Raw genomic sequence first — 72,089 nt, forward strand, 5'->3', positions numbered from 1 at the left:
TTACATAGCTTCTCTGAATAGAATCATATCTGAAGAAGCACTGTCCATAGGAGAAATTACTTTACAAGCATCTTGTTTAGCATATATCTTATCTTTTATCTCTCCTCAACTCTCCTGCATCCCAAAACTCTTACCTAATTTTCCACCCCAACTCAGCACCCAACCATATAATTTCTCTGTGTTTCTTCTCTGTTCTAGCTCTTAGAGCTTTATTATGTTAATATCCCCAACTTCTACTTAAGTTCCCTTTCTTTTCTCCATTAATTTTATATTGCTGCAATAACAAATTACCATAAACTTCACATCTTTAAATGAAAAATATTTATTACCTTATAGTTCTATAGATCAGATGTCCAGGCTGAACTTGGGCAGGTCCTTTGATTAAGGTTTCACAAGGCTGGGAACCAAATGTCAGCCAACCATATTCGGGTGGTTGGTAGAATCCAGTTCCTTAAGGTTATTATGATTGAATTCCCCATTTTCTTCCTGGTTTCTATCCAGAAGTTATTTTCCACTTCTGGAGTCCACTAGCATCCCTTGGCCTGGGGCCCACTCCATCTCTAAGCCCGCAAAGGCAGACACTGCTTAAGGAACAAGGGAGGGAAAATCTTTACACACTGATTTCTTCTCATGCCTTGAATCTCTGACTTTCCCTTCAGCTTTAACCATCAGACCTCTTCAGTTTTGAACAGTTGATGTAATACATTGGACCCACCCTGGTAATCCAGGAAAACCTTCCTATGTTAAACTGCTTACCTCTCAAAATGATTAGTCACATCTGCAATTGCATCTGCAAAGCCCTCTTAGCTTTGTAACCTTACAAAACCATGGGCAAGCCAGGAAAGCAAAGGTCATGGGAACCAAGGCTTGGCTACCACACCTTCCATTACCAGAATACCTCACAACAGAGGATCAAATCAATGAAGAGAATTATTTCCTTTCCCTTTGTCTCTCCCGTTCTGTTTCTTTCTGCCTATCCTTTCAAGGCAGTATCACAAGATGCCTGGGGCCTGGACGGCTTAGAGAATGAGGAAGGGAAGAGGTAATTTGACAGTGACATGTTTCTCCTTAAAAAGTGAGGAGACAAAGAAGTTAATCTTTTTGTAAATATTCATGTATTATTATTTTTTTGGTCACATTAATTATGTCAGCATACTTTTTCCTAAAATCATTTCTTTCTTCCCAGCTTTACTATTTTTTAAGTTTGTTTATTTGTTTTGAGAGAAAGAACACATGCCCCCCCCCACACACACACACCTGCTGAATGCGGGAGGGGCAGAGAGAGAAAGGGAGGGAGAATCCCAAATAGGCTCTGTGCTGTCAGCCAGGAGCCTGGCATGGGACCTGAGTCAAAATCAAGAGTCTAACGCTTAACTGACTAAGCCATCCAGGCATCCCTCAACTTTACTATTTTTTAATGACAATCACCTGTTCATAAACCTCTGCCTATGAATTAACATCCAATCCAACTCTTTATCCTCACCACATAATCAAATGACCTTGTTTTCAATGAATGTGCCAGATCTATTTCTGCTATAGTTTGAAACTCTGAAATCAGATGGGAGAGTTCCACTGTAGCAGCATCAGGCAGATGGGATTAAGAATGGAATAAAAACCTTGACAGAAACTCATCAGCAGAATGAGGAAGAAGTAAAGAGCAGCTCCTGTGATTGCATGTAAACATGGTAATAAACAAATAAATGTTTAATAAACAAGAATGGGAAAAATATCATTATAAATCCTAGCTTCAAATTTCAATAGATAAGAAGAACTTCATGTCTAAAGGACATGGAAAATTTATAGCAAGTATTTGAGAGGCCCTGTTAGATAGTGAAATGACCACGGAGATTTGAGTCAAAGAGACCTGAGTCTGAGTCTCCAGGCTCACCTTGCCTAAGTTATTTACTTTCTATGAGTCTGACTAGCTTCATTTGTGCAATGGGAATAACACTGCATTAGCCAGATGTTTATTGCAAAAATTAAATTTAGAAAACAATCCAAAAATCTCAATGGCTTTCCACCGTAAGCATACTCAGCCATAAGTCTTCAGGTCACCAGAGGCAGTTCCCTTGCAACTGAGGGTTCTACTCAAGAAAACTGTGTCTCTCATTCTTGATGCCGTCTTGCAGGACATCACTTACTCAGTGTTTTCTTATAATGAAGGACAAAATCTATTCAAGAAGCCAGCAAGAGAACATGATGTCTAAGGCCAGAGAAAAGTCACAATGCAAACCCAACATCAGTGGAGCCCTGGTGAATTTTGCTAAGAAGTCTTTTCATCATCTCTTCCCACTGAAGTTAAGACACAAGGAGAGACTAGTTGCTGAACTATAGTCTAGTCACCAGAAACACTGACCTTGGGCGTTTGCCATTTGTAAAGCAAGGTAGTGTTAGATTTACATTGTCAAGTAGTTGGAACATAATGGAGAATGTGAAGGAGAAAAAGGTGAACATGGTTGTCCTCTGAAAGATTTATCCTTGGATAGAGTGAGAGGGGTGTGGGTCTAGGACACGGTCTTCAGGACCAAGAGGAGAATAGGATATCAGGATAGGGCAGCATTGCCCCTTTACAACTGGGTTAAATTAGAGATACCCCACAAATACGGGGAAAGGGAAAGAAGTAAAGGGAATTGGTTAGAACCTTCTCCTCTGAGACAGACTGAGGGTTGGAGCCATGTGCCAGAGTTTAGAATCAAAAGAGAGGCTGACTTATATGCTCTTGTAGCACCAGGGACATGGATCTGAATCTCAATGATAAAAACTTGGAAAGAAAATTTTGGAGAAGCAGCCTAATTTAACTTTGTCCATTAGGGAGAAAAGGAGCTGAGCTTCTTGATAAATGTATCATATATGCATTTAACTTAGGGGAATTAAGATATGCATGGTTGAAAAGGAAAGGGGAAAGAAGGTACAGGATGAACAATTGTTTCCTTCATGGGTGTGCGATTCTGAGTGAGTGGGAGGTGGTCTGCTGTTTCCTCAGACTGTCTCAGAGACCAGGTGGTTCTCATAGAACATTGACTACATTCAAATCAAGAAGCAGAAAGCTTTTCTAACACTGGGGAAGAATTTTGTTTGTAGAAGATATTGAGAATTTGTACAATATGGCACCTTACTAAGGGATTTTCAAGGAGGATAATGGGCTGACTTTGGAGACTGAACTTCATATAAAATCAACTCTAGTTATACAGTTCCTCTGCCAGTCAAGCCAGTTTTGTTGATTTATTCACCACCTTTGTGACCACCACGATAGCTCAGTCCACTATGCTCTCCTTTTCAACATTGAAGCAAAACAGAAATCTGCTGGCTCTACCTTCAAAACATACTAAGCTCATCTCTAACTTAAGATGTCTAAGTCTCCATTCTCTTGCCTAGACTACTTACTGTAGGTAGCTCCTAAATAGTCTCCCCAGAATCCTCTGAACACGTCAACCAAAGTTTTACATTTCTTGTAATGGCTTATCTAGCCTTATGTGATCTAGCCGTTAGTCATCTCCTGGGTCACATCTTCTACACCGTCTCATCTACACCCTTGCTCACTCCACCCCAGACACACTAGTCTTCAGTTGTTCTTTGCACACACTGGAAATGATTCTGTCTTAGTGTCTTTGGCACCCTTCCTGGAGGTTTGTGAGCACTATCAGTTTCAAAATAATATGTAATTCTAATAATTCTATTTTTGTATATTAAATTATTCCTTTTTAATTTTATTTTAGTTGATTCTATACAAGTGTTATTTTTCTAACTTCTTATATTGGATGCTTACCTTACTTATTGTCTTGTCAATTTCTTTTCTTATATATGGATTTTGGGTTATAAATTCTTCATTAAAACTATTTTTTTGCATTCCATAATTTGCTAGGAAGTATTTTCACTATAATTCAATTTTAAATATGATTTCAATTCAGCTTTTTTTCCTTCAGTCCATCATGTATTTAGAATCACTTTTTAAATATAAAACATAGGACTTTTAATATGTTATTTTAGTATTGATTTTTAACTTAATGTCATTGTGCTCAGAAAATGTGGCTTGCATTATACTGAGTCCTGGAACTTTTTTTTAATTTGCTGTATACTTAAAATGTGATCAAATTTTATAAATATCCCATAAGTATTTGAAAAGTTTTTGGGTTGCAATGTTCTTTAGATGTCCTATTTGATTAAGCTTTTTAATTGCATTATTTAAATCCATATTCTCATCGATTTTTTTGTCTGCTTGATCTATCAATAAGTAAGAGAGGTGTGTTAAATCAATTATTTTTCAGTTCTCCTTTTAATTCCTTCAATTTTATTTGATATGTTTTAAAGCTATATTATTAGGTACATAGAACATTAGGAATGAAATATCATCCTGACGAATTGAATCCTTATCGAAACAAAATAGACCTCTTTATCTCAATTAATGCTGTTCTGCTTCTGAAATCTATTTGGCGTGATATTAACACAAAAGCACTGGATTTCCTTTAGTTCTTATTTATTATATATGTTGTTGTTCTGGATAATTCTAAGTCATTCTTTTTTTTAAAATATTGCCTCTCCTCTTTTTATTCTCTTCTTCTAGGACTCCAAGTAAATATATGTCTTACTTTTTTACTCAATCATCCACTTTTTAAAGCCACTTTTACTATGTACTTTCTTTTTGTCTTCTGTGCAACTTCCTTCGATCTTTCTTTAAATTTACTAATGCCTTAATTTCTATATGTAGTTGTGCTCAACATGTTCATTAATTTAATTTCTTTTTTCTTTTATTTTAAAAACAAAACAGAATTGTGTTGCTGTTTTTTTATACATTCGTTTTTGGTTCCTTCTTAGCACTTTTTATATTCTCTTTTAGTTATACAATAAACTAGGCAAGTGCTTTATACTAGAAATAGTCTCCTTGGATATTTGGTTTTCTTATCACCAGGAATAACATTGTATTCAGTGTGTCCTTCATGGCACCTAGTTTCACACTTTCTGCCCTTTACTCTGTTGCCTTTCACAGTGCTGGTAACAGCCACAACCCCGTCATCCTCTGGCCTATGGATCTGTCAGCCTCTCCTTCTCCCTCACCCATTGCTCTGGCCTCTGCATCCCAGCCTCTCCTTCAGAGTCACTCCTCCTTTTTTCTTGAAGGATAAATATGTCTGCTGGCTGAGTTGCTCCATCACCTATTTCTGACCTGTAGAATCCTGAGAGTCTGACAACCTTTCTATTGCATCTAGACTCTACTCTTCAGTCCAAGCTGGCAGTGTTTGTGCTGAGGTAATATTCTCAAAAACTCTGTGAGTCTCCCATGTATGTCATAAAAATCTACACTTTGTTGTTATTGTTGTTGTTTGTTTTTAATTTGAGAAAGAGAAGGAGTGTGCATAAGGAGGGGTAGCTGGAAGAGGGAGAGAGAAAGTGAGTGAGTGAGTGAGAGAGAGAATCTTAAACAGGCTCCACACTTAGCACATAGCCCAACATGGAGTTTGACGGAGGACTCAATCCCATAACCCTTGGATCATGACCTGAACCTAATTCAGGAGTTGGATGCTCAACTGATCAAGACACCCAAGTGCCTCAAAATCCACACTGTTAGACAAAAGATTCCACCAGTCTTTCCCGGATGACCCCATCTTCATTCCTGGCTTCTGCCAAGATGAATAATTGGGCCCATCAGTCACATACCTCATCTCTTCAGCAAAAGTTTTTCAGCTACAAACTTGGTTCTTCCTCTAGTGAATTTCCAACAGTAAATTTCTTAATTTGAACATCCTTAGCAATCTGAATAGACTGAGACTCTCCGAAGTCACCAAATGCTGGTTTTTCTTTGGTTAACAATTTCTTCTTCAAATTACCTCTTTCTTCTTTCATTTTACTGTAAAGAGGAAGGAGTAATGAGGTTGTACATTCAACACTTTGCTTGAACAGCTCCTCAACTAAATATACTAGCTTATTATTTATAAGCTCTGCTTTGCACTCAAAGGATATAATTCATCCAAAGTTTCTGCCATTATACAAGGGTTGACTTTCCTCCTATTTCTGATACATGTTTCTCATTCTCTTCTGAGACCTTACCAAAAGCAACTTTAATGTTCATATTTCTTTTTTTTTAATTTTTATGTTTTATTTTATATATGAAAGAGAAAAAGAGAGAGACAGAGTGTGAGCAGGGCAGGGGAAGAGAGGTGGAGACAGTATCTGAAGTAGGCGCCAGGCCCCAAGGTGTCAGCACAGAGCCAAATGAGGGGTTCGAACTCACAAGCAGTGAGATCATGACCTGAGCTGGACTCAGATGTTTAACCAACTGAGCCATCCAGCCACTCTAATGTTCATATTTCTTAAACTTTTTTCTTACTTTTTAGAGAGAGAGAGAGAGAGAATCTTAAACAGGCTCCATTCCCAGTGTGGGGTCTGACATAGGACTCAATTTCACGATTGTGAAATCATGACCTTAGCCAAAATCAAAAGTTGGACATTTAACTGACTGAGCCAGTGAGGTACCTCAGATGTTTATATTTCTCCCAATAGCCATTTCAAGACAATCTGGACTTTTTCTATCACGTGCTTTAGATTCTTCCAGCATTTACCAATTACTCAATTCCAAGACTTTTTCACATTTTTAGGTACTGTTACAACAGCATCCCACTTCTATTAATAAAATGGTATTAGTTTCATAGGGATGTTATAAAAAATATCCATAATGTGATGGCTAAACACAATAGAATTTTATTCTTTTGTGGTTCTGGAGCCAGAAACTGATATCAATGTGTTGGTAGGACCAAACTCCTTCCGAAAGCTCTAGAGGGGAACTTGTCTTTGCTTCTTCCAGCTTCTGGTGGCTCGAGATGTTGTTTTGCTTGTGGTGGCATAGTTCCAATCTTTGTCTCCATCTTCACTGATCCTCTGTTGGTCTCTCCATATTCTCCCTTTTAGTCTCTTATAATGACACCTGTCATTGAATTTGGGGCCCACACTAATCCAGGATGACCTCATCTTGAAATCTTTAACTTAATTATATGTACAAAGGCCCTTATTCCAAATATGGTCAAATTGTGAAGTTCTAGGTAAGCATCTTTAGGGGAACCCCATTCTCTGCAGATATTTTAAAGTAATACATTTATAAAAATTCATTTCAGGTAGCTATAAGCTCACTGTTATTGAAAATATCAAAGTTTAACTTGTCTACAATATTTACTACTTCTTTTTCCCTATAACATTACAATAGAAAGATCAAGGATTAAAATTTAATAACTACCAATATATGAAAATTCAGGTCTGAAAATTGAAGCTAACTAAAATAAAACTTGAAGGGCTTTATGATTTGCATTTCCTTTCAAATGTTGCAATAACATTTTAATTACGTTTTTAGGGGCACAGGTAGAAAAACATCTTAACAATGTGACAAAACATAGTAAACAGAAATGATTAAGGTCTAAAAATGTGATTGCGTGAGGACACTGAAAACAACAAACCCCATGTCTCTTATTCATGCTGAGATACAGCATTCTTGAAAATAACTTTGTTGTTGTTTTTTAACAAGCTGCCACTGCTTCAAGGTATTAAAAAGGATTTAATAACCAACTCAACTCACAAGGATTGTCTTTTCCTTGAGATCATGAAGAGTTAAAGAAAACTCTTTTTTATTCCTGTTTCAGTCCCTATTATGGGAATGGCTATCATAATGACCTTCTGCATGATAAACTCTTGATGCTTTACCTGGCATGTGCATATTAAGGTCTTACAATGTTGATAGACATGGAAACCCTAGTGGGAATGAAGTGTGTTGAGGCTATTTCATGACAAAAATTCGGAAGGCAGAAGAATTTTTCACGAATTGACTGTTTTAATCCTCATGAGTAGCTTTAAAACACAACAGGTGAATCACATGGGAAATTAATAGTGACAGATATTTCTCAATGGTAATAACTGTCAATTATAATGAACTAAAGACACTCATCTAATTTTTACCACAACAATGTAGATAAGGCTGCGGTCAGAAACGGCCCTAAGGAAATGAGGTGTTTGTCTTTTATAACCAGTATTAGCTGATAGCCCCCTTTCCTCACCTCATGTCTACTTTCCAGAGACTATTACCCTGACCCAGGTTTTTCACATTATTCAACAATCCATAGCTATTAGTAAAATTCATATTCAAAGAAATAGTCTTCATATTGATTCCTATCATTACTCTTCCCTCTATTTTAGACTTCTCTTATTTCTCCTTGAAGTAGAGAAACTACATCAATTCTTATTCCAATGACTGATTTACCTTATAAATAAGTAAAACTTTGCTAATTCAATAATTTCATAGTAAGAGCAGTGATTTTTCTATCCTGGAGAAGGACAGGAGAGAAAGATTACCATGGGGCACAAGGAAAGTTTTGGGAAGTGATATAGATATACAGATACAGATATATAGATATTATCTTGGTTTTGACCATGGTTTCACTGATATAAACATGTCTCCAAACTAAGCAAATTGCACACTTTAAGTGTGCACAATTTATCATATATTAGTTGTAGCCCAATAAGATAAAAAATAAATTTATATTAATTAAAATTATCAAAATAGTGTAAAATATTCACATTTTAAAAGTTATCACAAGAATAAAAAATCTGTAACTATGTGTGGTGATGGATACTAACTAGACTTATTGTGATACAAATTTTCAATATATATGAATATCAAATCATTATGTCATACACCTGAAACTAATATAATATATGTCAATTATACTTCAGGAAAGAGAAAACAAAAACAAAATCTTACTCATACACGTGACCATGTATCCACATCAACCTAGGGATTTAGCTTCAAGTATATTTCAGAGTAGTGTCTATAGTCATATTTACAACTCAATGTTCAAACACCTTTTGAAAGAGAACTCACAAGAGAATTACAGTGTAAATGAAAGAAAATGCATCACAATGGTCCAGGCAATTTACCTCTTTCTACTTTTGATAGTTAATTGGGAATGAAGAGAAGAACAAGATGCCTTTTCTTAAGAGGATGGGGTTTGTTTGTGTGCTGGATTGACATATCCATTTTAGAAGAAATTCATATTTTTAATTTTTAATAGATTCTATACTTGAGATTTGCTATCTTGCAAATCTCATAATCTTATGATCATATTATGTGAACTTTTCCAAAACCATCAGAAATCTGCCTGAAAAAAAGAGCTTAAAAGGTAGGTTGGAACAAAGCTGAAGGCTCAAATAGAGTTTTTAGTAGGAACTGACTTCATGGGCACTCTACTTTATGGAAAATTGGTTTGGCAATAGTGTAGAATGAATAAAAATGAGAGCAGTGATGAGAAGCCAGCTGAGAACTGAGGTATATCCAGGTGAGATGTAATGACGTGTGACTCTAATGATAAGTATGTAAGTGAGACAGAAGAGGCAGAAATTGAGAGAGAGAGAGAGAGAGAGAGAGAGAGAGAGAGAGAAGAGAGAGAGATTGTGGAAATGAACCTGTGTTACTTACAGGATTTGGCAACTAATTGAGGTAAAAAATCAAAAGTGATGTTTTGATCCTGGGCATTTAGGAATATGACTATGCAATTAATGATAATGGGGAAATCGGAAGGAAGATACCATCTGGAGAAGAACATCATTACTTTTTTCCCCCCTCATATATTAAGTATGTCATCCAGTGATTCAGCTGAAGTTGGAACTGTGGAACAGGAAGAGACAGGACCATGGTTATCGGGATTAATTTGGAAGTCATGAAAGCCCAGAGGCTGAAGACGTAATACTGAGAAGAAAAAGAATGGAAACAGATGTTTGGAACTTCCATACTGTGGGTGGTAGAGATAAAAAGAACATTCAAAGAGGGCAAATAAATGAAACTCCCATGGAAAAAAAATTCCTGTGTCCCAGAATTCCTGAAATCATTTTAAGAAGCCTTTATTTTCCAGTAACAATCACAGCAGAGTGAAAAGCTTCCGAAACAGGTTTCAAAGATTACTAAAAAATTGTGTAGTAGAGGTTGAAAGCACAAATCTCTCTCTCTTTTTAAAATAATTTTGACTAGAGCTTGAGAAAGTATCAGGTCAGATAAAAGTGTTTGGTTTAGATAAAGTGGGAATGAGTGTATTTGTAAGCACAAAATTAATAGAATCTTTCAATAAATTGTATTGCAACAATTGGTCATCCGTATGCAAAAAAATGTATCCAAATACACTTTTCACAAATTTAACTCAAAATAGATCATAGACCAAAATGTCACATGTAGGATTACAAAACTCTTAGAAAATAATATGGAAGAAAATAGAAATGACCTTGAATTTGGTGATAACTTTTTAGGTACAACCCTCAAAGCACAATTATAAAAGAAATAATGCAGAAATAGTACTTCATTAAAATTAAAATCTGCTCTGTAAGAAACACTGTCAGATGAATAAGAAGAGAAGTCACCAACTAGAAGAAAATATCAGCAGAAGACTTATCTGGTAAGTTATTATTATCCAAAATATACAAAGAGCTTTTAAAAGGCAACAAGAAAATGAAAACCCTTATTTTAAAAAAATGGGCAAAAGACCAGAACAGACATCTCACTAATGAAGATATAGAGATAGCAAATAAAAATATAAAAGGTTGCTCAAAATCCTATGTCATTAAGGAATTGCAAATTCAAGCAATAATGAGAAGCCACTGCATATTTATTAAAATGACCAACACCAGAAAGCTGAAAATACCAAATGATGGCAAAGATGTGGAGTATCAGAAACTCATTCATTGGGGTACATGAGTGGCTCAATTGGTTAAGTGTCCAGCTTCAGCTCAGGTCATGATATCACGGTCCGTGAGTTTGAGCCCTACGTCAGGCTTGGTGCTGTCAGTTTATGTCTCCGTCTCTCTCTGCTCTTCCCTCACTCATGCTCTGTCTCTCTCTGTCTCTCAAAAAATGATTAAACATTAAAAAATATTAAAAAAAAAAGAAATTCATTGCTGTTTGGAATGCAAAATGACCACTTTGGAAATCAGTTTGGCAATTTCTTACAAAACTAAAACATACCCTTACTATACACTCCAGCAATTGTGCTTCTTGGTGTTTACCAAAAGAAGTTGAAAATTGATGTACACACCAAAAACTTTTATGAGTAGTGTTTATAGTAGCTTTGAAACTTGAAAGCGCCCAAGATATTTTTCAGTAGGTGAATGAATCGATAAACTGTGGTACATCCAGACAATGGCATATTATTTAGCACTAAAAATAAGTGAACTATCAAGCCATGAAGTGACATGTAGGAAACTTAAATACATATTGCTAAGTGAAAGAAGTCTATCTGATAACCTACATATCATACGACTCCAACTGTACAATTTTTGGAAAAAGCAAAACTTTAGTGATGGTGTAAATTCACAACTTCAGGAGCTTCTTGAATACAACCTGAAACCTGCCTTTATACAGGAAGAGCAGGGAAAGACTGGACAAAGAGGCCGAGCATAACAGAGTGGTAAGTGGCAAGATTAACAAGCAGGGGAATTTACGTAAGAAGCTTGGCCTTAGGCTGGTGAAGAAAGTAGATCTCTGCACCTGCCTGCCAAATGTTAAAAGTTTATGTAAAGGACTTAACCAAGTTCAGTCATATATATTTTCCAGATGATCCCAACATCACATTACTTACTACCTCAAGGCTATGTCCCTGGGGCAGCTTCTGGGAGCAAGAAAGGCAAGTGGAATGCACATTCCAAGGACAAGTTTGGGGATTAAGGAGCCTCTAGTTATTGGAGTCGAGCTCACAGGTCAGCTGAAGTCATTATACTCTTGATGGCCTCCCCCCAAAGACAGTAAAAAGCTCATTGGTTGACAGCAGATGCGGGAGGAAAGAGAGATGACTAGACAGATCAGAGGATGAAACTACACTATATGATTGCATAATAATGGATACATATCATTATACACTAGTCAAAACCTGCAGAATGAACAATACCAAGAGTGCACCCTAATGTAAACTGTGTACTTTAGATGATAACTATGGGTCAACACAAGTTGGCGAATAGTTAAAAAAAATAAATAAATGTAATGTTCTGCCGTGTGTTGTTGATGGTAGGGGAAGACATTTGGCAGGGGGATGACAGGGGTATATCTGTATTTTTTTGCTCAGTTTTTCTATGAATGTGAAACAGTTCTATAAACAAAATCTGTTTTTAAATTAAGGCAAAAAATACAGAGACAGTACAGCAGAAAAAAATTCAAGGAAGAAAGTGAGTAATTGATGAAATGACATAAAGTGTATGTGTGAAAATAGCTAGAATCAAGTTTGGCAGAAGGCATATAACAAAAGATAACCCTGAAAATCTAACAGTATCCAGATACTGAACAATGTTGTAAATAAAATATTCAGCTATTTTTAAAGGAACTTACAAAAAATGTATGACATACAGTTTCTCTTAAATTTAGGCACAAACATCTGAAAGATTCTGTAACCATACTTGCAATACAAAATCATTTTAGAATACATATATACTTTGTCATAAGGCAGCAAAATATTACCAAATCAACTCTATGGCTAATACCAACCATAAAAATGTTAAAATACAAGCACTTTTTAGATATCCAGCTCAAGTAACTAACCCCTTACCTCAACCCAATCAATTTCCTAGTATACCTTAATGTGTGACGTAAGAAAGGTGATCAAGCCAAAGCTTGAATCCTAGATAGGGGAATTGTTTTTTACTATCACAAATTATTTTTAGAATAGAATAAACATTAAAGTAACCTTATTTTCCAGGTATATCAAGTAGATTGAAAAATTGTCTTAAATTTTTTTAATCTTTATTTATTTTTGAGAGAGAGAAACAGAGCACAGCTGGGGAGGGGCAGTGAAAGAGGGAGACACAGGATCTGAAGCAGGATCCAGGCTCTGAGCTGTCAGCACAGAGCCCGACACGAGGCTTGAATTTATGAACCATAAGATCAGGATCTGAACCAAAGTCAGAAAAATTATATTATTAAAAATATATTGGCATTTGAGTGGTTCAGCTAGTTAAGCACGCAACTCTTGATTTTGGCTCAGGTCATGATCTCATGGTTTGTGTGATCAAGCCCCATGTGGGACTTGGCACAGATATCACAAAGCCTGCTTGGGATTCTCTCTCCCTCTCTCTGCTCCTCTCTTGCTCACACACACACACGAGCTTTATCTCTCTCTCTCTTTCTCTCTCTCAAAACAGTTAATAAACCCATAAATATACACACACACACATATATATATATATCAAAAATATATGGTTCAAAGATTGAACATATTAAAAAAAAAGGTATGAGAAGCATACAGACCACTATCATAAAAGATAGAAATAATATTGAAATTATCCTTTGTTGTGTAAGGTTTTAGAGATCCTTATCATAGGACTTAGCCATTTGGGATTAAAAATCAGAGTTGTGATAGTGGGTATGTAATATACACTAGGATCAAAAGCATCAAGTTTAAAAATCAAAAAGTTAATCAAATCTTCCTAGGATCACCTCCCAGTTACTTAGAAACCATTCAACCAGGATTCAATATTCACTGAACTGTAATTTCAGCTATGTTCAAAATGTGCATAACTGTTGCTGTTATTGTGGCATAGACTTGCACAAAATGTATAATATGCAAAATGTTCTTACATATGCCATCATATATTCTTAACAGAAGATAATTATCTTTGTCCAGTCCATTTTCTTGTCCTGTCTTCTACTCTTTCTTACTTTAACACCTGTTTTCTGTCTCTCCACAAGCCCGTCACAGACGCCCACACATGCATACACACACACATACACACAAACACAACACACACTTATACAGATGTATTACACACACTCAGGAACATTTATTTTCATGGTCATGATTCTAAACTAGGTTGGATTTTCTTTTTGGTTGTTTTGATAACAATCGCACTATTTATGATTGTGATCTATTTGTTTAGATAGGTAAACAGGAGACTGAGTCTGCTTTCTAGAGGACTTCAACCTAAAAAATAGAAACACGGTATGTATTTTGGTGTTTATTCATTTCTCTATAAATAATTCAAGCAGACTTTATCTGGTGCATAGAGTGACCCTACCACTATACTTTTCCCCACTGAGCAAGGAAAGGAGAGTGATGGATTTTGATCACCAAACTCTCATAACTTAGGTGTATAAATATATATATATATCAGCATAGATATTGCTATATTGAGCCAAAGCAAACCTTTACAATGATATTGTGCTTCTGACAGGTCACCAACTACTTTTTAAGTGTAAACTAAAAGAATGTACATGAAATACTTTTATTAAACTATAGAGCAATATATGCATAAATATTTTAAAATATTATAACTATCTTTAAATTAAGATAAAATACTAATCATAATAGTGATTTAGTGAGAAGTTTCATAAAATTGGATTTTTTAACGAACCTATTTTTATTAATGAATGTGGTTAATAGGTATAAAATAGGGACCAAAGTAACAATGTAAACAGTGGCAGCATAAGCAAAAAATAATAATAATTAATGAAATGTATTACATGTACACACGTATAATACAGGAGTTATATCTTTCTAAAAAGGCAATATGCTAAATCAGCTTTATTAATTTTGCTTTCCTTTTTGTGATTTATTAGTAAATCATATTACATGTCAACACTGAGTCTCCTAAGAAAGATAATTAGAGAGAATTTTGGTAAGTGACAAACTAGACCAATGATTAATAGACAGATATGTAGATAAATAAATATATAATAGTAATATATAAAAGTGGTTCTAAGAAAAAATATATAAAACATGATAGGAAATATTTCAAAACTTAAATACATATTGGGTGGCTTTATTACATTAGTCAGTTCTTCACTTAAATTTATATTATGTGATTTCAGCCTACAACCATGGTGAAACAACAGGGAATCTATTTTTCTTCAGATTTAAGTAACGAAAAACTTAAAAAACTGGATCACATGCATGAAACAAAGCCTTTCAGACACTGTGCAATACCCAACAGAGTGCAATGGCATCAGAGAAAAATAAAGGGTCACATAATTGAACAAATTTGCTGCATGCATAGTATTTCTAGAACATACAACATGAGGAGGGACCAAAACAGATCCCAGTAGTTATTGATCAGAATTTGGAGAAGTCAAGATAGCTTAGAATTCACAAGACAAAGCATTTGAGTGGAGAGTTTTATAAGTAAAGAACTCTAAAGATATTCAGTTTTCTTAAAAATTTTGGTTGAATATTCATCATGGCATGCCTAAAAATAACCAAGAATAGGAAAAAAATGAAACAAGAGCATGAAGAGTCATCCTCAGATGTCACAGTGACTAGGAATAGTTTATACTTTCAATGGTCAGAAAGGAGAAACTTCATAATAGAACTTTTGGTTGGCTGTTCAGAATGGTATTGGTTAAACAATGTATAATATATATGTATATATTTTATTTATATGTATAAATGTATACATACACATATAACCTATATATAGTAAAGGGTAAACAGTATATAAGTTGTTTTTATGTAGCTTTACAGTATCTGACAACAAAGCTAAAGTATATTTAAAGGAAGACCAAAAAAATAGTGTCCAGGACATAAAGTTTATGTCTGGCATTCATTCAAATACTAACAAATATGTAACAAATAAGAAAATGTAGCCAATGTTGAGTGAGAAAACCAGTTGATGGAAAAATACTTCAAAATGGCAGAAATGATAAAACTATTAGAAAAAGACTTTACTACAGCTATTATAAAAATACAGTATGTAAAGCATGACCTCATTAAAAAGGCATAAAGGTATAAAAACGACAAAAAAAATGAAAACATACAATGCCCGAGTTGAAAACATGTGGGGTGTGATTAACAGTGTATTAGATCCCGTAGAAGAAAAGATTACTAAACTAAGACTTAGCAATTGGCACCTCTGAAAAATGAAACACAGAAAAAACAATTGAAATATACAAACTAGTAGTAAGAAAGTTTCATATAAATATATATTGCCTCATATAAATATATAGGAAATCACAAGAAAAATGGAGCATAAGGAAAGAATAAAGATATGAAGAAATAATTACAAAACTTTTCAAATTTGATGAACACCATGGTCAGAGAAACAATAGGCACAAAAAATTTCAAATAGAGTAAAAACTGCATCAAAATTAAGTGACAAAACCAGTGATAAAAAGAAGATATTACAAGTGGTCAGAAAGAAAAGATATATTATATAGAAGCATTATAATACAAATTACAACAGACTTCTCAGAGGAAACAATGTAGACTAGAAAACAGTGGAACATCTTTAAAATTTTGAAAAAGAAAAAGAGTTAACACAAAATTCTATGCCAATTGAAAAAATATCTTTCAAAAATAAGGGTAAAATAAAGTCAAACATTTAAAGTTACCAGAAAATTTTAGAACCAACACACCAGAACTACATAAAATATTCAAGGAAATTCTTCAGACAAAAGGAAAATGATATGAAAGAGGAATCCAGATCCAATCAAAGAAACAAAAGCAATTAGGAGAATCAATGAAACTAAAAAACTGGTGTTTTGAAAAAATCAATAACATTGATGAACCACTAGCCAGGCTAATCAGAAAAAAGGGAGACAAAACACAGATCACCAATATCATGAATGAGAGAGATATTACTAGTGTCTAAAGATATTAAAAGATAATATGAGTGGGTTAGAAATAGCTATATGCCAATACATCTGAAAACAGGTGAAATTTACAAATTCCTTAAGGTTTACCCAAAAAGAAATAAATAACCTTGGGTGGCTCAGTCAGTTGAGTGTCCGGCTTCAGCTCAGGTCATGATCTCACGGTTCACGGGTTCAAGCCCCGAGTCGGGCCCTGTGCTGACAGCTAGCTCAGAGAAGGGAGCCTGCTTCAGGTTCTGTATCTCCCTCTCTCTCTGACCTTCCCCTGTTCAAGTTATCTCTCTCTTTTTCTCAAAAATAAATAAAAAACATTAAAAAAAGAAATAACCTGAATGGCAAAGAAATTAAAATTGTTGCTGAAAATCTTCCCAGAAAGTAAATGCCAGGAGCAAATGGCTTCATTGGTGACATCTACCAAACATTTAAAGAAGTAACAGTTTAATACAAGGAAATACAAGAGGATTCTGGAATGTAGCATTATTCTGATACTTAAATCAGGCAAAGATATTACAAAAAAAAAACCTATAGAACACTACAATTCATGAACACACATGAATTAGCTAACTGAATTCAACATGCTATAAAAAAGACAATGCATTATGTATTTACTGGTCCGCAAACTCTCTTAGCTTGCAAGACTGACCTTGGAAAAAAAGGAACATATTGTCCACTCAAATGTGCTTGCTGAGAAATTTTTCTGTCAAAATAATTCATGTTTTCATATATTCTTAATACCACAATATGTAAACTATTGTTCTTTTTTCCCATTATTTTAATGAAGAAAACATATATATGAAGGTATTAAAAAGTCTTTTGGATTTTTGTGTGTGTAAGGGTGAGAGGTGTTGACATAAACTGAATACATTTAAGTCACTGAAATTGTCCATTTATTCTTCTATCAAGTAGTAACATCAGAAATCTGGTTTTGTAATTCAGTGTCAACTTCTGGGCAGAAAGGAAAATTTGAGAGGAAAAAAAGATGGCAAAAAAACTCAACGGGTATTATATCTGTGAGGAAGTAAAAGAAGGCATGCAAATAACTTTGTTGTATTTTCTTCCTTTCAATTTTTCCCAGGTTTATTGAGATTTTATTGTGAAATAACATATGTAAATTCAAGGTACTCAACACGATGATTTGATACACATATACAGTGTGAAATGAATTCCACAATTAGGTTAGTTCTCTTCCATTTTTAAAGTAACAGCAGTGAATTGTGACATAGAGTTGCTGAGCAGAAAAAAAATAGTTTTCCTGACTCACTGACTCTTTTGTAATCCTACTCATTGATAAACATCTAAATATAGTGAATCAGAACACCATATATCAGCTAACACTCTCTCAGAGATCCAGTCCTGCAAGACCTCCAGTAGTAGACTAGACTAATTCCAGCCAGTGCCTTGTTTAAGTCAGTAACCACTGCCAACAGCTTCAGAAAGATCCTCTTTGGGCTGTTCTGGACCAAATTGCCCCATATTTTGACATTCCATAAAAGATCTTTTTCCAGATAGTGGCAAACTCACATAAGGCTCAGTATCCCTATTAATTTATATTTTGCCATTATAGGGTTTTAAAAATCTGACATGTAACAAGAGCATATTTTCTATTCTTAATAAGTGTCAAACTCAATTTTGTGACTTTTAAAAATGTATCCCTCTAACATGTTGAAATTTGAAACAAATCAAAGTAAAGTTTATACATGGTAGAAAAAAGTAATGGAATCTAAGGAAGTACACAAACACTTCAGTTAATTCCCAATTTTCTCTTTGGATCATAAGTATGATAGTGGCATGTTTACTAAGTATTACATTTTAGGTGCTGGGTTAAACACTTATGTTAACATTTTACTTAATCCTCAGATAATAATCACGGATGTTAACAAAATGTTATTTTCATTGTGCTTGTAAAAAATCTGACATGTAGTGAGGTTAAGTCACGTGTCAATAATTGAGCAGCAAATAAGTGATGTTACAAATCCAGTCTGTCTGGTTCCAGAAACTTGACTCTTATCACTAGACTGCACTGTCTCTTAAGAAGACACCTAACCCAAGTACTTCCGACATTAAAAGTGCAACTCAAATAAGAAACCAGACTGGTGTGCCGAGGACACACAAGATGATGAAAGATTGCAATTAAAATGATCTCTGTAAAAGGGAAGAAGGAAGGGAGGAGGGGAGAAAGGAAGGAAAGAAGGAAGGAAGAAAGGAGGGAGAGGGAGGGAGGGGGGCAGGAAGGATAAAAGGAAAGAAGGAAGGAAGGAAGGAAGGAAGGAAGGAAGGAAGGAAGGAAGGAAAGAAGGGAGAAAGAAAGAAAGAGAGAGAAAGAGAGAAAGAGAGAAAGAGAGAAAGAAAGAAAGAAAGAAAGAAAGAAAGAAAGAAAGAAAGAAAGAAAGAAAGAAAGAAAGAAGGAAGGAAGGAAGGAAGGAAGGAAGGAAGGAAGGAAGGAAGGAAGGAAGGAAAGAAAAGAGAGAGAGAAAGAAAGAAAGAAAAGAAGATGTTCTCTACCAATGAACAACCTATATTTTCCAATCACATACACACATACAGACTAATAATTAATAAGCATTCAAAGTAAATTATATGTAACTGATTTATAAAAATGACATGAATATTGTAACAATATTGGTATTCTTTTCTATATCTTATTACTTATGCATTATTGACTATCCACTATCTGAGTTCTTCTCTATAGACAGTTCTATTGAATTTACTAAAATACTACTTAATTTATTCACCCAAAAGTTTAACATCACTTAGGTCTTTCAAAGATGCAGTTTAGGCTGCACACATTTTCCAAGGGAACTTTTTAAATATTTTAAAATGTCACCTCTTGTGTGATATTTTTAACAAATCTAAAATCCTACTTGTCCATGTTTATTCTGTATAAAATGTATCACTGGAAACTTGCATAGTGACTAGAATATAATGAGTTATAACATAACTTTACAAATGAATTCTAGCACTCAACATCCTCCATCAAGTCTTCCTTATTTCATTATTTCCTCAAATATTCACATTTGTTTTAATTATAGGTCATGAACAAAAGAAGTGTGAACACTGTGTCTTGGGGGTACTGCAAATTTAGATATCTAAAAATTAAAGAAACATAGAAGGAGAATGGGAAGAAATGACCAGAAGAAGATACTTCAGAAAGATACGCTCTTTGGCTTTTCTGGACCAAATTGCCCCAAATTTTGACATTCCATTAAAGATCTTTTTCCAGATAGTGGCAAACTCACATAAGGCTCAGTATCCCTATTAATTTATATTTTGCCATTACAGGGTTTTAAAACTCTGACATGTAACAAGAGCATATGGAAGCTAGTAAAGAACATGTTTCAAAAGGAAGGCTGGTCAAACTACATGAAATGCAACAGACAGATGAAGTTAAATGATACTGAAAGTTGGGCATTGAATTTAGCATCCTAGGTATTGTTGATAACTTTGATAAGAGCTTTTCAGTAAAGTAGTTGGGATGAAGTCTGTGTGCAGCAGAGAATGAAAGGAAGAAAATTAGAGTGTGTTAATACTGAAAATTCAATGATTGTTGTTGTAACCAGGAGCAAAATATTGGGATGGTGTTTGGAGAGAAATGTGGCCTCACATAAGGTAACAGATCTGTTTGCCCAGGACAGTAGGGCTCATGGGACATGAGACTTTCAATGCTGTTGATGGATGAAAGCAGTATTGTTTAATGTTTTTATTTATGAGATTGGATATATCACAGATTGCGCTTTGAAGGGAAAGAGGCAGTAGAGAGGGAGAAATTGTCACTGGAGTGATAAACCTCAGAAGGGGAAGGAGATAAAATTTGGTACCCAGTGACCATCAGAAACAGTTAAGACAGCAAGAGGCAATGTAATCATGGCAGCTGATGCAGACACATTGGTACAAATGTGGAAGCACCTTTCTGGTGGCTTTTATACTCACGATGGCCTCGAAAGCAAAGGCATCTGAGAAGAGTAAAAAACAGGTAAGGCTGTTGAAGTTTGAGGAGAGAGGAGAAGGAGTGACATAGTAGTTTAGGAAAATGGAACTATGACTATAGCTCAATATGAAGAGCCTCTTGACAGATGTCATGATTTTAAAGTGAGGTTACTTCATTTGTTTATCATCCATTCCCTCCACTTAAAAGTAGATACAGTTAGTGAAAATATGTTTATGGCGTGTCTTTCTTATCATTATAGCCTTGTTGCCTAAGAGGGCGGCATAGTAGAAACTCAAATATTTGTGATATATATCCTGACAAATATGTACATTTTTTCATTGGATAATTTTGACGTAAAAGTAATCTATCTAAATAAGCCATCTTCATATGTAATAGTCTCACTGACGTATTCATTAAAATGTATGAAATTTAAAGAATAGTCTGATAAATTAAAATCTTCATATACCAATTACATTACCTCACATATGTCTCCTAGGTCACCACTGGGCAATCCTTTGTTTATATTGTTTTAAGTCCAATTATACTAGAAGGAAATTTTTAAATGTTACTCTAGGTAATTAATTTCATTGGAGGTCATTTTTAGCACAACTGAAATCCTAACTGATTATTTGATTGACATATTGGCACATATAATGAATTTGATTGGAAGAGGGGCATCTTTTTGAGATGGAGCAATGATTTAGTAGTTTTCAACTTTTGCTCCTAGTAGAATCACCAAAGATTATTTAAGGAGATTCTTTAAGGAAATACCAAGGCTTCACCCCATACCAATTAAGTCAGATTTTCTAGGGCTGGTGTCCTGATATCAGTATTTTAAAAGCATTCTAATGTGCAGCTAATGTTAAGAGTTTTCATAATTGCTGTTATTAGTTTCCCATATTCAAGTGAAAATGATGTATTTTATGTATTTGACTGGTGGTAGCAGATAGAGTTTAAAATCTAAACTTAATTTACTTCATCTATTGACCTCAGATAAATTATCTTCCCTAGGAAGTAAGTCAACTTTTAATGCACTAATCCCTTAAAATTTGCTCCTTTGTTCTGGTTAATACAGAGAAAGCAATGTGATCAACTGAGTATGCGGTAATAATGTCATTTTGCCTAAAAAGCTACTACTGTGAGGTTCACCTTTTCCCTAGTCTAAATGACTCTTCAAACGTTTTGGAGCCCAAACTGCAGGGACACATATGTCTCAAAATTCTCTACTTTTGAACTAACACGCTAACTGTAAAAATGTGCAATGTTATGTGCATGCATTAAAATCGTCCAGGGGGCACCTGGGTAGCTCAGTCGGTTAAGCAGCAGACTTGGCTCAGGTCATGATCTTGCTGTTGTAGAGTTCCCACCCTGCTTCATACTCTGTGCTGACAGCTCAGAGCCTGGAGCCTTCCTCAGATTCTGGGTCTCCTTCTCTCTCTGCCCCTCCCCCCCCAAATAAATAAACATTAAAACAATATTTTAAAAAAACCTTCCACCCTGTTTATGAGAATCTGAGAGTCAGATCTGGTGAGTGTTAACATTGAAAATATACATGGTTAAAATTTCTATTTGGCATGAATGATTTCCTTGCAATGCTGCCTGCCATCTGTGAGACAGAGTGGTTGGGTTTCATATAGATAAAGAATTAAAACTTTATCCTCTTTTCCTTTGGGACAACTTTAAAAATTTTTTTAATGTTTTATTTATTTTTGATACAGAGAGAGACAGAGCATGAGAGGGGGAGGGTCAGAGAGAGAGGGAGACACAGAATCGGAAGCAGGCTCCAGGCTCTGAGCTAGCTGTCAGCACAGAGCCTGAAGCGGGCCTCGAACCCACGAACATGAGATCTGACCTGAGCCGAAGCCAGAGGCTTAACCGACTGAGCCACCCAAGCGCCCCAACTTTGGGACAACTTTAAAACAATGTATTTTTGCTTACTTGCCTTTTAAAGGATCATTTCTCCTTGGTAAACTTGAAAGACCCTCACCAAAGTCTTCTATTTCTTTAATGTCATATACTCCCCCCAACGCCTAGTTAAAAATGAACAAATAAGAACTTGATCGTGAATGAAAATGTGAGTGTAGAACAATCTGATAGAATTCATGGACACCCTATGATGAAAATTAACTCAAGTGATCACCTATCACTTTGCTGAATTCTAAACCAGTAACAACCCATTGACATTTAAGTCCCTGGCACAAAATACTAAGTGGATATAGTACTCTTTGTATTGACGCCCAGTTTTCTCAGTTTAGAACTTCAGAAAACCAGTCACTACTATTTACTTGAAGTTAACACAGAAGAATAAACTTATTTGCTATCTCAACATTAGACGGATTTACATAAATAACCAGATTTAAAGAAAAGATGTCTATTATTGTCATAAGCAATTAATATTTTCCTGACATTTTAGTTGATTCAATACAAGAATAAGAAAAAGAGGTATAAATATTGGAAAGAAACATTTAAATCAAGTGTTTCTGGAATAAGATAGAGTTGTCTGAAAACAGAAAAGACTCAAATTAAAATCTTAGAATATACAAGCAAGTTTTTAAAAGTGGTCGGATATGATTATATTGTATATATATTTTTTCAAGCAGTTTTCCTCTAACCAAAACGAACTAGTAAGAAAATGTAATCACAAAAGATATCATGCAACAAAAGCAATACAAATATAAATGTCCTAAAAATAAATTTAATAACAAGTGTGGAGAAACAATGTAAACAGTACAACTCTCCCAAGGAAAATAATATAACACCTCAGTAAAGTCAGAAAACTAGCATAGTCTGCATGGCAATACAAAATATTATAAATAACCCCCCAAAACTTACCTATAGATCAAATTCAAATCCAAACAAAATCCTAATCATATTATTGAGATAATATAAAAGTATTTCGAAAGATTGGGAAAAATTCACAGAAATAGGCAATACAATTTTTTTTCAAAGACTAATGAAGGGACACTTGTCTTACTAAATAAAATGAAATCGTATAAATCATTGACTACTAAACTGTGTGCTATAGGGATGGGCAGCAGAGCAGTAGGTCAGAATAAAGCGTGAGAGTATATATATATATATATATATATATACTTGCAATAGTCAAAGTGATCCTCTTAAAACAGAGCCAGAACATATCACTGCTCTGCTCAGAACCTTCTAATAATGCCTTCCTAAATCCCTCTGAGTAAATGCTGAACTCCTTGTGACGTCTGCAGAGTCCTGAGTAACCTAACCCCCTTCCTACCACATTGACCTTCACTCATTGTTCCATCCCCGCACGCTTCTGCCTCAGGCCTTGGCATGTACTATTGCTCAACCACAAATGCTCCTTTCCCAGAAAATCCCATAGCCTATTATTTGCTCCAAAGTCATTGCAAGATTCTTGTAAGACAGCTCCCCAAATCCATCTCCCTTACTCTGCTTTATTTTTCTTGGCAGTTACCACTGTCTGAAATGCATATTTATTTGTAAATTATATGCTCCAGCTCCCTAAATGTAAGCCCTATGAGGCAGAAATTTTTCTTTCTTACAACTCTATGCCAGCATATACTATTGTACCCGGGACATACTAGACACTTAATCCTTATTTGTGGAATAAGTAAATGAATGAGTAAATGAGTGAACTCCAACAGCTGGTCTACAGAAAAAAGCAATTAGCTACCTACTTTACAACTTAATCCAAACTAAATTCCAGATGAATGAGAATTTTAAATAAAAAAGAATGATTATATTAAAGGAACATAATCAATATGCATACCATATAGGATGTGATAAAGTTTTTTTAAGAAGAAAACAAAATTAGAAACAATAAAAAATGTGTAACTTGGCTGTTTAAATTTTTAACCTAATCCTCAAACCATTATAAGCAAAATATAAGTCAAGTCAAATAATCAATCTATAAAGAATTATGAATTAAGTGTTGGATAAATATTATAATCATTTTTAAAACTCTTAAGATTTATAAGAAATAACTGAAAACTAACAAGGAATCACATATAAAAGGTGCTAATAGACAATTCATAAAAAGAGAAAAAATTTCAGTAAATTTATTACAAAGCTTATCTTTAGAGATAATGAAAAATGTTAATTAAAATAGAAATACCATTTCTAACTACTATTTCAAAAAAATCAGAAAACACAGAATTAATAAGAAACCAGAAAACAAATACATAATGGAAGTGTAAAGTCACTTAACATTCCTAGCTGTCAGTTTCTCCAAATATTAAAATATCTCCATACTTTTAGTCCGCCAACACCACCTCTGAGAAAGCTATGGTTTAGGGTCACACCAGTCTCCTAGTGACCCTGAGGGATTCTAGGCTAGCCCTGGTGTTAATTCAACTGTTCCCTAAATATAGAGGTTTATTATGGAAGTATATTATGCCCCACTGAACATTAACAAAAAATAATCCTCACAACTGTTAAATAGCTACACTCCTGTCAAAGATTAACTGGTTTTATTTTAACTGATTCATGCCTATATCCCTCGACAATATGTATTTCTAAATGTTATAAAAGTGATCATCTAGGTGATGCCATTAAGGGTGAGCTTTATTTGTTTTCCCTTTATTTCTATTTTCTACAACAAATATGTGTTTGACTTATAATAAGAATAAAATTAGAAGTTATAAATCCAATTCAAAGATAAGATATGAGTACAATACTTGGTACCAAAGAAAGGATCATTTCAATATGAATCTCCTCATCACAAAGTCCTCCCTTACTTCATCTTATGGAGAGAGAAAGGATAGAATAGAAGTGATGGAATGGGTTCAGGAATGATGCTGGTAGAACTGGGACTGTAACAATAGGAACCAGAAAAGATGATGGATGTTCATTTAGAAAATATAGTAAGATCATTTCATCTACTGTTTGCAGATATCTGTGACTGGTTCTGTCAAGTGGCCCATTCTTTCTGGATAATGATGATTTTTGAGTATCAGGTTCTCATTTTTTCTTCTTGCCCTCTGCTAAAATGAATCATTCTGCAACCATTGTTTATGTAACAAATGATCCAACAATATAAATATATGCATCTGCACTACCCAATTATTTTTTGACAATGGAGAACAAGAACTCACATGAGGAGGACTATAAAGAAACTTTCCTTATTGAGAAAAAAAAAAAACCTAAATAAAAGCCAGAAACACCAGACCAAGGACCAAAACAAGGATTTGATAGTGGAAACTTCACATTTGGAAGGAGTGGTCCAGATCTCAGTGAAAAACCATAACCCTAGCAGTCAGTACTTGGGTAGGTCAATTGGTTAAGTGTGGGACTTCATCTCAGGTCAGTTCATGGGTTCGAGCCCCACGTCAGGCTTTGTGCTGACAGCTAAGAGCCTGGAACCTGCTTCAGATTTTGTGTCTCCTTCTCTTTCTGCCCCTACTCCACTGATACTCTGTCTCTCTGTCTTTCCTCTCTCAAAAGGAAACAAAAAAAAAACCACATTAAAAAAGAAAAGACATAATGGTAAAATGAGAAAGAAATACTAAAATAAGAAAACAACACACAATGAAATAAGTCATTGTCCATGACTATGAATACAAAGGGGAAAATATTTTAAACTTAATCTGGTTGATATTTCAGTCTGCTTTGAAGACTTTGAATCATATTTTTTTTTGCTATCTTTACATCATTTTTCCCCTTTAATGGCCAGTGTTAAAAAAAAGTATCAGTATTAAATATCATAAGAAATGTACGCTTGCTGTAGGGAACTAAAGAGGGAGGAACACTCAGGTATGTGCTGAGTCCTTGGACTGAGCTATTTTCGGAGTTTCCTGCATTACAATAGCAGCTTTGGTTTTGCATGATTTCTTCTTCCTTGGCCACCAGAATGGCAGAGTTCATGTGTTTGAGGCTAGCAGGGGAAGAAACATGAGTCTAGCAACTCAAGGAAGAAGTCTACATGAATTTCTAAGTATGTGTGTCTCATCATAAAAGCAATACATGTTCATAGTGGAGCATTGGGGAATACAAAACGAAGAAAAGAAATCTACCAGCAATCTCAAAATCCACAGAAAACCATTATTAACATTTCAGTACAATTTCTATTTTCTTCCCTATAAGCATAGATACATATTATACAATTGAGACATGATCACTATTGCATTATCTAACATTGTTCACTTGCTATTTTTATATTCTCATATTTTGATTAAATGTCTGACTTAGATCCTGCCAAATTTATCTGTACTCCCTTTTAGGGGTGAATCTTGGTTTAATTTTTCTTTCCTTTTTAAATAAAACTGAAAGGGAAATTGCAGGAGACCTAAGGACAGAAACCAGTCAAACGCTTCACTCTCTTCAGTGCATAGGAAATATTCCACTGGAGATGGAATTCTTAGATAACTCTAACAGTCTTCAGCACTGGAACTGTAGAAATTAGTCTGTGGCCTTTAAACAAGATCCTTCAAAGACAACTGGGCCAAAGACCAAACTGCATTACCTTCTCTACTGAAGAAATTGTGTGTCCTGAGGCATTCAATTATAACTTTCAAGTTATGGAGACTTTATAGGAAAGGACCACTTTTAACCTAATTTACTTATAAAGATATAAATTTAAAAATTAAGCACGGAAGACCTCTAATCAATGGATCATCAGGCAGGTGTTGCTGATGATCCACTAATATCTCTACTATCCACCTTATCTTTATTGAAAGGTAAAAAGAAACAACATTCATAGAATTAGAAGAATAAAAAGCCTAGACTTATGAGTTAATTCTGCCTCTCATTAAAAAAAAAGATGTTATGGTATTTTTAGGAGATGTATCATGACAAATTCCTTGAAAATACAGGTTGGTCATGAACATGTGATATTTTGTGATGTGATTATCATAACTTATTTGCCCATTTCTTTATTTAGCTAGGTTCCAAATTTTTGTTACAGTTCTGCAATAGAAATAGTAATTACTAGAATTTATTTTGTGTTTACTATGCCCTACGTACTGTAATAAGTACTTTATATCTCAAAATTCACATCTATTAACTCACTATGTTATCTCACAACAGTCCTATAAGGTGAGATCTTCTATTTGTCCTTATTTTATAAATGAGAATACTGAAGCACCGAGTAACCTGCTCAAGGTCACATAGTAGTGGTAAGACATACAGCTAGGGTTTGTATATAATAATGGTTATGGAAAAAATTAAAAGCTTTAATACTGTTAGTTTCCAAGTGCTCTAGTTTTATGAACTAGTTATTTTAAATGTTTATGCAAGCTTAGGCCCCTATTATAAAATTTGCTCCAAAATATTGGGTAAAGATGTAAGAAAATATTATAATTTTATTTTATTAAGCTACTAGATGTTTTAAGTCTAATAAAAGGAAAGGGAAAACTATGGTTTAATATTCCTTATTATAACTGTATAGGCAAAAATACCAAATATAAGCAGATTGAGTTCAACTCCTTATTTGTCAATTTACAAGGAGGCTTAGGTTGCTCTTAAAATAAACTAGAGAGTCATATACATAATTTATGTGGATAGGATAACACATGAGAGACAACCCTCATCCAGGTTTTTCTGATCTACACTTCTGTTTACGACCCTTTTCATAGGAGAAGAGAATTGAAAATGCACCCCTTCTTTGCCATTCCTTCTTACCATGTTTACTCCAGAAGTTATCTCTGAAAAGGTATATAGAAAAAGAGAAAGAAAGATGCCAAACTGATCTAAGATAGGACTTGAGATAGTACACCAAACTCTACTCCAGTAAGCCTAGGACATGTCCCTAACCACATAAATGAGGGTGTCATATTGTTGTTGTTCAGACTATTTTCCTCATCTGTTATTTACTACAATAATTAAATTGAAATGTAGATGACTTTTATAACTTTCACTGGTCCAGTTAGGTGGTTTCCTAGCATAAGATTCCTTTTGCAAAAGAACCTGAAATTAGGTATTTGTGAAAATACTGTTTGTGGAATAGTTTCAGGCAACAATTGTGGTAGACTGGTAATAGTGAAACAGAGAAGGGGAAACTAATATCAGTGTGCATTCTTTGGTTGATCTCCACTAGGAGCAGCTAAGGCACCTTCCACCACTAGAACTCTTCAAGGAATGGTATAAAATGTGCTTCCAACTTGTTCACCTAAAGAACAAAAGGAAGAAATGTTTACCCACTAATTCTAGTACCCCATTGGTCAATGATTATGCTATGGGGAATTAACATCTTTCATGTCCTGTGTGCACATGGGTGAGTGCCAAGTATGATCCCTTAGGTGTCTTCACTATAATGTCTGAGAAGTTCTGGGGTATAAAGACAACATAGAAGACTCTTCAGATGCATCTGCACAAAAATGGCTACTTCATTCATGGCCAGAATAAAAAGTATGCCAAGACTCTTTGCTGCTTCTACTAAGTAGAATCCCATTTGTAGAATTATTCTTCTTAATTTTCCCCATTGTTCTCTTTCAAACACAGCATAATTATCTCAGTAAATATTTATTTAATCTATTACGTAATAGACACTGTAGTAAGGGCAAGAATATAAGGTGAATAAGACATGGTTCCTGTCATTGAGTGGTTTACAATCTAGTGCAGAAAATGACAAGTAAGAATAAAACTACAACATGGAGAGATGAGTGCCACAGTAATTTTGAAATTCTAGATACTATGAGAGAACCCAAGAAGGGTAACTAACCGAGACTTGTGGAAGTTGGAGAGGGTGTTCAGTTCACATTAAGTCCATAGTAATAACTTCTTATGTCATGGGCCCTTTTGTTTACAACTATTCCTGAATCTTTGAAAATAAATGAAACGTCATCCATTTTAATCTCTTATGAACAGCATGAAACTCTGTTAGAATCACCTGCACCTGGCACACGTCTACTCTAATATGTAGAAAATTATAGATTTTATCATTTGGACATGAAATACCTTTTAAAGTATAACTATCCACCATTTTATAATTATGTATATTTCAGATGAAAGAAAACATCCTCATTCCTTCTGCATTTTAGTATGTTATCTAATCAATTTCACTTTCAAACTCTACTGATATTAACCATCCATGATACAAAAATCTTTAATGCACCTTATGCACATTGAAAGTAAAACAGGAAATTACCAAATGATCATCAAAATAATTTCTTGGTTATCAAAATCACCATCTGTGATTATGCATTCTGCTTTCTGAAAATAAACACTTTAGCATAAGGAAAATTATCTATCAAAATTATTCACCAATAAGGCAATATATTTTACTTAAATACATTTTATTATATTTTATAAATATATATTTTACTTAAATACATTTTATTATATTTTATAAATATATATATTTTACTTAAATCCTGTTATTGTTAATATACAAGAAAAATCATAAATACATTATCTCCTTTAGAAAAAAATGAAATAAAGAAGTGTTTAAATTTATATAGCATCCCTTTTAAAGTATGTATTTTTTTTCTAACACTCTAAAGGTCTTAGTTCTGTAAATTGGCCCTTGGTAAATACACTGTAGAAATTTAAAGTATGGTATACTTTATGGTTTCAAAATAGCTCTATTTTTAAAATTCTTTCTCTGGTTACATACAGAAAGGAAATAATAAAATTGCTCTGAATTAAAACATTTTATTGACAATGGTGTGACTTTGGCTTCACTCTCCTTGTCAGAACTTTGGTAGCCCAAAGAGACACCACGTCAGATGATTTATAGGAATTCTAAGGAGTTAACAGAGCTTTCATGGTTGAAAACAAAACCAAGCAGAAAGAGTTTCTTCATATTACCAAATTGTGCATTTCCTAGTTTCTCACCTACATTTGACATCTGGAAGATTCCATGTGTCATTCTGGCCTTGTCCTGTAACCTTCTGTGGGCAGCGTGGTTTTGCACTATGACCCTCTGTGCCAGCACACAAAATAGAAAAACTTAAAAAGAAAAGTGGCGCTCAGGACATAGAGGTTGTTGGGCTAAATCAGGTGCAGAGATGTTTGAATACTAGCTATGGATATGCTCATATCGTACTATTTAACCAGCTGTGCTTAAAAGGAGAGCTTCAAGAAGAGAAGTTCAAGGAGATAGCATTTTGGAATCTGCTTCTCTCAGAGGTGATGACAGGAATTTGAAGGCTGACATGTGCTCTCCCATTACTTCAGAAATACCTCCTGAGTATTGCACAATTTGGATTTACCCTCTGACTTGTCCCTTGGCTCTGTGAATTCTATTCCCCACACAGCAGTCAGAGTTTTCCTTTTAACAGATCATCTCTCAAGCCTGTTCTCCAAAACGTCACTCTGATCCTTCTCATATTAAACAGGGAAGCCCTCAATAACTACAGACAACATGACTCTAAGCTGCCTCTTTAAGTCTAACTCTTATTTTCTACAATTCCTCTCTCGTTCCCAATCATACGTATAAAACAAATGCACAGAGCGGCTCACACAGGGTTTGCACTGTTGTCTCCTCTTCTTGGAATATTCATTTCCCAGATATCTTCATGGCCTCTCCCTTCACTCATTCCGATCTCTGCTCTTTTATTTCCTTCTTGGTGGGTACTTTCTGCCCACAGATATAAATACAACCCTTTCCATCACTTTCTAGGCTTTTCTCTTTTTTATTCTTTACAGCACTTACCACCCTAACATAATAAATAAGTATTTATTTTTAGTGTCTTTTGTCTTATATGAATTGGAAATGCCTTGGGAACACTAACTTCATGTTTTGTTCATTGATATTTATACCACCAGCACTTACAACAGTGACTGCTCCATAGTTGATGCTCAATAAATAGCTGCTGAAATATAGAAAAGCATGAAAGGAGGAAAGGGGGCTCTCATGAAGCTGCTCGATTTTAACACTGTCAATAAGCCGATAGTCTCATTGATCATAACAAACACCACAATCGTTATGAAAACTCCCTCCAGCGGGAAATGTGATCCACAGAGCTGTTTCAGTATGCATTTCATTTGCCAAAGCCATTATCTCCATTCTGGAGACAGAAGATTTTACTGGAGTGTGATCAGGGCATCCTTTCCCACAAAGCTTAGAAACAGCCATATCATGACTTCAGTGCACTCTTAGTATCTTTCTGGGTCACCGGATATGTTTGAAGTAAAGCGTAACACAATAAAACTTAGCTTTATGGACTTTTCTAGAACTATGGATCTCTGTCTAACTGGAACAATGCCAGTGATTAGGAATCCATTCATCAGTCATCTATATGGGGCACTGACAGGAAAATGCCCTTGATTGCAAAATTGCCCAGTTTTTCTGAAAGAATCCAGCAGTAGAGATGTATCCTGTGTTTCCACTTCAGCAAGCATTCTATCAGGAAAAAAGAAATGGAATTCCTCATTCTGGACCCTGTACTTTATGCTCTGGAAGACATACTATTTGTTAATACTCTAACAGTGTGTGTCTTAAATAAATATGAAAAGAAAATGCTAGAAGTGTTAGGATGTTTGTTATGCATGCAGAACTTGGTCAAATATTTAAATTATTATCCAGCTACCTCTATAGGATGCATAAAGCACTACAGAAAAATAATTTGCAAACTTGTCTCTCAATTTCCTTATTAATACTTTGTAATATGGGGCTGAAATGACATGCACTTTTTCTACCTTTGGTCCAAAATTTAAATTCCATATTCAACCAAATAAACAATCCCCACCAGAAAGAACACTCTTCTTGTAATCAGAAGTCTGAGATTTATATCTCAGTTCTGTCAATCTTCCTAACACCAGGCAACAATCTGGAGAGGAATAAACTCTATTGGCCTATTAAAAAAAAAAAATAGTTTCTACCTCGTGGGGTGGGCAGGAAAGGTCAGGTTAGCGATGGGCACATAAATGATATGCACATGCCTGGCACAGTGCAAACTATTCCAATAATATCAGGGGTGGCTCAGTTGGTTAAGCTTCGGCTTTGGCTCAGGTCATGATCTCACGGTTCGTGGGTTGGAGCCCCGCATCAGGCTCTGTGCTGACAGCTAGCTCAGACCCTGGAACTGCCTTCAATTCTGTGTCTCCCTCTCTCTGATCCTCCCCTGCTCACATTGTCTCCCTCTGTCTCTCAAAAATAAATAAAAAACATAAAAAATCTTAAAAAATAATACCAGCTATTTTTTTCTCATCATTCAATATCATGTCCTAAATTATTGCATGGGGCCAGGAGGATTTTATTAATAAATAGATAGTATAGAACTGAACAAGCCCAGCTCTCCTATTACAGTTTCGGGTCAGCACTGGTGATGTGCTTTCTCTTTACTGATGTTTTTATGCACCTGAGATTCATGGAGAGCCCTGGTCTATTAATATGATCCATGATGAGGACAAATGCATTGTGAAATGAACTGTTCATAATACATAGTTATTCTGTGGCAGAACTCTTCCTGAAACATATATTTTATTCATTTGAAAAGGTCTGTAATGCAATTTATTATCTTTATTGCAAAAAAAAATATTGGAAAATAATTCACTCTCTTACTCCCTCTATTTTCTTCTCCAAAAGTCATTGGGATGGAGTAAAGCTGTAAACCTCTGGCAATTATGGTTGATTTCTGAGGTGACCTGGCTTCCTCTCTCATTTTTATTTGTGGTGATCTGGTGAGAAGGCTGAAATTAGTTTCATGTTCACAAATATGCACGAGTGACACAGAGCTCTGAGAACTCCTCTGGCAGTTGCTTCCTGAGACTCATCCTAGAAGGTCCTTCTCTAGGCTCATTGCACGGTGAAACCGTGCCCTTCTCATGTTAGACAACTGACGTGAAATAATGATCATGAATGAAACAGGCATCTATTACTTCTACTTGATATTTTCCAGGCAGTCATTTTTCTCATTAAAAGAGGTTTTTGGGGTTTTTTTGTTTTTTGGGGTTTTTTTTTTTTGCCCCTGGAGGGGAAGTTGGATCCTGTATCACAGAAAATAATTTGTAAACTTGACTAATTCCATTGTTAATAAATCCTAATACAGGACTAAATTATGGGAGCTTCAGGGGCCCTAACTGCCATTCATCTTAACCCCAATCCATTTACTACCTCTCTTTACTCATATATTACACCTGAAAGAGGAAGGTATTAACTGCAAGAGTCCCTACTTTTAACAAGGATGGCTCACAACTATTGATGTTAATAGGTACTCGTATTTATATGAAACTCATAGGTTGTTAAACATATATGCAAAATACAATTCAAATATATTTATGTGTTACACACATACGCACACAAACACATATATAAACATTCCTTTTAATTCAATAAATTACAAGTGATTTTATTACCATATATCATAACACAGTATGTTCATAGGTAGAGAAGGGACATCATGGGTAGAGGAAGCCCAGAGGAGATATCTATGTAGTTGCCAGGTTGCCCCCAGCCCCTATATTCAGATAGGTACATTACTTCACCCTTTACCTTTCCCTGGTAATTCTAGCGGTTTTGTTTACACATCCTTCAAAGCAAAGTTCAGGCAGACATCTGTTTCCATTGCTCAAAGAAAGCCCCCTTAAAAGACAGATTGTGCAGTGCACATGGCTTGGCAGCTTGGAAAATGTAGTTTTGTGAAGATCTATTAGTTACACACGCCAGATCTGTAGAACAGAAAATTTTCTATCTTGAGTCATCCCAAAGGATAAAATGAGGGAAATTGATACCTGGATATTTATCCCCTAGACTTGAAATGGAGACTTTATTTTTGCCCTTTTTTATCCTAATCAAAATTATTTTTATCTGAATAATCTAATCTTTGCCAAGGTGCATAATCAATAATAAATCATTAAATGTAACTTAACCAGTTACATTTTCCATACTCCCTAATACAGTTTAATCTTAACTAAACCCCAAAGAATCTCTAAATGCTGAAATTTTAGAAAGAATTGAAAATAAACGGAGGGGCACCTGGGTGACTCAGTGAAGCTCAGTTAAGTGTCGACTTTTGATTTTGGCTCAAGTCATAATCTCCCAGCAGCGAGTTGGAGCCCTGCATCAGGCTTCACACTGAGTGTAGAGCCTGCTTAAGATTCTCTCTCTCTCTTGCTCTTCCCCTCGCTCTCACAACATAAAAATTTTTAAAAAGTCAATGGAAAAATGTATTTATCAAGAGCACTTTTCTTTTAGCTAGATGAGATGACTATTATTTCCATTTATTTGAAACGACTTTCTTCCAAACCAGGTTAATAATGAGATTATAATCTAACCATTCTGTCTTGGTCCATTCTAGCTGCTGTAACAAAACCAGGCATGGGATGGCTTATAAACAACAAAATTTATTTCTCTGTTCTGGAACTGAAAGTCCAAATTCAGGGTGTTGGCAAGGTCTTCTGAATCACAGACTTCCTGTTGTAACCTCACAGTGGAAAGGGCAAGAAATCTTTCTTGGGCCTCTTGTATAGAGGCCTTAGTCTTATTCATGGGGGCTGAACCTTTATGATCAATCACCAACCAAAGCCACATGTCCTAAGACCATCACACTGGGCATTAGCATTTCAACATGGGACATAAACATTCAGTCAACAGCACATTCTACCAAGTGCTATCACTGTTTCTGTTCACTATTGAACTACAGGTCCTAGATAGTGTATTTAAAAGTTAAATAAATAAACAATAGCTGGAGACCCCATTTACAACAATATCCAAAATATAAGGTCCCTGGAAGTATACCTATAAAAGATGTGAAGGATCTTTACTGATATAAATTATAAAGGCTTATTGAAAGGGTGTAGAGAAGACATAAATAAGTAAAGAGATATATTTGTTCCTGGATATAAAAACTCAGAGGACATTCCTCTCTAGATTTATCTCAAAATTCATTGCAATTCTAATAAAAATTCCAATAGAAGTTTTTGTGGACTTTCACAAACTTTTTTAAAATATTATATGAAATATCAAAGGGCTAGGCATAGACACAGCTCTATGAAGAAGAAAAGCATTGTGTAAAAAACTATTAAAACATCTAACAAAGCTTATTTGTAAAGCTATAATAATTAAAGGGGCACCTGGGTGGCTTAGTCAGTTAAGCATCTGACTTTGGCTCAAGTCATGAGCTTACAGTTCATGGGTTTGAGTCCCGCAGAGGGCTCTGTGCTGACAGCTCAGAGCCTGGAGGTTGCTTCGAATTCTGTGATCTGTTTCTCTCTCTCTCAAAAATAAATAACATAAAATGCTTAAAAAGCTATAATAATTATGCACTTTCCTTGTTGTTCAGAGCTGAACAATTGTACACACAGAGAGAACCAATGAAAGTTGACCAATATATATAAAACTTGGCGTATGGCCAAACTGGGATTGCAAGTCACAGGAGTAATGAAAGATAATAAATGGCACTTAAACTACTGGTTTTCTATTTAGGAAATAAAAATTAATTCATATTTTATATATGTAACAGATTGCATGACTATTATAAAGACTTAAATGTGAAAAACAAAATTTCTAAAATGTTTAAATGCAGAAGAAAATTCTTTCTTAAGTAGGATACAAAAAAGCATATACCCTAAAGAAAAGAAATTACTTTTTATTTAAACGATACCATGAAGCTAATAAAAAGACAAGTCACAAACTGAGAGATAATCTCTGTATGTACAGCCAAAAAGGCTTAGCATCTTTTGAATCAACAAGAAAAAGGCTAATAGCCCTATTGAACATGAACAAGAATATAAGTTAATGTTTTATGGAAGAAACCAAATGTCTGAGAAATATTGAAGATGCTCAAATTCATAACTAATCAGAGAAATACAAACTAAAATCACAATAGGATACCATTTTACATACGCCAGACTAGCAGAAATGAAAATATGTAACAATCTCTAATACTGGGGAGACAGAAATAGAGAGGTAACACTTCTCACACATGTCCAGTGAAATGATAATTGGTCCCATTAATTAAGTATTTTAACATTATCAGGTACAACTCAGGTGCTGTCTACCCTAAGATTCTTATTTACATCTCAAGATGAATCCTTAAGAGCAAACCATGTGTATATCGATGTATAAACCATGTGTATATAACATTTTCCATCATAGAAAAAAATTTTTATGTTCATCCAAATGTCAATTAATAAGAAAATAAAATAATAAAATGAGAATCACAAATATATAAATGAGAGCAGGTGAAAGTAATTAAATTAGGAATGGGCACCCAGGAACTCCTATAATTCTATTCCATAAATGAGGTAATGACACATAGATGTTAATTTGAACTAATCGAATATGTTACATATGTGTGTTTTGATTTATGTATATTAAATGCTTCATTGTGATAAAAGATTATGATAATACATATGAATCAAATTTAGTTTGTTCTATGTTTTTTAATGGGTGAATTGGCTTTGGGATTGCATGGATCTAATTTATTAAATACCTTAAAATGTACTTCTTTCTTTTCAAAATTATATGTTAATAACAATTTTCAGTGATAATAGTGTTTTTATTCAGTTTATACTTTTTAACCAGTGCCAAAGCTTTCCATTGCCTTAAATAACTCTTCTGAAGGAAAGGTTTTCATTTTTTCAAGGTGAAGTGTACATTTAGACAACATAGTATGCTTCTGTGTGGCTAAGGAAAACTATGGCAATAGATAACATTTATGGAGAGATGTAAAGAATACAAAAGCAAACAATCTTACAAGTGAACAGAGTAAAAACTCAATGACAAAATACCAATAGTGAATGTATTACACTGATGCTTCAAATTATAATGTTGAGAATGTAACCCATAATCATTTAGGCTGTGTTAGATAGGAATTCAGTCAGTGGAAAAGAGCATAAAATATTCTGTAACAAAATTCATTGGTACAACATCTTTCTTTTGGAAAGGAAGATTCAAGGAGGAGAGATTAGTAAATTAATAAATGGTGAAAGGCTATGGTTGGGGTAATCCCAGGTAATTGAAACCTGAAGGACAGCAAGTCAAATCCATTTTGAAAAAACAATCTGAGCATAACACAAATACTTTCCCAGTACCACTCTAAGTTCATATGGTTATTGACTCTAGAAATGCTTCTAATACTTATTAAACAACTCCTCAATATTACTTCAGAGGTATCAGGTAATTCTTATGCAGAAAAGACCATTCCAACACAAGTTTCTGTTTTGTTTGTTTAAGATACAGAATTAAATATACAGATATAACCAGAAAAGTGTAAGTGCCAAAAATATAGTCAAAGAAGTCTGGGAATTTATATGGGAGTATTTATGTGTATGTTTGTAAATCGAAGGATTTTTGAAAACGATTTATTCTTTTTTTTAATAGTTTATTGTCAAATTGGTTTCCATATAACACCCAGTGCTTCTCTCCACAAGTGCCCCCCACCATGACCATCACCCCTTCCTTCCCTCTCCCTCCCCCTTCAGTCCATGGTTCGTTTTCAGTATTCAGTAGTCTTTCTTGATCTGTGTCCCTCACTCTCCCCCGCTCTCTTTCAGGTGGTCAGATGGTGTTGGGAGAGCTGGACAGCAACATGTAGAAAAATAAAATTAGACCACTTCCTGACACCATTCACAAAAATAAACTCAAAATGGATAAAGGATCTGAATGTGAGACAGGAAACCATCAAAACCCTAAAGGAGAAAGCAGGAAATAGCCTCCTAGACCTCAATTGCAGCAATTTCTTCCTCGACACATCCCCAGAAGCAAGGGAATGAAGAACAAAAATGAACTACTGGGACCTCTTCAAGATAAAAAGCTTCTGCAAGACAAAGGAAACAATAAAAAAAACTAATAGGTAACCGACAGAATGGGAAAAGATAGTGGTAAATGGCATATCAGATAAAGGGCTAGTATCCAAAATATACAAGGAGCTCACTAAACTCCATACACGAAAAATGAATGATCCAGTGAAGAAATGGGCAGAAGACCTGAATAGATACTTCTCCAAAGAGGACATCCAGATGACCAACAGGCACATGAAACGATGCTCAGCATCACTCATCATTAGGGAAATTCAAATCAAAACCACACCTCACACCGGTCAGAGTCACTAAAATGAACAAATCAAAAGACTATAGATGCTGGCGAGGGTGTGGAGAGACGGGCACCCTCCTATACTGTTGGTGGAAATGTAAACTAGTGCAGCCACTCTGGAAAACAGTGTGGAGGCTCCTCAAAAAAATATCAATAGAACTCCCCTATGACCCAGCAATAGCACTGCTAGGGATTTACCCAGGGGATACAGAAGTGCTGATGCATAGGAGCACATGTACCCCAATGTTCATAGTGGCACTTTCTACAATAGCCAAATGATGGAAAGAGCCTAAACGTCCATCAACTGATAAATGGATCAAGAAGATGTGGTATATAGTACAATGGAGTACTATATGGCAATGAGAAAGAGTGAAATATGGCCATTTGAAGCAAAGTGTATAGACCTTGAGGGTGTCATGCTAAGTGAAATAAGTCAGGCAGAGTAAGGGGGAAAGAAAACGATTTATTCTTGAGAGTCCCACACAAAAGACATTCATGAGAAATTTATATATGGACACTTTCTAAGTATTGAAAATATCTTTAATCTTTTAGAATATAAAATCATCAATGTATCACAGAGCTATTTTTTCTAACACATTTTTCTTGAAGAGAGAGCTTAGAAGCTCATTACCTTTGTTCAGTCTCTATGACTATGTATATGATATAAGACAATATTTCTTCACATTTATTATTCCAGAATTCCTATCATGTACTACTTTATTTTTATAAGAAACTTATTCGTAACTACTTTCTAACACCAGTGTCTAATGTAGGCCTTTATACTACCCAAATACGTGTGTGTGCTTTCAACTATATATATTTAGAAAGAGAGAGGGAATGTGACCAGGGGAGAGGGACAGGGAGAGAGAGAGAATACTAAGCAGCTCCACACTTAGCGTGGAGCCTGACACAGGGCTCAATTCCACGACCCTGGGATCACGACCTGAATGAAAATCAAGAGTTGGCCACTCAACTGACTGAGCCACCTGGGTGCCTCTCAATTATATTTATTAATAAGAGGATACACTTATAATATACTTGACTAGAAGGTCTTTGATTTTTCCTTTGCTATGCAAAATAATGAATATTTTTATAACTTCTTTTCTCTCCTATTTTTTCCTAGTACAACATAAAAGTGTTTTGATACTAATTTGAAGAAATATGAAGATATTTAAACTTAAATGTAACCATAATCTAAGTAATCTCCTTAATACTTTGGATTCTGTTTCTGAGTGGTTTTCAAGTGTCTCCCCAACATGCCGTTTGATTTAATCAGCAGGTCAGTGGAGCATAAATAACTATTGAGATCGTTATAACAGCAAGAGTAAAAATGATATTCAGAAGTCAAGCATATTTAAACAAAAACACAATGGGTAAGCGCCACAGACATAGGAACAAACAGCCAGTTTAAAAAGGCAGAGACTTTCAACCTTGTATTAACTTTATACCCACTTCCATTGCATTCAACAAATGCCATACGGAAAACCAAGGACCTTAATTACAGCATTACTTATTATCAGGCAGGAATTTTTACTGTAGGCAATGAAATTTGAGAAAAATACAAAGCAGGAGCAAAAACTATATAAGAGAGGCTTTCTGAAGATTTTGCTTTCATAGATTTTTCAATGTCATTCCCTCCACACAAACAATTCACTTTCAAAATATGTTGTGAGTCTCATAAGAATTTCAGATGCTTTTATGTCCCTAAGATAAAGTGTAATTCCTTGTGGTAATATCTAGTGAGTAAGAGGATTTTGTTTGTACACACTTTCAATTCAGAACGCTTGAAGATATATTTATATACAGAAGAGACTGTGTCCTGATTAGAGTAACTACGATGTCACACTGCCTAGGAAGAAAGATTTAGAGGGAGTGACATTTCAAAGTCAGTTTTTAGATCCAGATGTATGTGGACAAGGGGATTTCGTTTTTAGAGAAAGGCAATGGGCCTAATATAATGAGCCATGAACTTTGTGAGGGAAAATATACATGTGACATCTGTCACTGCCATTTACTAGAAGTGTGACCTGAGACAAGTAATGCTCTCCCCAAGTCTTAAGGTCCTCATCTGTGCAGTGGATCTCAGACAACAAATGAAATAATGTTTATAAACAGCATTCATAGATTACTAAATGCTCACAGGGAATCAGTCATGTGTAGGCTAGGGTTGTTTTGGTAATAAATGGCCCCTCACTGAGGAGGGAAGGGGAAGGAGGGGTGATGGTCAGGGAGGGGGGCACTTGTGGGGAAGAGCACTGGGTGTTATATGGAAACCAACCTGGTAATAAACTATTTAATTAATTTTAAAAAACCCAGCCCATCACTATCAGGGCTTATGCTATAAAGGGTTGTCTGTTATACATGCAAAGATCAGCACGGACCTAGGCAACTTCCTGGAGTAACTATCCTCCAGGCAAAAAGTCAAGAAACCAGGTTTCTTTCATTTTGTGTCTCTATCATCCCAACACTGAGCTTCTTTGTTTGCAGGAACAGGAGAAAAGAGAGAGCTGAAAGTCACCATGTGACAGATATCACTTCCACCAATAGCCTACTGATCAGCTCAAACTCTAAAAGAACTTGGAAATGAGAACAGATACAATTTTAGAAAGTATCATGATCTTTGATCCAATTCTAAAAATAATACAAAGTAGTGTTACTGGTTTTCACTGTATTAGAGGTGACATAATGTATAGAAGTTCCAAGATAGATGATCAAAAATAATTTCTATTCTACAGAAATGCATTTAAGGGGCACCTGGGAGGCTCAGTTGGTTAAGTGTTTGACTCTTGGTTTCAGCCCAGGTCATGACCTCACAGTTCATGAGTTCTAGCTTCATGTTGGGCTCTGCACTGGCAGTGTGGAGCTGTTTGGGATCCTGTCTCTCCTTTCTCTGCCCCTCCACAGTTCATGTGCTCTCGCTCTCTCTTTCTCTCTCTCTCTCTCTCTCTCTCTCTATCTCTGTCTCTCAAAATAAATAAACCTTAAAAATGCATTTACATTTAGATGTGTGTTCCTTTTTCAGGGAGCAGTTGACTAATATCAATGCTAATAATGACTAAAATGATTAGACTGAGCTCAAGAGCTTCCTCTCATCCAGAATAGGACCCCTTCCTTGGCTGGTCATTGGAAAGTATTCTCTGTGGATTTGTTAGTCCTCCTGTATCCACGAATATTCTAGACTTCCTTCTATAGTGGGAAGAGACAATCTTTTCATCTACTAATAAATGGTGAAATAGTGAAGCTCAAAAGGTAGATAGCTATCATAAGCTATATGGCATAATAAGATATAATATTAGATACATATTGTTTTCTCAAATATGAAAAGTTAACAAACCCCCTGAGTAGAAGAAAAAAATTAATTAAAATGACAAAGCAAGCATAAAGAAAACTCACAGAATAATTTTAAATAAATCAACAGCATCATGTCTTAAAAATGGTTTAGTTGCCTTTGTTATTGTTGGAGGTTGCCAGGAAGAGAGTAAATACTTCAGAATAATCCAGTCATAAGGTCAAAGAAGTTAGAAGCCTTTGCACTCTTGTCACATTGAGGGATAATATTCATTATTGACTCTTGGACAATAAAACTGGAATCCCTCGTGTGCTGGGACATGATTCTCATAGATTTGGCATAGCTTTAGCTAATGGCTTATAGACTGTGAGATTGTCAAACCTTGCTGAAAAAGCCTATTAAGTCTGGCAGTGGAAACAAAAGGTCAGTGGGCCAGGGCCAGGTGAATAGATTTCCTCAGTCAGGGAGAGAAAGCACTCACCAACAAGGCGCCTTAGTTCCTCAAACCCAGGTGCATGCAGACACCCAAAGGTAAGGCCATAAAGAATGCACAATCATTTCATTATCACTGGGCTTCTGTGACTAAGGAAACCTTACATCACAGAGTGCTGGCGGTGCCTCTCGAGACATAAAACAGAACCTGTCCCAGGGAGTCAGGGCAACTCAGTGGAATCACACAGGAGCAGAGCTGGCAAAATGAGCCTTATACTGAACTCTGTTCCTCTGTCATCTCCCTGTAACCACTCAGCCAGAAGAAGAATATACATATATATATTATATATATGATCATGTATATAATGTATGTATAATACATGTATAGGATATGGTGTGTATATGTATATATATATATAATGTTTTTACCCTAAACAGTTAAATATAAAGGAATGGAGAAAATGGAGGAAGGGATATAAAAATTATATAGTTATGTAAATTACTTCTTACATTTACATTAAGAATACCAGATACTGTCTCATTTTTATAAAATGCATACCAAGAATTTGGAATGCTAATTTTTATAAAAGGAGAACTTTATTTTCTCCCAAGGGCATTGTGATAATAAGTATCAGGGTCAGCTTAGCATTCTACACATTATTCCATAGAAGTGTTCAAAAACAAATTGCTATGATTTTAAGTTGTGGATTTGAAAGCTGATCCAGAGGTGTCTGGGTGGCTCAGTCAGTTAAGTGTCTGACTTCAGCTCGTGGTTTGTGGGTTCAAACCCCATATCAGGCTCTGAGCTGTCAGCCCAGAGCCTGGAGCCTGCTTCAGATTCTGTGTCTCCTTCTCTCTTTTCCCCTCCCCGGCTCATGCTCTGTCTCTCTCTCTCTCTCTCTCTCTTTCTCTCTCTCAAAAATAAATAAACACTCAAAAAAGAAAGAAAGAAAAGAAAACAAAGAAAGCTGATCCAAATATAACACTCAAAATGTTCAATATTAATTCTGGACCTATAACCATTCAAAGATTGAGAACACTCCAAGGATCATGGAGGCACCAAGTTTTAAATCCTGCTGTTGCATCTCTGTGTTTGAATTGTCCACATGATCAAAGCTCCTAGTTTGGTCTAGTCTTACCTATTTTAAGAACATTTGTTTAGATTACAAAAATACATGAAAAAAAGATAATACATCAATGATAAACACAAAAAAGTAAGTATATTGAATTAAACCATGCCTTACTAGTGCAAAGTTGGTCTCTAGATGTTTATAATCTAAATGGCTAAATGTATTTGTAACTTACTAAGGTCTGGCATTATCAAATATTCTAAAGTGATTCCAATAAAAACACAGTTCATACTCCTAAAACAAAATAAATTCAGAGAAAAATGTATTTCTTATAAGTTCTTACATATTTATATAGTATTACAAAATATTCTAAGCAAACATAAAATGTTAATGTACATAAATTATATGCCAACTGATAACCTAACTTATTACCTATTAATGGTTTGGCAAATGTCTTGATAATCTTATAATTCATCTTTCCTCTTTTCAAGGTTCATAAGAGATTACATACAGTCAAATAAGAAGATTAATACTATTTTGTTGACATTTGGGAAAATGATTAACATTCCCTACTTTAAGGATTTTCTGGAAAACTCGACACCATCACACAAATAAAGATATTTCTCTTTTATTCTTGGTATTGAAGAAAAAAGGATGGTTAGTTTGTCTCAAGTAATCTGATGTCTACTAACATTAATATAGAAAATATGCTCTGTAAAATAATTATTCTTGTCCAACACACCTGGACTTTTAGATGAAGCATCTGAATGCTTAAGAAAATGAATAATTTGTGAAAACATTATTTAGATTTCTTATGTGGCTCTGAAAGAAATGCCAAATAATTGGAGAGCCCAAGAAACATCAAGAAAACCAGATATAATCTTGGTAATTGGTGTGATCTCACTTGCATTGCTGAACAATGTACAAGAGTGGTCATCCATCATATTTTGACACCAAATCAGAAAGTAGCACTTCTAAAAGACCCTTCAAGATTCCCATCTCAATAATAAATTGTTGTATTGTACACTATATCTTATTCTGCGATAAATAGTTAGAACCATAAATATATACAAGTTATATAAAAATATTGAACAATAATATCTATGACAGTAGGATATTCTTGTATTTCCTTTGCCCAAGTATCTCAAGTAGATAAGAGAAAGATACTATGAAATAAAGTTTGTACAAAAAATTGTATATTAAACAATGATTATTCACAATTTTGTATACAATTTAGTTTAATGAATCTGACTTGGCATACGAAAAGTCTCTAAAAATCTTCTTCTCAATCAAGCTCACTATTCGTTAGTTCTGATGTAATAATTAAGTGGAAAATACTGTATATACCATTTAATTTAAATAGGGAGATGTCAGTTTCAAAACACATATAGACACATCTATATGGAAACTATTCTATGCCTATATTTCTAGATTCTAAGGCATTAATAAGTGTATAAAACATGTTTCTTACATTTAGCAGCTTTTGCTACATTTAACAAACCTGTATGAGTGTGTAACAGTCTCTACAGGCAAAAGAGGAGGATTTGAACAAGATGAATCACAGCAACATAGAGAGCTAGTCGGTGAGGTAACACCAGAGAGTCCCATGAGGCAATTCTAGTCAAGGGGGTATAGCAGTGGCCAAAAGAGAGAAGAACCAAGTTCCATGAACCATATATTAGAAGCTCTGCAAAGAAAGCATTTCACTGGCAATATTTTTGGAAAATGCTACACGTTCACCCTTCACGACCCATATTTATTGGCATAATAAAGTTCTAAGACGTCTTAGGACTTCTGGGTGTGTCAGCTGATTAAGGATCCAACTCCTGATTTTGGCTCAGGTCATGATCTTACAGTTTGTGAGGCCAAGTCCCATGTTGGACTTTGTGTTGACAAATGAGGAGCCTGCTTGGGATTATCTCTCCCTCTCCCTCTGCCCCTCCCATGCTCGCTCTCTCTCTCTCTCTCTCTCTCTCTCTGAATAAAACTTTAAAAAACTTTAAAAAATAAAGTTCTGAGATGTCCTAAAGTAAATACACTGCATATCTTTGATCTGACATTTTCCAAGTTATTTGACTACCTTTTTTCCACCTCAGAAACATCATTAATATCTCAAGGAATTTTCTGACATTTAGTTTGAGAAATCCTGCTGTAGGTCTACTGTATGCCAGGTGCTTTTGTGTGTAATGGTTTATTTACTGCTTTATATCACATTTATATATGAATAAAGTAACACGGAGTTTTACTAATTTGTTCTAATTTACACAGTAGCTATGCAACTGGAATGAAATTTAGTAGTATTCCTGATTTGAGCACATGATTGTAGCATTTCTGAGAGAAATATTAAAAGAAAATCAACCAAACAACCAGCAAAAGCAAAGCAGCTTTTCAGAAGGACTAGTGGTAATGCACAAATCAAATATAGTGGGACTAAGTTATAGAGAATTGTATGGGAGCCCACTAAGGTAGTTGGGGCATATGCTGGAGGTTAATTATTATAAACAAGGTATTATCAAATTATCAGTGAGGATATGAGATTAGGGGTCAGATAGCAATTACAAACTCATGACATTGCTGTAGAGTCGCTGAAAGTAACGATGCCTGCTTCTGGATTGGTCCAAGACACCGAGGTCAGAGTCAAGCCAACGGATCACTACAAATGACACTGGATGTTAGGAACTAGGAAAACAAAACAAGTCTCCATAGGAATGTGCATTGGGGTTAAGCAATCTGAGGACAGTTTTGAGGGGCTTTGTAAACTGGCCAGGAATCAATGTAAGAAGGCTAGATGGCTACATAAAGTATGTTTCCAACAACAAGACATCCTGGAAAAGGCAAAACGACTGAAACAATAATGCTATCAATGTTGTCAAGGTTGCGGGAAGGATGAATATTTGGCGCACAGAGGATTTTTACTGCAGTGAAAATATTCTGCACAATGCTATAATGATGGATATATGCTATTATACATTTGTTCATTCCTCCTAGATTGTGCAACACCAAGAGTGAAACCTATGGTAAACTGTGGACTTTAGGTGATAACAAGGTGTTGATGCAGGTTCAACAATGTAACAAATGTATCATTCTGATGGGGATGTTCCATTATGGAGGAGGCATGAATGCAGCACAGAAGGGTATGGGGGAAATCTTTGTACCTTCCTCTCGCTTTCCTGCCAATTTAAACTGTTCTGAAAAAATAAGCTGGAAAAAAATTGTCACAGAGGTAGGAACGCACTTTAGGAGGTAGGGCAAAAGAGAGACATGCATATTCTTGAGTGGTGAAGGAGAACTTATAGGAAAATTAGAAGGGTTCAGGATGAGTGGAAATGGAGAGACTGGAGTCAGTTGAGGAAATGACTCAAAACCAATAGCTCAAAGATGAAACACGGGTTAGGGTAAGATTTATGTAGACATAGAAGGGTGGAAATAAAGAGAAGTGAGTGAATCCTAGTACATTGCATAAGTAACAAGAATTTCAAAATACTGAATGCAAAAAATAGAGAGTGAAAAATTGTAAACATGTGTCTTATAAATTGATAATAAATGAAATAATTCAAAAATTTCCTACAAAAATATGGATATTTAGGTAGCAATAGCTACCTAAAAAAGGCAATTTGAAGAGAAGGAAGAGGCAGTTGAACTTGATCATGGGCATGTTAAATTAGCGAGAACACAGGATATCCAAGTATTTTTAGTTTTTCACGGAAGGCTAAAAGTTGAATTTTTAAAAGTAGATGAATTTGAACATAACTCGGAGAAATTGCAAGGAAATAAAATATAAGTTTTTTAATGTTTTTACTTATTCCACTAAGAATTGTCAGTGATATCAGGTTTATTTTAAATAAGAGAAAAATGAAAACAGGTAGTAGTATTGGTAAAGTTTAGCTCACAATTATATTAATAAAGAGCATCAACATAGTTTAGACTGGTATCTCTAAAAATGAATCAAAATATACAATTTAACACCTGCCTTGTGGTATTTTTCGTAACAGAAGCAGAGGTTTTTAAATTCCCCACACAACAAAATGCAAAATAAAAGCATAACACCCACAGTCTCCTGCTTTGAATTAGAATTCAATGTACATTTCTTCTAGTTATAATTTTCTTGTCTATCATTCCCCAGATCCCAAATTAGATTTATTTGGCACGATGCCAGAGGACGGGTCTTTAAATCATAATGACACTCAGCTTTCACATACAGCACTATTGATGATATGAACAGCAAAACTGGGCACTGCTAGAATGGAGTGGGTAACAGATGTAGTTTCAATTCTGGCTGAGTGACTTTAAAAAAAGTCTTCAGTTTTAAATACTGTTTAAAGAAATTAGATACACATTAACCATCAGTAGGGAGGAGGGGCAAGTGTGAGAGATAACACCAAGTTAAATTATTTTGTGGAGGAAACTTTAAAATGCTGTGTTTTTTCAAAAAATTCTGTAAAATCAATTTTATGGAGTTAAATACTCCAAACACTTTTCAAAAAGAAGCTAACGGGCGTCTGGGTGGCTCAGTAGAACTTCCTACTTCGGCTCAGGTCATGATCTCACAGTTTGTGAGTTTGAGCCCCGCATCAGGCTGTGTGCTGACAGCTCACTCATATCCTGGAGCCTGCTTCAGATTCTGTGTCTCCTTCTCTCTCTGCCCCTCCCCCGTTCACACTCTGTCTCTCAAAAATGAATAAACATTAAAAAAATTTTTTAAACAAACAAACAAAAAAACAAAAAGAAGCGAACAGATGACCTTATAAATGTGAATGTACTATATTGAATTGTGGATTAAGATAGTAGTACATAGGTTTAATAATAAGAATCTCATAAAACAATTCCACACTCAAAAATGAATCTTCCCTTTTGTTCAGATTAAACCAGATGCTGAGATGAAATAAAGAACCTTTAAAATAAAGTATTACTAAATGCTGGAGCCATCAGTCTGTAACAGTAAAAAAGCGAATATTAGAGACCTGTATCACTTTTTTAAAAAGATGCAAAATAATTGATTTGGTTTAAGATTTTGACCAAAAAGACAATTTTAGGTTTCAGAACAGCCTTGTAACTAAAAGGTATTTAAATAACATCTATAATTTTGATTAGTGCTATTTTATTTGACATTAAACTCATATCTACCTACTTCTATTTTTATATTTTATTTTATTCAACATTTTATTTGACATTAAATATGTTTTATATTTTGTTTGACATTAAAATCAGACCTACCTATTTCTATTTTTTACAATTAAAAAATAGTATATATAAATATATATGTTTATGGTGATATAAAATTTCTCAAAAATAAATTTAGTGTGGTATTGATAAGCATATTTATGTTACTAAGTACATAGGCAAATCAGATGGGCATTTATCATGAAAACATATAGAAGAAAGTGACTTTCCACCCTGGGCGAATTCAGCTTGCCTTGATGACAAGTACATTAAAAAAATTCTTTTTCTAAGAGCATCCCACAAATGTTTACCATAATGATAAAAAGGTGAGTGGTCTATCTCCAAGAAACACAGCACAGAAAAGGGGAAGTTTTTTTATTTTTTTAAACTATATTTTGTCGGTACAAATGCTTACAAGCCACTTGAGAGTCGGATTGGGCCTTAGAAAAACAGCTTTTTGAGACTCAGTAGGCATTACATAATATCATAATGATAGTCTTTGGCCCCAAATACTTTTCAAATGCTTTATTATTTGTCACTGAAAAGAACACTTCAGAATCATGGAAACTATTCAGGATCAAATAATATATCAGTGTAACAATGTAGCATGTACAGATGTTGACTCTAGACGGACAACATTGTGGAGAATCACTCAGGTGCAAATTCTGCTTGCATTTTGTCCATCTTGATTTGACTTCTAGGTGTTTTGAAATTGTTTTCAAAATGCACACAGGATAACAGAGCATTCCACTGTTGTCTCATTCTGTAAACATAATCTCTACCAGTCCTACCAAAAATGTTTAGGAAAGGTGATTCTGAAAACTGGAATAAAAGAGGTGAAATGTGGAGACAGACAATAAAGTATGCATGATTAAGCCTGATACCACCCGGAGTGAATAGATCTCATTCTCACAAAGAAATTCTAGAAAATGGTGCCAAACACATGCATCAGGCTCTCCCCACTCAAGGGACAAAAGTTGTGTGATATTTATACAACTCTTGAAAGTCATTTGAAGGGGCTTGCTCTGAGAAGGTGTTAGTTCTTTGGCACTCTAAACTTGGCCGCACACATGGGCAGGGTGCTTGCCCTCAGTGTACAGATTCTAGCAACTGGACGGTGGCTGGAAGACACTAAAAATCTGAGGAATGCAGATAGAGCACCAACACCTCTTCCAGAGGGAATAAAAAATGCTTGTTCTCCTTGCTACCTTTCAATTCTTGGGGGAAAAAAAACCCAGAAACTAAATCTGAATATAGCCTAATGTAATTTAAAATGAACTTTAAAGGATGAAATTCATGAAGCAAATTCTCTATTATAGAATAAATCAGGCAAATATAGCGTCACTTTTTCATGGTTTCTTTCCCAAAGAGCCTAAGGTTCCATATTCAGATTGACAACCTTTACTCTAAAATATTTTATTTTAATTCAGAACAATTGTCTTTCCTAAGGTTCATGAAAATACATGACTAACTTGTATTGAGGGAAAAAAGGGGGGAATTCCATAAGTTTATTCTAAAATTGACCATTTTTTAAAAATTTTATTTTCAAATTAAAAGTGCACAGACTTAAAGTACACAGTCTGGGCAAAATATATATGTTTATGTGACCACCACTCTAATCAAAACATAAAATATTACTCCTGTTCAGAAAGCTTCCTCATACTCCTTGCTAGTGCGCACTCCCCTCCACTGCACTCATTATTCTGAGTCCTATTATTTTATCTTAATTGGGCTTATTCTAAGACTTGATAAATGGAGTTTGATCATATGGTTTCCTTTGCTCATTGTTTTCAGACTCATCATGTTGTTGCACATTTCAGTATTTTGTGCCTTTTTTTTTTTTTTTTTTTTTTTTACTGCTCAGGAGAATTCCAATGAGTAAATATATCATTTTTAGTTTATACCATACCATGTTGGTGGTCATTTAAGATATTTTCAGCCTTTGCTATTATGAAGAAAAACTGCTATAAATGTTTTTGTCAAACATTTGGTGGACATAAGATTTCCTTCTTTTCAGTAAATATTTAGGAATGAAATGACTGAGCCACAGAATAGGTTTGTATTACTTCGTTGATTTATTTCCCCATTTTTATGAAGTACTATTTTCTGGATTACCATAATCATCAGGTAGGATAAATCCTCCAAATTTGTTGTTTTTCAAGATTGTTTTGACAGTCCATAAGTCATTTACATTGCCATTCATGTTTTTTGAAAGAGATTTCAAATGCTACAGCAGAGCCTGCTGAGATTTGTATTCAAATGACATTGAATCTGAGATCCATTTAAAAAAAATGTATATCTTAATAATATTGATCCTTCCAATTATTGAAGATGGTGTTTCTCTCCATTTTTCTAAGTCCTCTTTAATTTTTCTTAGCAATGTTTTATAGTTTTCAATACTATGTTAATCATTGTGCAGTTATATTTGTTGCTTCATTTCTGAAAATGTGGAGGATATTCTAGATTATCTTATTAAATTGTCTTTTTTTTATTTATTTCTATTGTGGCCAGAGAACATGCTCTATTTAATATTGATAATTTTAAATCTGAGACTTATTTTATGGTTTAGCATATGATCACTTCAGGTTATTATTCCATGTACAGATGAAAACAAGGTGCATTTTAATGTTTTATAAATGTCAGTTCGGTCAGATTGATTGTTAGTAGTGTTCAAATCTGCTATATATTTAGGTTTGTTTTTCTTTAAATTTTTTACTTGTTTTATCAATTATAGAGAAAGGTATTAAAATGTTTTACTTCTTTTGGTTCACTTTTTTCTTCTGTTTATTTTTGCCTCATATATTTTGATTGTTATTTAGTATGTGCAAATTTAGGATTATTATTCCTAATGAATTAGCTCATTAAATTAGTTCTTTGTCATTATGAACTGTGTCTCTTCACCTTTGAAAATCCTCTGTGTCTTGAAGTTATCTATGTTATTAATGGAAAGTTTCATCTGCTTTGTAGTTGCTTTTACCTTGACCTATCTTTGTCTTATATTTAAAAGTGTCTATAGTAAATGAAGCATAGTTTGGTCTTACTTTTTACCCAGTCTGATAAACTCTCCATTAATTATAGTGTTTTGAAAACCCAATTTTAATGTGACTATTGATATAGTTAGATTTAAAACTACCTTCTTGCTATTTGTTTTCTATCTATCTCTTCTGCTATGTAATCCTTTGAACACCCTCTTTCTTGTTCTTTAGAAAATTATTTGGTCAACTGAGGACTTTTAGCATCATTTCTCTTTAGTCACTAGAACTTACTGTATTATTTCTTTTTTAAAGTCCTGTTTAATGAAAAATACTATTTCCACCTTTCTTTTGAAAGGTTATTTTTCTTCCTGTGGAGGTACAATTTTTGGTTACAAGGTTTTCTGTATTTTTTTTATTACCTTGCCTCCTACCATCATCCTATCATAAATGCTGCTCAATCTTTTGCTCTAATCTTTTGTGTTTTGGGGTTTTTTTGTTTTGTTTTGTTTTGTTTCTCATCAAACTTTGTTTTAATGGATCTCAAAATTCTGTGACAGATTTTTGGCCAAGTACTAATTTTAAAAAGTACTAATTTAAAAAACTCATAGCTTAAAACTACCACACACACACACACACACACACACACACACACACACACACAAAATGGTCCACAAAATATCCTCCTTTCCTTCTGAAGGTTCTACAGTGCTTGCTATCAATGACCAGGTTAGAGGCCGTGCTGGTACTTCTCCATAAGAAGCTGGATCAAAGCCGACAGAGAAAAGATGGCAGATGCCATGCCAGGAACCCTGACCAAATCAGGAAGAAAAGGCATGAAACCCTGCTTCGGGCTTCATTTTCAACCCTCTAGCTAATAAAAACCCTGGGACCAATTCTGTCAGGGACACCTGAATCTCTCTCAAGCTGCCCGCTTGAATGTGCTCAATTAACTCTGCTTGCTCCTGCTTCTGGTTTCTTGCCTTAATTCTTCTTAAAGAAAACCAAGGACTGGAGCCATATCACCTCAAGTGGTAACATTTCCTTCTAGGTTCTTTGACTAATCTAATAGTTAAACTGATACAAGACAGATTTATAGGAAAAAATGCTGAATAGGATATATACTTTTTGAACACATGAGAGAGACCCAGGAAAACTGAGTAACTCTCCAAAACTAACCAAACCATCACCTTAAATACCATCTTCAGCTAAAGACAAAAGAAGCTTTTGAAGGTGGGGAGTTATGGGAGGTTACCAGGAAAAGCACAACAAAAAAGGGGTAAGGTTGTTATGCAGATTTAAAATCTTGTCTTCTCCATTGATAAGAGTTTCAAGAGATTTAGAGTCATAGCCATCTTCCTGAAATAGCAAGGAACACACTCTTATACATGGAGGGTTTCCTTATCCATGTAAATGTCTCCTAGTAAAAGGTCACTTCTTTTGGTTTTCAGAACTTCTCCTGTGTTTGCAATTCCTTAAAAGCAATCAGCTTGAAATAATCTTTATGCCAAAGAGACATTTCAGGTTGGCAAATTCTACTCCCTACATAATTGTGGATTATGTCTTCCAGTGAGTTGGGCTCTTATATTTCTTGTAATGATTATTGAGTTTGATTCTAACAGCCAATTACACTGCTAATGAATCATCATCTTAATCTTGTGTTGGCTTGATTTAATACTTTGTGAGGAAGGGTCTATTTTAGTTATTCCCTTAGTCCTAGGTTCTCTCTAACTCAGATGCCAAATTCTCTTTACCCTACAGAGAACAGCAGCTAAAATTTCTGCTCAGTACTTTCATCCATCCAGCTTTTGTTTTATCCCTAGACTACTTGTATTCTGTCCTATTTGTGCATAGATTAGGTGTCAATCAAAGATTTGAGGGTTGTTATGCATGAATGTGAGGGTTACATGTTTATGAAGTCCTCTTATTTTTTTGATATCTCCTATCAGTTTCCATCTCTCCTTTCAAATTCCATGCTCCAACCACTGAGTTCTCAGGTCATAATATTATAGCTTTATGTTTGAGTTCTATTCACAGCATGTGGCTTTGAGATAGGGAAACTGAAAAGACCACATGAAAAACTGTTTTTCTGCTGTCTCTATTCTTGCTAGGACCCACACTCACTCCTTACACATGCCTCATGGTGCAGATAATGCATGCACTCCTTGCAAAGGTCAAGGAGTTAATGATTTATTTTTTTAATGTTTATTTACTTTTGAAAGACAGAGCACAAGCAGAGGAGGGGCAGAAAGAGAGAAAGACACAGAATCTGAAGGAGACTCCAGGCTCAGAGCTGTCAGTGCAGGGCCCAATGTGGAGCTCAAAGCCACAAACTGTGAGATTATGACCTGAGCAGAAATCAGAAGCTTAACCAACTGAGCCACCAAGGCGCCCCAAGGCATTAGTGATTTCTTTGGAGTCTCCCAGCACAACAGATAACATCTAAGGAGTGACTGGCTGGAGTCATCATGAAAGTTTTCTAAGACCACTGGCTCACCCAAGACCCCTGTCTCCAGGACATGAGTGACGTATGGAGGACACTTAAACACTCATCTTTGTTCCTCAGTTACTGAGAAGAAATGTCTCAGGACCACAATCCCCAGCAAGAACCTGGGCCCAAAGCAAAGATGAAACTCACTCTTCTTTCCTTTCTAGTCTCCTGGATGCTCTGTCCATATCTACTCTCACTCTCTCTCTTTAATAAATTTTACTCTCACCTCCTTTCACCCTGTGTTTGATTTCTATCCTGCACGAAGGCAAGGACCTTCTTGGTTGGTCCTGTGGAACCCCACTCTGGGTCCTCAGACTCAGCCATACTGTATCAGCTTTTCCCAATATTTTTATTCTTCTGAATGAGTGAATTCCCAACAGTTTCTGCCTAATTTTGGTCACTCTTCAATGCCTCTAGGCAAGTGTGTGTGTGTGTGTGTGTGTGTGCATGCGTGTGTGTGTGTTTTACATATACTTTGTCCAAAATAGATAATTGTCTTTGACAAGAAAGTTAGTTCAGTATAAGCATTAGTGTACATCAGAGTTTTGATGTTGTTGTTTTCTGTGTGTATTTTTATTTTAGTTTTAGTTTGTGTGTGTTGTGTGTATATACCTCAAAAGGCATGACCATGGTAATAGTACTACCTAGATAGAGCATTATCTATCTCTACATTATTATATACCTAATCTCTATAGAGCATTAGGAAAATTCTATACAAATATTTGCTAATCCAGCATTTGCTTATCTATTCATATTCACAGAATTATCAGAACAACATGTTAGTTTTCCCTGGAGTTTATTGCTACAATCAATAGCCTACATATAATAAGTATAATATTATATTGATGATAATAAGTATAGCAAAGAGGATTCTACCAACAATTGACTTTTCTAACACTAAAGACATGTAGAAACATTAACCTGTTTGGGAATAATTCTAGAAAAGCAGACCATAGTGAATATAAATAATTGAATATCCATTTTTCAGTTGAGCAGTGATGTATGTGACCTAGGAAATAAACAAAAAGAAATCTGTCACATACAGAAAGGGAAATAGGCATGTGTTCGCCACATTGGAAATTTAGGCTATCCAATTATGCAGGCAGTTTAAAATGTATACAATCAAAACTTACTACCATTAGAAATAACAATATGTGTGCTATAGTAAAATATAAAGGTGAAATAAAATATATAAGACAGTGGCTATGATATTTGGCTAGAAAAAAATATATATGGTACACCAAGAAAAAGATTCACAAAGAAAACCATGCATGAGGCACAAAACATTTCCTTTACTTGGGAATCCAATCAGTCTTGAATCAACTATTCTTTTGTAGTCTAGCAACCTCCAAAATCATATTTTTTTAAAAATCCCACCTATTTTCCACCTACACTTGTCTCTCAAGGGAGTTGTCAATTTTGTTATATAAACTAAAAAAGATATTAATTGTTACTTCTACAAATAGAATTGTAGAATTGTTAAATCTACAAAACTGTTATTTCTAAACACTAAATATACCTGAAGTTCATGCTCATTTGGGGCCTAAAGTACATTCTATCAAAAGACTATTCAAAGTCAAAAGTTAATTTATTGTTAATAAAAAATCACATTATCATATTATTTCCTAACCATCTATCTAAGAAGAAAATAGTAGAAATATTTTGACAACAACAATGTCGGGAATGGACTGTCCATCCATTCTTATCTTGAAAGTATATTGGTGGAAAAACTTTTTTACTCTCACATCTATTTCAAGCTTGATACTGGCAAAAGAATACACTTTCTGTGGTTTCAGTTGCCCATGGTCAACCACAGTCTGGAAGCAGATGATCCTTTTTCTGAGTATCATCAGAAAGTCAATAATAACCTAATGCTATTCCATAATGCCTGTGTTATTCCCCTCACCCTATCTCATCACATAGGCATTTTATCATGTCACATCATCACAAGAAGAAAAAGAGTGAGTACAGTACCATGAGATATTAGGAGAGACTACTTTCACATACTTTTATTATAGTATATTGTCATAATTGTTCTATTATTAGTTGTTGATCTCTTACTATTCATAATTTATAAATTTAACTTAACCTTACATATGTATGTATAGGAAAAAGCACACGTGTATATATATATAGGGTTCAGTACTATCCACAATTACAGGCATTCACTGGTGGTCTTGGAATACATCCCCCATGGATAAGGGGGGACTATTGTAATGAAAACTCAAAATACTCAATCCACACATACCAGACACATTGGATTCACAGTGGAATTCCATTGATATTTCAAAGTTCCTTTCAGAAAGGCCAATAATCACAAAGCTTTGATTACAGTACTTTGCTTTCACTTCATGTCATTTTAGATTCCAAGCATCAGTGGTGTCATTAACATAAATTTACATACAAGTAAAGATTACATAAATGTCACTGCAAAGCTGGTAAGTATAGAGCAAACACACAGAAATAGATGAGCTCTAGATTGAAACTCCTTTTAATATCCTTTTAATCAGTAGCAGGTTCTAACCTGGCACATGAATTCCTTTAATAAAAATTTTCAACTAGATATTTCCTCTACTTGGACATGGAATATACTTATGTATGTGGAGCACTGTTAACCACACTCTCAACATTTGAGGATTCCAAATGCTTCTTTCTCCACCTCTATTTTATCCATTAACCGGGGAGGGGGGGAAGTATAATATTATACTATGGTTCTGTATAAGATATTGCACAAATAAGTAATAGATTTACTGTAATGTAATTTCTGCCTTCACATATCAGCATATCCAAGACTTTTATTCATTAAACTTGCCAGCAATGCCAGTGTTTTTTGCTTTCTTACTTCAGATTCTTCCTGAAGCTTTTATTCTGGTCTTGATTCCCAAACAGACAGAAGACTCCCAACAATAATATACAAAACTCTCTCTTGTATTCACTATTATTTAAAACTATCCTAGAAGATCTATTAGTCAAAACTAATTCACTAGAATTTTAAAAAATATTTTCTTATGTTTATGATCCTCAAGATGGTTTCACAAACCATTTTGAATTTTCATTAGTGCAGCTAAATTTTCAATTATACTTTGGGAAATTATTCAGCTTCCATCACACACTCCACTGAACTTGCCTTTGTCATTGTCACCAAAAGCATCCAGTTCAATGCCTCTTCTATTCCTCATCCCAATTATTATGTTGGCCATATTCAAAAGAGTCAGTTGCTCCTCCTAAAAACTCTTTTGGCATCTGAGGCACTATTCCAATATTTGTATTCAATCTCCCTGGCTATCCTCTGGGTCCTCTTTGCTGGCTTGTCTTCTTAAGATCTACATTTTGGATGTCCCAGGGCTCAATTTTGTATCCTATTCTACCCATGTTCTCTGCCAATGTAATATTTTCATACCCTAATTCCTAATAACATACATTTTCTGATGACTCTAAACTTATATCACCAGTTCTGATCACTCTTTTGAGCATCAAAATCCTATATAAATCTTCCTGCTTAGCATATTTTCCTGCTCAAAAATCCACCTGAATATTTCACTGGCTCCTCGATATTAATGTGTTGAGAACTGAACCCTTGAATTTCCCCTGGAACATATTTTTCCTGAGTCTTCTTCAATTAAGTTAATTATGTCACTATCTACCCAGCCACATAGGCCAATAACCTAGAAATAATGCACAATTTCCTATTCTTTCTTTACTTTTGTATAATACATCAGCAAGCTGGATGAATCAACTTCAAGAAGTAGTTAAGTCTCTTGACTTCTTAGTGCATCTACCAGTACCATTCTAGCCCAAGCCACTTATTTTTTACATAGACCATAGTAATAATGTTTTTATCAGTATTTCTGCTTTCCCTCTTGTTTCTCTTCTTTTCTACTATCAAGCTTATCTTTATAAATATAAATCAGATTATTCAACCGCTTTCCTTAAAAGCCTTCATTGATTTTTCTATTGTATGTAGAAATTTCAAATACCTTATGGTGTTTTATAAAGCTGTAGGTGATCTGATCCTTTTGCAGCTCTGTCAGTTCATTTCCATCTTACCTTCTATGGCCTTGCTCATGATTCTCTGGCCACACTGAACTTCTTTCTTCTAGTCAAACACATCCCAACTCCTTCCTACCTCAGGAAATTTGTAGGGGCTGTTCTTCATCTTTGACTGATCCTCCCCAGATCATCTCATGACTGACACTTTAGGATTATTTGTATCATACTTAAAATACTAGGAGGCTTTCCTTAACTACAGAACCTAAAGTGATCACAGAGACTTTCATTTCCCTAACTACCAAAATTAAGTATATCATCACACCCACCATACCCTAATTTATTGCTTTCAGAAAACTTACAAGCATCTAAAATTATTGTACTTCTTTTATTTTTACTTGTTTTATATTTGCCTTCCTCCACTAGAAAATAAACTCTGCAAAAGTAGTGAGTTAGCACCATCACCACAGTACTTAGAACCATGATTGGCAATCAGCAGGGGTTTAATTAGTAATTGTTCACTAAATGGATGAATGCATATTATGAATTTAAAAGCCTATAGAAATTAAGTTTCTCAAGATAAAGTATCTAATAAATAGCAGAACAAATACACTACCTATAATGCCTGCATGAAAATATTAATCTGGCAAAAAAGTGTGATTGGAATGGGGAGGGCTAGAGGCGTGGTTATGAGATGAGGGGTAATTTTGACCAGAAAGAGAGAATTCAGAGATACGTAGACCCAAGATGAAGCCAGAAGGGATGGAAAGTGGAAATTGATACAAGAGCCACAGGAGAAGCAAGCCTTATAAGAATTGTTAATTTGTTGCATATAAAGACAAGAGAGGAATCAGAGTTAACTCTAAGATTTCCAGTCTGAGTGAGAATACAAATACTAGTTTTTCTCAGCAAAACACAAAACCTAGACATGAGAAATGTATATGAGATTTAGTGTGGCGATGTGTTTAAGTAACTTGGTTTACTATCCAAGTGGAGATAGGGGGTCTCTAGTCATCTGACAATATACTTCCGGCACACCAAAGAGACATTAAGATTGTATGTGTATGGGTTTTAGTAAGATTATTAAAATACCATGAAATAAGATGAAATTCAGTCTTGTGCATCATTTATTCATCTTGAAAAATGTATACATTCATTTAATCACTACCATAATCAAGATATAGAACAGTTAGTTATCAGTTAAATCTTCTCAGAAATGTCCTTTATCCACCTTTGTAGTCAATCTCCTTCCTGATTTATAGCAACTGCCAATCAGGTGTTTGCTCTAAAATTTTGCCTTTTCCATAAAGTCATACAAATGGAATCAAATGATGCTTCAACCTTTTATATCTGAATTCTTGTTTTTGTATAATGCCCTTATAATTCACCCATGTCACACCTATTTTTTATTGCTTAGTAGTATTTAATCATGTATGTATTAAAATTGAATAAAGGCCATTTTGATTATTTTCAGTATGAAGTTATTATCCATAAAATCTTTAATAAATATTAATGTACAGGTCTCTGAGTAGACATGTTTTGGGGTATATATCTATGAGTGGAATAGCTGAATGTATGGAAAGTAAAGATTAACTTTCTATGAAACTATCAAACTCTTCTCTAAACTATGGTACATTCTCCCAGAAATAGATGAGAGTTTCTTTACATCCTGTCAGGACTCAGTATTGTATTTTTATTATAGCCATCCTAGTAGTTTGTTCTAGTATCGCACTGCAGTTTTAATTTGCTCTTCCCAATCACTAATAATGTTGAAAATGTTTTATGCACTTACTTGTTCTCTGTCTGTCTTCTTTGGTGAAGTGGCTGTTAAAATCTTTTACCCGTTCTTCTTGAGTTGCAAGAGTTCTTTAATATACTCTGATTACAAGTGTTTGATAAGATACACATTTTATAAATATTTTCCCCACTCATGACTTACTTTTTCATTTTTTAACAGAGTTTTTCAAACAACAGGCTTTTAAATTCTAACTAAATCTGGTATATCAAACTTGTTTTAGTGGTTTGTATTTTTGTGTTCTGTATATGAAGCTTATGCCTAATTCAAGGTCACAGATATTTTCTCTTGTGTTCTCTTTGAGAATTTTTATAATTTTCCCTCTTATGTTTAGTACTGTGATACTCTTTGACTTAACTTCTATGTGTGCTGTGAGGTAATAATAAAGGCAGTCCTTTTGCATAAGGATCTCCACTTGTCCAAATACTTTTGTTAACAATATTCCTTTTCCATTGAAATACTTTGGCATTTTTGTTGACAATTAAGTTACTATCTTTATGTGTTTTTATTTTTTTTAGTGTTTATTTATTTATTTTTGAGAGAAATAGAGAGAGAAAGAGAGAATGCACAGGCAAGCAGGGGAGGGGCAGAGAGAGAGACAGAGAGACAGAGAGACAGAGAATCTGAAGCAGGCTCCAAACTGTCAGCGCACAGTCCAATGTAGGGCTCAAACCCCTGAACTGTGAGATCATGACCACAACCAAAGTTGGATGCTTAAATGATCTGAACCACCCAGATACCCATGTGACTTTATTTTATTTTATTTTTAACTTTACTTTTTTTTTTTAATTTTGAGAGACAAGAGAATGTGCACAGGCATGTGTGAACAAGGGAGGGGCAGAGAGAGAGGAGAGAGACTCCCAAGCAGGCTCCATGCTGTCAGCACAGAGCCCAGTGGAGGGCTTGATCACATGAACCATGAGATCATGACCTTAGCCAAGATCAAGAATCAGATGTTCAGGCAACTGAACCTCCCAGGAGCCCATATATATGTTTTTATATATGGGATCTCTTTCTTGTTCATTGACCAATATGTCTATTTTTATGCTAAGATTTTTATGCTAATACTTTTTTACTATTGATTTAAGGTAAGAATTAAATTCCAATAATTTAAGGCTTCCATTTTTCTTTTTTATATTCAAGGTTGCTCGGGCAGTTTCAGATCCTTTACACTTGTATATGAATTTTAGAGTTAGTTTGACAATTTTTATTTTTAAAAGTCTGCTGATGTTTAGATAGGGATTGAATTGACTCTATAGACAAGTGTGGGAGGAAATGATGCCATAACAATATTGAGCCATCAGAGACATGAAAATAGTATAGCTCTTCATTCTTAGGCCTTCTTAAATTGCCCTCATAAGTGTGTTTTCATTTTCATCTTAAACACCTTGCATGTTTTTGTCAGCTTTATCTTTGAGTATTTCATATTTTTATATTAAATGGTAGTTTTTATTTAAATGTATTTACATTTCTAATTTTTTATTGCATGTGGGTCTAAAAACTTCTGATTTATAGTTTTAGTATCTGCATTATCTCACAGTTTGATTCTGTTGATTTCTTTATGTATTTACAGTGGCCTTTTTCCTATTTTATTTTTTTCTATTATTATAACTATTAGTATTATGGGGTTTTTGTATATCTACTAATATTTAACTCACGTTCATGTCTGAAATAACAGTAAACACTGAAGCAAGTAGGAATTAGAGCCGCCAGTTGTGCAGACTCTCTTCTGTGAGGCTGTTCACATAGGAGGTTAAGTTACTTTAGTTACTTGAGTGGAGCTTGTGCTTTGATGTCGCTATCATCATCTTCAAATGTCAGCTTCAGACAGCTTCAAATGTCTCCAGCGGGGGCTGCATGACCTTAAGTTTACTGACTTTGTTTACCACAGTACCTGTAGTATTGAAGCTTGCCCTCAATACCTCTGCTCTGTCTCACTTTTTTTGCTTTTAGCAAAATCATGGAACTGGTGCCAAAGAGAAGGGTCTTGGGGCCAACCTCTGTCTTAAAAACTCAGACAGGTGTGAGAGAAAATTCAGGAAAGAGATGAGAAAAGGGGCCTCATGCTCTTTTCTATGTGCTTTCTTTAGTATACATAAAAGCCTATTCCCACCCTCCCCAAAAACCATCCCCAAAGGTTCTAATAAATAACTAAATGTGTTGTGAATCCTCTCCTTCTTAATCATGTACCCCTCTGCTGGCATTTACTTTTCCTGTATTTTAATTATGAGACTTCACATCCACTTCACCTAGCCTAGCCTGAAGTCCTTGAGAGAAGTCATCGTGTCTCATTCATCTTTGTATAGATATTTTTAGGAATGTAATCAGGAGTCTGGAAAGAAAACTGAAAAAATAAATATGAGCAACCAAAATGATTTAACCCGGCATCAAACCATACTCAATCAGTTCTGACCAAATCAGCCTCATTTTATTATATCCGTAAGCAACTTTTGGTGTTGAGAAAAGAAAAGAATGTCTGGGAGGCAGATGATGAAAAAAGGAATTTGTAAGTGGGTAGCATCATGAGTTTTAAAAAGTGGGCTCTTGAGTGGTAAATGTCTAGTAGTGGCAAAGGTGGTAAGGACAAGGTGAAAAGAAGTACAGTTTAGATCATATGTAAGAAGGAAAGAAAATAGGACTGAAGACTCAAAGATTATTGATGCATATTTAGTTATTTTTATATGTGAACACAGTCCATGAATTTCCTAAGTGGAAAATGCAAATATGGTTGAAGTTCATGCAAAAATGACTAGGTTGCTAACTCCTCAGGGGTGGAGAAAGTTGTCTCTACGAGGCAGAGTGCAAGGTATTTAGAAGATGTTCAATAAAGATGTCAGTTGATGGGCAAAGAGTCTCCTCCCTTAGGTGTTTCTAATTATCTCATCTGGTCTGTGCCAGTTGAAGGGATAAAAAGGAAGAAAAAAGCAAGACAGGATGTTTCTGCTACAATAGCAATTGACGACACTATTGCTACTGACAAGAGAAGAATATGGGTAAAACCTGTCAAGTTCTTCAAATTTAGAAAAGGTGTTCAATATAAAGTGAGACACATATTTCACAAAGTGTTTCTGTGTTTTCTTTGAGCAATTCATGGTAAATACATTCAAGCTTTTTTAGTATGTGTCTCAAAATTCCAATTCCGATGTGGCTTTTTATATTCCCTAGTGTTGCCATGTTTCCAGACCTTTCATTTTTCTTCCATCTTATCTCAAGGCTGAAAGAAGTTTATCATATTATTAGACAACAGAGCAGAACAAAGCAATATATCAAGTCCCAGAACTTTGTATTGCTTTGCAGAGGAAATCAGGTGCATTCTCTTACTCTGTGGTTAGAGAAACAGAAGAAGGTGTTTCAGATCCCATATTTCAGAAACCAGACAGAATTGATATGCATAATTAATGTTAAGGGGATAAAATATAGCAAACAGATTCGAAAGCAAGAAATTAAACCCTGAAATCCTAAATCTTGACAGAAGAGTTTTATTAAACCAGCCTCAGAAATATGTAGGGGAAAAAGCAATTCTGACATGACATATGAATTAGACACATAATAAAAAAATTTGCTCCATGAATTAAAAGTGTGACTTTGAGTCCAGTTGTCATTATTTTACTGTAAAATGCTATCACTCCTATTAACACAAAGATATGGTACAATTTAATCCCAACAGCCCACCTATATTGATCACTAAATGGTTCTATTAATTTATAAGGTTGGGTCTTCTCTGAAAATAGATATGTGACATATCCATAACCATACATAAATATTTACATTAGTAATTAAATCTCTTCAATTATAAACTAACATAGTGAAAACTATTTTTTGTTACTATTGGGTTAAATTTCAAGAAAAGCGAGGATCAGTATTACTAAATCTTTGGGAATGGATATTGGGCTTGTCTCATCTTCAATTTTGGAAATAAATGCATTTTAGCTATGATATATGAACCCAATTTGCCACATTGAGCTTAAAATGTGTGAGAAAGATTATCCTGTGGTATTTATAGTAATAAAGCACAGCTGATGTGATCATGCAGCTACATGTTCTAAACGATTATTACATGCCTCAAGTGGGCAGTATGAGGAGCAGAAGACATAACCCCCATGAGAAATGTAGTAATTTTCCCCGCATGCAGGACCTGAAGCACCACTTGATTACAAAATGCAATGTATAAATGACAGAAGCAGCCACAGTCATGAGCCAACGCTCTGCAAACTAGCAAACCATGCTAGCAAGTATCTGCTACATGATGAGCTAGCCCTCCAGCAACCCAACCTCCCTCAGTTTTTACCTTGAAATTTATATTTTGATCAGGTGATAAATTCTTACCTCTTAAGCTTTTCATAAAAATGTTTAAAGCGTCACCATAATTCTTGTAAAAATAATTTTATTTATTTTTTTAGGAGAACGTGTGCACAAGTAGGAGGAAATGGCAGAGAGAGACAGAGACAGTGTGTGTGTGTGTGTGTGTGTGTGTGTGTGTGTGTGTGCGTGCGCACGCGCATGTGTGTATATGTGAGAGAGAAAGAGAGAGAGAGAGAGAGAGTCCACACTGAGCATGGAGTCCAGCTTGGGCTGGATCCCATGACCCTGGGATCAAGACCTAAGCCCAATTCAAGAGTCAGACACTCAAGCAACCGAGGCACCCAGGCACCCCCATTATATAGCTCTTCAAAGTATCTTACTTTTTCTTTTCAGCTTTGGCTAGAATTTTATTCTTGTATATGCTATTATGAGGGAATTTAAAGAGGAACACAAAGAGAAATTTCCTTTAACAAGACCCAGTTAGGTTTTTGTAGATCGACTATGTTAAACTGGAAAGTTACTCTCATGGAGCTTATTATCTAGCAAGGAAACCAAAATGAATCTTGGTATTAACAATAGAATAAAATTCAGATTAGCTATTAAAATTTTTGAATTAATACAATGATAAGATTTTAAGTATTTATTAAGAGGTAATATGGTACATTACTTTGGGGCACAAGCATCGTCAGGAGGAAAATAAACGTTTATTACTCTACAGGGTGTTTTGGTTTAATGAATAGAGATTAGTACATTATATTTAGATTACTTTTTTAAATTTCAAAATGAAATCTCTGAGATATTCAAAGCATTTTAAAAGTTTATTCTTTTTATATTACTGGCATTAAATATTTAGCAAGTTGAAACTTATTTGAGAAATTGTGTTTGCATTGCTAATCTACATAGCCTTTCTTCTCTTGCTTAAATCCATGCATTTCCAGATAAGATAAAGGAAGGAAGCCAACATGCAGAAGTGAGGAAAAAATTGGTATTTTTCTCATCTTAACTGTTGTGAAGAATTCCTGAAAGAGAGAAGGGGAAGCCAAGATGGGTGGGCTACCTAGAAGTATCAGCACAATTATAAAGATGTAAAGCTTGGAAATTGAGAATAACAAGGAGTCTGTAGTGGCTGAAGAATTAGAAGTACTATGTGTCATACTTTAAATAAAAGGGTTTTTCCCCCAGAGATCCAAAGTTCTGTCCCCGTTTGTTTGACACAAAGCTTACAGAGTCACGTCAAACCATTCAAGACAAGAAGGAAAGCTTTGTGATGACTGAAAGAACAAAGTCCTTTAAAATCCTTTCAGTGTGTGGAGTGCATTTCAGGGCTGTTTCTCCTGGAGCCAGCCAGCTTATGCATGCTAAAATTGTCCAGTCTTATTTTCCACACCAAATGCATTAGAAATCCTTGACCGCACTGTATACAGTATTAAAGTGGAATAGGACTTTCAGAGTGGCCTTATATTTTGTTCATATTGTCCTTGAAGTTTAAATGACAAAAGTAAATGGAAAGTTTAAATCAATTTTTCATACAAGAATTTTCCAAGGCACAAAACTTTATTGCTCTGTGGCATGGTCCCTATGTGTAGACTAGCGCTTTTAATGGGTCAGCCAGGAGACAAAGGAATAGACGGTCATCTTTTACTTTCTTTCTCAACTTTAAATTGTTTATTCCTGTGTTGCCTCCAGTTAACTACACTTACTAGAGGAAATAAATCATACTTATTGCTCATCTCACATTCTTGCTGAATTTCACAAAGAAGTTTCAGTTTCTATGGAAATACAATGCTGCTAAACTCAGGATTCCCTTCATAGTTAAATCAGATTTTATCACATAATCGGGGCTAAGGAAGTAGCATCCATGTTTCATTTAATCCTGTCATATATTTAATTATTGCATCCTTTAAAACTGGAGGAAGAGACATGTCTAAAAAGAATGTGTTATAACCTCAAACATTGAAATCAAACCGATTAAATTCATTTCACATTATTCATTCTTCTCCTAATTTTCAGAGTAAAAATATCTCTTGTGGCAAATTTGAACTTTCCTAAGATGTAGAAATCAGACCACATTGCTGAACTTCTTCATGCCTAAGGTCACTATGGGGAAAACTGGTCCCTTTCTTCAAGCTTCAAAGTGGGATTTCCAACCCTTTCAGAACATGGCATTTATACAAACTGAAAGACACTAACTTTCAGTAGAGACTTTTGTGGAAGATACTAATGTAGAGCACAGTCATTGCCATGGGAAAATCTTCTATATTTTAACCAGTTAGTAAAATAAAAGACTTTTATAAAGTAAAAAGTTATGGTTCCATTTCTTCTAGTAAAACATTACTGCATACCAATTTCTGGTTCCAGGGAAAGAAGCTGAATTTGAGAAATCCCTTCTCCTCATAACTATGAGGAGAGTTAGGTGGATTAAGGTTTGAAAGACCATCTAGTTCAAATAAATAACATATACTACCTTGAAGAGAGACAAGAGGTTGGGGAAAGGGTAGCATCATGCAACATGGATTGTGAACCCATTTGAAGGTTCTTTCAAATGTAGTACATATATAGATACCTTGGAGTCATTGGCTACAGCTCTTCCCAAGGATTGTTTTGCATTAATCAGATGGTCTGACAGCTTCTCTGTGGATTTTGAGAGATGGATTTGAATTGCTAAAACAGTGTTTAGGCCTTTTTCATCTAAGTTCATGAGGCATACTGGTCTGTAGTTTTCTTTTCTTGTAATGTCTTTGTATCGTGGTAATATTAGCCTCATAAATTAAGTTAGGAAGTATTCAATCTCTTTTCTGTTTGTGAGTGTAGGTGTACATAACTAACTGATGTTAGTTTGTTTGTTTGTTTTGGTAGGATTCAATAGTGGAGTTTTCTCTGTGGGAAAGTTTTCAACTATAAATTTCATTTTTTTATAGGTACTAGACTGTCCAGGTTATATATTTCTTCTTAGAAAAAAGCTTGAGTAATTTGTGTCTTTAGGGTATTTTCTGACATAAAGTTGTTTATAATAATCTTTCAATATCTTTTTAATATCTGTAGAATCTACATTGTGTCATCTCTATCCTTCCTAATATAATTTGTTTTATCTGTGATCTGTCTGGCAAGAGGTTTAGCAATTTTATTTACCTTCTCAAAGAACCAACATTTGGATTCATGGATTTTGTGATTATTTTTCTCTTTTCTCTTTTACTTTTATATCTGCTCTTAATTTTTTACTTTTTAATTTGTTCTTTTCTTTCCTTTGTTTACTTTGTTCTTATTTTTGTACTTTATGGAATCCAAAAAATTGATTTTAGACTTTTCTTCTTTCTTAATATACGACATAGGGGCTAGCAATTTCTCTCTAAATACCAATTTAGTTATTTCCATCTCACAAATTCTGATAAGACTCCATTTTCATATTTATTCAAAATATTTTCAAGTTTTGCCTCTGACTTTTTTTACTTAATATCTGGTAATATAGAAGCATTAAATTTCAAAAATTTTGAGATTTTCCTGATATCTTTTAGTTATTAATGTCTAGTTATTGATAACTGAATTTTAGTAGAATGTAGACATCAGACCACATTGCTGAAATTCATATGTGAGTCACTACGGGGAAAGTGACCTATTATTAAATTTCTAAAAATGTGGGGATTTTCCAGATGTTTTTGGCTATTGATTTCACAATTCCATGCGGATCAGAAAATATACCTTTTGATACTTGAATTCTTTTAAATGTGTTAAGATTTATTTAATGGTCTACAATATAGTTTGTCTTGGTAAATGTTCTCTGTGTCCTAGGAAAGAATGGACATTTTCTTATTTTTAGATGGAGCATTCTATAAATATAAATTAGGTAATTTGGGATGATAGTTTATCTTCAATATTTTACTGACTGTGTACTTGTCCTGTCAATGATCAAGATAAGCATATTAAAATATATAAGTATAATTGTGTTGTCCATTTTTTATTTGTTTTGTTGACATTTTCTTCATTAATTTTGAAATTATTATATTAGGTACATACATGTTTAAAGTTATTGTGCCCTCTTAATCACTTGATGGAAATTTCTTTTGCAAGTTATTATTATAGTCACTTCTGCTTTCTTTTAATGTGTGTTTGCATGGTTTATGCTTTTGCATTCTTTTACTTTTGACCTATTTATATTTTATATATAAAGTAGATTTCTTACAGGCGGCATATACTTGGGTTTTACTTTTTAACTAATGACACAATCACTGTATTAATTTGGGTTTTTTAAACACTTATATTTAATACAGTTATTGATACAGTTTGTTTATAACTATGATATCATCATTTGTTTTCTGAATTTTCTAAATATTTCCTTTTAGTTCTTTGTCCCGTTTACCTAATTTTCTGCATTCTTTTGGATTGGGTGTTTTTATGGTCCCATTTTATTATTTTTTTTGGATTGGTCTTTGCTTTTGCTTTCTTACAGGGTGCTTTAGAATCTAGAGTATAGACTCAAGTAATATTAATGTTATAATGAATAAAAAATTAAATATGTGACTTAAAAAGTTTAGAAAAATAATTATAAAATAATGGAATATAAGCTCAAAGAAAAAATATTGGATTAGAAAATAGTAACATTGATAAATACATTTTAAAACCTTGCTCTTTGAAGAAGTAAAATAAATAAACCACTAACTAGCTTTATTGAGAGAAAAATGAGAAGAAATAAATACACACAAAATAAAGAAAAAAAAGTATTAGATGAAGATCGAAGCTATTTTTTAAATTCTGTTAATACCCTTGAAAGCTTGGATAAAATGGATGACATTGAACTAATTTTTAGATAGTCAAAATTTACTCAAGTGGCAAAAGAAAATACAAATAGATCAGTGTTCATAGAGAATAATGAAGCGAAATACTCTAACCCTTTCAGAAAGCCTCAGCGTGATTTCACAAAGAAAATTTTCCAAACCTCTGTGAGGTTCTATTTGCTTAAACCTTTTAAAGATATAATATTTTTATTTCTTGTATTAGTCCAGAATAAAATGGCAAAACTTGACAAAATAATCCAATTTTATTCATGAGCAGCAATGCAAAAATCCAAAATAAAGTCTTAGTTAAGAGAATCTATCAGCATCTAAAACAGCTAATATACCATAAGTATAGTTCATTACAGAAACCCAAAGATTGTTTATAAAGCAAATTTTTAATATAATCTCTGGGGTCACTAAGAAAACAATAGATACACCTATAGGTGGTGAAAGGTATTTGAAAAAAAATCTATTCCTTTTAAATACATCCAATAAAATGAAATAGATGCATATTACCTAAACTCAGGAATATATATTTATATATAAATATAAATAACTTAGCTTCTAACCAGTATAAAGAGTTTCATTTATCTAAGCACAATGTTCTAATGAATGCTAACATCTGAGATAAGGCATGTTTTCTGATTTTGGAACATAAAATATTATTTTGGTATTTTAAAATGGATCTAATTTTAATTCACTCTATTGCTTAAAGAAGTAAGATGAAAACAAAACAGTAATACTAAAGACAAAAATATACAAAATTGATATTCCTGAAAAATGTAAATATTAAAATGTATAAAGAAAGAAATATCCTCCCAAAAAAGGTAAATTTGCATATAAAATGCTATACTATGTAGAGAAAATTTGATTTTATCAGCATCATAACCTCTTATACAATGTATCTTTACAAATTTAATGAACTATAACAGTAAAGAGTCTTTGTTCATCTACGCAAAAAATATAAATCATATAGAAGCCAAAAAAATTGACTGGAATAATACACTTTTTATAGCAATCTTCAGTACTATGAAACTGTGTTCAAAACAAAATAACAGACCCAAAATAGAGTCACTTATGCTAAATCCCATGTCACCAACTAAGGCTTAATTACAGTTTCAGCTTTTAAAATGAAAGTCTTTCATTTTGCACAGCTTCTCAGAGCTCTTTTCCATCTGCTAGACAGTGATGATGCCTGATTCATGAATTATTGAATAAAACCAATAAAATCTTTAAAATTTACTCATTTCCATTTTGCTTTTTCACCCAGTGAAGCAATATCTATAAATTGAAAGAAAAATAAAATGACACTCAAGAATAGTCAAATTTTCCTTTCTGTATAGAATAAATGAACAGGATCATTTCCCTTTAAACCCAACCTGAAATAAAAATATTTTACTATAAAAATATTTTGCTGTGGAAATTCTGTGGCTATGTGTATTAGATCCATTTTTACACAGCATTTAGGTTAACCACCTATGGAAAGCATGGTTTCAAAATAGAATATAATTTATATAAATGTTAAAAATGTAAAAATAATATTTGAAAAAGGGAAAGGATGAGAAAGTAAAAATTTGAAGAAGTCGTAAGTGTGGTTATTTTCACCTGTTCCAAAACACACCCTCAATAATGTTCCTGAAAGTTTGAATACTCTAGCTTAAGGAATGCTTCTTTTTAAACTTTAAATAATTTAAGAAACTATTACTGCTTTGTTGTAAGACCAACTCTTTTTCAGTTGTCTAATACATATTAAGAACTAGTGCTTTTGTTGAAATCAATTAATTTAAAATGCATGTTAACATAAAACATGTAGCATGATCTCATTCTTGCAATATTATCAATCATCTCTCTCTCTCTCTGAAATACTTGTTCTCCCATCTGGTGATACTCAGAATCATGTATCCCAAGTGGTTATATCTGGAGAATGGCTTTAGTGGTACTCTTTATTTCTTCTTATTCTAGGGTATTTGATTTTTTTAAACTAAGCATATATAATATTGCTTAAAACTTAATTGTATTTTTTTTAAATATGAGGATGTTTGTCCAAATACAGAAAAGTACCTGGTTATGTAAGGTCAACCACAGAATTGCATAGCAGGTATAGATTTACTTACCCGAGTAACACTGTCAAAGTTCAGAACACAGGGAATGTGGGACAAAAATTAATATCTATTCCTCAAAGTATAAACATATAGGATGGATACAGCTGTAGTAATATATATGGCAATAACGGTAGTTGATATCCAAATAATATATTCATTAGTTACTAAAACTAGAACTGAAATCATTGATTAAAGAAAAAACAACTCTTGACATAAAAGGTGTAGCTTGGTATCTATATTTTATATAAAAATTACAGTATTTAAAGTCCAACAATAAAACACTAATAAATGCACAATGCAAACATTTATCATTTCTGAACCAATATTTTTCTGCCAATATTAATAACAGCAATGCAAAATCCATTTTATTTTTCCAATAAGGAAGTAGGGGGTGAATTTGTATCAATTTGCAACCATTGTAGATAATACCTAATTACATGAAAGATGTTGGCAAATTTGTAAACTATAAAGCTGTATGTTATGTTTTTTAAAAGGACAATCAATCAATTATACAGACACTGTGTTTCTTATTTATAAAAATCATTACATCAAACTGACTCAGGGGCGCCTGCGTGGCTCAGTCAGTTAGGAGTCTGACTTCAGCTCAGGTCAGGATCTCAAGATCCGTGAGGTCAAGCCCTCTGTTGGGCTCTGTGCTGACAGTTCAGAGTCTGGAGAGTCTGGAGCCTGCATCAGATTATTCCTCTCTGCCTCTCCGCATCTGTCTCTGTCTCTGCCTTTCTCAAAAGCAAGTAAACAAATAATTTTTAAAAACTGGCTGAAACCAATCCTTATTATAAAAAATTGTGTCACATACCAAAGTAGTTGTAGAGACTCATCCTCTTAATATTATCTGAGAGGCACTAATTACTTTAATGAAGGAAGAGGATTTGAATTTAAATGATTATCATTAAAAATCAAACTCCAAAACTCTTAGTTAATTAATTCACTTGTCACTGATAACATTGGCCCCTGTTTTAGTCCTAATGTGTATGTGTGTGTGTGTGTGTGTGTGTGTGTGTGTGTGTGTGTGTTACAAGGAGCATCTGGGGGCTCAGTTGGTTAAGCATCTGACCCTTGATTTTGACTTAGGTCATGATCCCAGGGTTGTGAGATCAAGCCCCACATCAGGCTCTGTGCTGAGCATAGCCTGCTTGAGAGTCTCTCTTTCTCTCTTTCCCTCTGCCTCTCTCCCCAACTCACACTCTTCCTCTCTCTCAAATAATAAACAAACAAACAAACAATAAATAAAATAAGTTACAAGATGTATTAGCTCAAGTAGGTCTTAGTTATTGGAGTATG

This window comes from Suricata suricatta, chromosome 3, assembly GCF_006229205.1.
Source record: "Suricata suricatta isolate VVHF042 chromosome 3, meerkat_22Aug2017_6uvM2_HiC, whole genome shotgun sequence".
NCBI lineage: Eukaryota > Metazoa > Chordata > Mammalia > Carnivora > Herpestidae > Suricata > Suricata suricatta.